This window comes from Cherax quadricarinatus, chromosome 39 (genome assembly GCF_038502225.1).
Source record: "Cherax quadricarinatus isolate ZL_2023a chromosome 39, ASM3850222v1, whole genome shotgun sequence".
Lineage (NCBI taxonomy): Eukaryota > Metazoa > Arthropoda > Malacostraca > Decapoda > Parastacidae > Cherax > Cherax quadricarinatus.
Window position 1 is genome coordinate 9,536,291 of NC_091330.1, and position 64,757 is coordinate 9,601,047.

Consider the following 64,757-nt stretch of genomic DNA (forward strand, 5'->3'; position numbering starts at 1 on the left):
AGGGAGTATTGCGTGGGATTCCTTGGAGATATGACGGTTGAAGTAATACACACTTGGTTGGGTGGTAACACTGTATTGGCAGAGTCGTGAGGGAAGATAGCCCAGCCTACCTGTTCTTGTCTGTGCCTGAGGACAAAGTGAGGGCGAGACCACTCATATCCTACTCATATGGGCATGGCCTGGTGACGTCACAAACCAGTCACACCCTAGCTGAAGGGATCCTATATATATAATATGGGTTATACAACTTACGATATACTACACAAATATATTACATTAGGAATTCGGTAACCCTACTGACAGGAGGGGGTAAATGAGGTTTTGTAAGCGAGGGGTTTGGACTTCCAGCAAACGTGCTTGCGTGTGTTAGGAGTGAATGGAGACGAATGGTTTTTGGGACCTAACGAGCTGTTGGAGTGTGAGCAGGGTAATATTTAGTGAAGGGATTCAGGGAAACCGGTTATTTTCATATAGCTGGACTTGAGTCCTGGAAATTGGAAGTACAATGCCTGAACTTCAAAGGAGGGTTTTGGGGATATTGGCAGTTTGGAGGGATATGTTATATATCTTTATATATGCTTCTAAACTGTTGTAGCTAGGCGCCTCTGCAAAAACAATGATTATGTATGAGTGAGGTGAAAGTGTTGAATGATGATGAAAGTAATTTCTTTTTGGGGATTTTCTTTCTTTTTGGGTCACCCTGCCTCGGCGGGAGATGGCCGACTTGTTGAAAAAAAAAAGTATGAAACTGGTATACTCAACATTTTGCTAACATTTTCACAGTCTGAACAGAAGCTGTTATTGATCTGAATACAAAAGTGTCGACCAATCATTATGGGTTTAAGAAAAAGTGGATGTTGGCCTTGTATGCCACAGGAAGATATATGCCAAGTTGTATTGTAAGCTATAAGTCAATAAAATGGTGCCACAAGAAACCGACCTTTGGTAAAGCCATTGCAGTATGTAATGAGGATATGCAGTAGAATAGCCGTTTCTGTATCCAAACTGATGGGGGAAGATATACAGCTATTTGTCGTAAGGTATCACATTAGTCTCCTGCTAACAATATGTTCCGTTAATTTACAAATGGAACTAGTAAAAGACATGGGTCTATAATGGGAAGGGCTGTATAGCCCTTGTGGCTTAGCGCTTCTTTTTGATTATAATAATAATATAATGGGAAGGATTATGGTCTGATAAACCTGGTCTTTGAAAAGTCATAGCAGACTTCCACTACATGGGTATCCTGTAGACCAAACATGATAGAAGATAATAGGTCCAATGCTGAAGCAATTACATACGTTGACAATTTGAAAGCTGCTATGCAAGCTCCCCTCAAGGAAGGTTCCTTGATGTTGGTGAGGGGCTCTTGATCTTGGGAATTGGATCTGTGCTCCGGTTCCCTGATTTAAGCCTGAATACCTTCCACATCCCCCCCCCCACAGGCGCTGCATAATCCTACTGGTTTAGCGCTCCCCTTGATTATTATATCTGCTATGCAAGCCAAAGATATGTAAATGGAACATTAAATGGTTCATCTATGTAAGTGGCAAAGTATAAAACAGCAGCAGGAACACCCCTAAATGGCTTAAATTTCCCACGTGAATTTAACACTAACCCATATGTACGACCCATAGGCCAATTTGTTATTATTATGACCCGTACGGTTTTAGCACTTCCCTGAATGTTAAAATAATCTCCCCTTCATGTAGAGTACTAGTGGTACAATAATCTCCCCTTCATGTAGAGTACTAGTGGTACAATAATCTCCCCTTCGTGTAGAGTACTAGTGGTACAATAATCTCCCCTTCATGTAGAGTACTAGTGGTACAATAATCTCCCCTTCATGTAGAGTACTAGTGGTACAATAATCTCCCCTTCATGTAGAGTACTAGTGGTACAATAATCTGCCCTTCATGTAGAGTACTAGTGGTACAATAATCTGCCCTTCATGTAGAGTACTAGTGGTACAATAATCTCCCCTTCATGTAGAGTACTAGTGGTACAATAATCTCCCCTTCATGTAGAGTACTAGTGGTACAATAATCTCCCCTTCATGTAGAGTACTAGTGGTACAATAATCTCCCCTTCATGTAGAGTACTAGTGGTACAATAATCTCCCCTTCATGTAGAGTACTAGTGGTACAATAATCTGCCCTTCATGTAGAGTACTAGTGGTACAATAATCTGCCCTTCATGTAGAGTACTAGTGGTACAATAATCTCCCCTTCATATGATAAAGGAATAACAGTAAAGTTTATTTCTTTGTAAAGGTTGCAATGTGTAATTACAATTTTGATTTGCTAAGTACAAAGATAGCCACTATCATGCCGAGGCATTTTGGGCAAACTAATCCTAATACACAGTAACTAATTAAAACTAGATAAGATAATAGTACACAGTAACTATACTTAAAACTAGACAAGAAATAGTGGTTAACTGTTTTACAATCTTATTTTAACTTAATACAAGTGAGAGGTAGTAAGGTGGAGTAGGGTTCGGTAAAATAATCTTGAAATTGCACACAAAATTTACCTTACAAGTAATGGTGCAGGTGATAATATTTTATGGATTGGCAGAATTAAAAGCCAGGAGGTTACATAATAAAACTAATTAGCAGATATTTTGGCTAATTTGGTTAATATTGAGAGATAAGATGATTTTATGTGTGAGGTTCTGCCTTCAATTCAACGTCATTTATTTTTATTCTTAAACCAGTTGGTATGTGGATCTTAAATTTCCTAACAAATAGAACAAAGTGTAGTAGTAAACAGAGTAAAGTCTGAGGCGGCTACGGTGAAAAACTCTGTTCCACAAGGCACAGTACTCGCTCCCATCCTGTTCCCCATCCTCATATCTGACATAGACAAGGATGTAAACCACAGCAACTGTGTCTTCCTTTGCAGATGACACCTGAATTTACATGACAGTGTCCTCCATTGAAGACACTGCAAGACTCCAGGCGGACAACCAAATCTTTAAATGGGTCGCAGGCAATAATATGAAGTTCAATGATGAGAAATTTCAACTACTCCGATGTGGAATACATGAAGAAATTAAAAATATTTCAGAGTACAAAACAAATTCCAACCACACAATAGAGCGGAAAACTAATGTAAAAGACCCGGGAGGTGATAATATCAGAGGATCTCCCTTTTAAAGGCCATAACATTGTATCAATCGCATCTGATAGAAAAATGACACGATGGATAATGAGAACCTTCAAAACTAGGGATGCCAGGCCTATGATACTCTTCAAGTCGCTTGTTCTATCTAGACTGGAATATTGCTGCACACTTACAGCGCCTTTCAAAGCAGATGAAATTGCTGACCTAGAAAATGTACAGAGAACCTTCACCGTACACATAACTGCGATAAAACACCTCAGTTACTGTGAACGCTTAAATTTCCTCAACCTGTACTCCCTAGAATGCAAGGGGAATTATTTACACTTGGAAAATCCTAGAGGGATTAGTACCAAACCTGCACACGAAAATCACTCCCTATGCATGACCCCCACGGGTTGAGCGCTCCACCATGAGTAGTACTGATAATGATTTATTTATTTATTTATTTATTTGAACATGAAACATAGAAGTACAAGGAAATACAGAGGTTAAGTGTAACATGCCAAAGCCCTTTGTATGCAGAGCATTATAGGCAGGCTGAAAATTAACTTAAAATTAACTAAGCAATGATATATTCAGTGGTAACATTTTTGTAAACAGTTAACAATTAAGCACAAATGAGTATTTCAAAGACAGATCATATGATCATTTACTGTGTTGCTGTGCATTCAGTAGAATGGAGTACTATTCTGTTACGTAATTTAATTAAAAATAACAGTGTGATTAGGTCACAGGTTAAACATTTATGAGATACAATTATTCAGTATTTATTTGGTTGTGGGTAAGTGATTTTTAAGAAGAGACTTGAATTTATAAACAGTGTTTCTTTTATATTCACAGGTAGTGAATTCCAGATTTTTGGGCCTTTTATGTGCATTGAGTTTTTACATAGTGTGAGATGGACACGAGGAATATCAAAGAGTGATCTGTACCTTGTGTTATGGTCATGTGTTCTGTTGAGGTTGGTAAGGAGACGTTTGAGGGGAAGGTTTATATCCGAGTTAAGTGTTCTATGTATGTAGTAGGTGCAATAATAAGTATGGATGTTTTGTATGGTGAGTAGGTTTAGAGTTTTGAATATTGGTGGAGTGTGCTGCCTGTAGTGGGAATTTGTTATCATTCTGACTGCAGCCTTTTGTTGGGTAATTAATGGTCTGAGATGGTTTATTGTTGCTGAGCCCCATGCACAAATTCCATAGGTGAGATAGGAGTAAATAAGTGAGTGATATAGGGCCAGGAGGGCTGACTGTGGAACATAGTACCGTATCTTCGATAGTATGCCTGCGGCCTTGGAATTTTTTTTGGAAATTTGTTGTATATGTGTTTGAAATTTGAGTCTATTATCAAGGTGGATTCCTAAGAATTTTCCCTCTGTGAGCTTTGTGATAGGTGATCCGTTTATCATTATGTTAAGAGGGACATCTGTAGCTCTGTTACCAAACTGAATGAAGTAGATTTTGTCAATGTTGAGAGTAAGTTTGTTAGTCTTCATTCAGGTAGATATTTTCTGTAATTCGGTATTCACAGTATTGGCTAGCATGACTGAGCTCGGGTGAGAGAAGACGTATGTAGTGTCATCTGCAAATAGTGTGGGTTTGAGTAGTTGCGATGCATTTGGTAGGTCATTTATGTAAACGAGAAAGAGAAGAGGGCCAGGGACACTTCCCTGTGGGACACCAACTGTCATTGATTGTGCGGAAGAGTTTGCTCCATTTGTGTACACATATTGGCTTCTGTTGCTGAGGTATGACTTTAGGTAGTTGAGGGAGTGCCCTCTTTTACCATAGTGCGACAATTTTATGTGGAGCAAGCCGTGGTCAACTGTATCAAAAGCTTTACGTAAATCAATGAAGATTCCCAGTGGGACTTCTTTTTCTCTAGTGCAGTGTATATTTGTTCTAGCATGTGTATAATAGCATCATTCGTATTTTTATTAGGCCTGAACCCAAACTGACAGGGGTTGAGTATGCTGCGGGAGATGAGATAGGAATAGATTCGCTTATGAATTAATTTTTCGAAGATTTTAGAGAGGGTGTAAGTTGGATATTGGCCTATAGTTATTCAGGTATGTTTGGTCTCCTTTATGGATCGGGGTGACCCCTCGCTATTTTGAGAACTGTAGGGAAGGTAGAGGATTCGATGGATTTGTTAAAGAATGCTGCAATGTTTAAACGGTGACAGCACTTGCGACACTTTTTTGTATATAAAGGGTTTTTAGTGTGTTGATAATAAGGGAGATTTCTGTTGGGTTAGTCGGAGCTAGGAACAGTGTGTTCGGGTAGTTGCCAGTGAGGTAGTCATTGGGTGGGGTATTTGAGCTTGGGATTTTATTGGCAAGGTTTTATCCTATGGTGGAGAAGAAATCATTGAGTCTGTTTGCTGTTTCAGTTGGTGGGAGTTGGGGTTCATCTGGCTTTGTTAGTTCAATTGCGCTGTTTCGTGATATCTTTTTTGTTCCTAGAATTTCTGATAGGGTTTTCCAGGTCTTTTTTTATATCACCTTTTAAGTTGGATAATCTGTTCTCATAATACAATTTTTTGCCCTTATCAGGTTGGTTAGGATTGACGAGCAACGTTTTGTTTGGTCTCTGGTTATGTGAGACCCATTCTGTACTGTTTTTCGTATATGTTTTTCGTATATGTTTTCGTATATGTTTTTCGTATAGGTGCTTTGTATTTATGGATTTGAGGATGCTGGGTGTTAGCCAGGGACTGTTCAGTCTCTTAGCTGTCATCTGTTCAGTTTTTTTTAGGGCAGTGCTTGTTATAGAGGTATTGGGTCTTTTTAGAAAATTATTAATACTTTCGTCAATATCTGTATAGATTTCTAGCTCAGTGTGCCAGTCAATGTTTGTCACTGCTGTTGTGAAGTTATTAATGGCTACAGTAGTGCCATCTGGTGTGGGTCGCATCCTGGGACAAAACTGACCTAATTTGCCCGAAATGCTCAGCATAACAAGCGGCTTTCTATATAGTAGTATGTCATTTATGTCAGCAATGGTCTGTATACCTTGTACATGAGTTTGTAGTAAATAAAGATAATATTTATTATATTATTACATTATCTAGGGGATGGTGTAGTAGTGCCATCTAGTGATGGTAGTCAGAGTTAGTTCGGTTATCAGTGATGGCGTTATAGTGAAGGTCAAGACAGTGACGAACCTCAAGGTCGCTCAAGGTCAGTTGAACTTCAGTGGTCGTACGGGAGAGATTTCTAGTTCTTCCTCCTGCCGGCCTTACTGTTTCCTCAGCCTCTTTAATACACCTAAATAACGTAAGTATTGACGTGTTTGTAAGTACAACAGCAGAGTTGAGCTGTAACTCCTGGTCCCCGCCATCAGTTTGGTTACTAAATTATTATTTTAATCTTAATTTTCATTGGGGTCTAATGTTTTGGAGGGGGGGGGGTAGCTGATTTTAGTGGAGGGGTTTTGATGCGAGGAACTGGAGCTATTCCCCTTCCTCTGATCAAACAATAACTCTCACACTAGGCGTTACATAACCCATAATGGTGTATGTAGTTCTGGGTTATTTTTTTTTCCATTATTGAAAAATAACTTAGTCTCTTGATCCAAGTAACTTGCACCTTGTGATCCAGATATAAACTTCCATGTAAACAAATTGTTAATCATCAGGTTGATATGTAAGCGATATTGATTAAAGAAAATAAAGATAGTTTTACTATGTTAAACATTATTGGTAATATCAGTCAGGCAGTAATGTTATTAGTTTATATTACATGATAATGTTTGTGTGTGTGTGTAATGTTGATGGTTTTTATAATGTTTGTGTGTATATATGTGTAATGTTGATGGTTATAATGTTTGTGTGTATATATGTGTAATGTTAATGGTTAAATTGTTCCAGGTGTGGTAATTGCTGCGTCTGACTGCTGCAACAGTGATCAACACAGCAACATTGACTAGTCTGAGGAATGGAGACAACCGCACTAGTACATGGTCTGACCCATAAGTGTTATACCTGGATATACCTGGAGAGGGTTACTCCAGGTATGTGGAGATGCAGCAGCTGGAGACGTTGTCAGAGGTGGGCGGGGCCCACTTGTAAGGTATTTCCAGGTTATAAGTCCACTAAGTTTGGTTATTGGAGCAGATAGTAATTGTATTAGGTGGGAGGGTGGTGGGGAGAGTATAGGAAAGATTGTAAGGAATTGATATCAAAAGTAGTTTAGTGGGAAGTATTAGCTTATCTCCCGACCAGAGATAACATCTCTGGCCAGGAGATAGGTTACCTTGAATGGGGTGGAGATAAAAATGGGGGAAATGGGTTGTAAATCTTAGAACTGAAGACTGATTAGATTTTAGGAAGTCTTAGTCTAATATCTTTATCATGCAGCCTATACCCATCCGCAAGAGTGTAGGAAACAGAGATGAAATGTGTAAGTGATGTATCATAGCTCAGTTGGTAGTGGCGTCAACTGGAGAACCGGGATTCGGTCCCGGGCACAAGTGGGCATGTTCCTTTTCCTTTATATCCATTGGCACTGTTCACATAAAGGAGGAACACTGCAGCAGGACTACTGGCATGGGTCGCATCCTGGGGTAGTATAAATATCGTAATGAAAATGTCATAATGTCATCCTGACTTAGAACATAAGGAAGGAGGAACACTGCAGTAGGCCTGTTGGCCCATACTGGGCATACTTGATTGGGTAATTCTGTGTTAATTAATCTACCGGGTTAATAATTATACTAAGACAGTTTAGTGTGATGAGGGTAATGGCAAAGGTCTTGATGCCGGGTGTAAGGAAAGCCTATTAAATCAGGCATATCCATTATTAAGACATAAAAAAGAGCACTGAAGCAGGCCTATTGACCCATGTTAGACAGGTCCAAATCTCAACCACTTTTGTCTAACCTATTTTTTTAAAACTACACAGCCAAGTTTTAGATTCACATGACGGGATAAATTTTCCTTAGGCAAAACATATTATAGCCAGAAAATCAGTAACAATTCCTCAGAAATGTGGAATGTTTAACTAACCACAATTCCCTATTTTCAGTAGGGTTGTAGAGGACCTGGCCAAGTAATTTTATGCTTTGAATTCCCAAAAATATTTTCAGTAGCATAATCTTGTGGATTTAGCAACAGACATAGCCCCACTCCACAAAGGGGGCAGTAAAGCAACAGCAAAGAACTACAGACCGATAGCACTAACATCCCATATCATAAAAATCTTTGAAAGGATCCTAAGAAGCAAGATCACCACCCATCTAGAAACCCATCAGTTACACAACCCAGGGCAACATGGGTTTCGAACAGGTCGCTCCTGTCTGTCTCAACTATTGGATCACTATGACAAGGTCCTAGATGCACTAGAAGACAAAAAGAATGCAGATGTAATATATACAGACTTTGCAAAAGCCTTCGACAAGTGTGACCATGGCGTAATAGCGCACAAAATGCGTGCTAAAGGAATAACAGGAAAAGTCGGTCGATGGATCTATAATTTCCTCACTAACAGAACACAGAGTAGTCGTCAACAGAGTAAAGTCCGAGGCAGCTACGGTGAAAAGCTCTGTTCCACAAGGCACAGTACTCGCTCCCATCTTGTTCCTCATCCTCATATCCGACATAGACAAGGATGTCAGCCACAGCACCGTGTCTTCCTTTGCAGATGACACCCGAATCTGCATGACAGTGTCCTCCATTGCAGACACTGCAAGGCTCCAGGCGGACATCAACCAAATCTTTCAGTGGGCTGCAGAAAACAATATGAAGTTCAACGATGAGAAATTTCAATTACTCAGATATGGTAAACACGAGGAAATTAAATCTTCATCAGAGTACAAAACAAATTCTGGCCACAAAATAGAGCGAAACACCAACGTCAAAGACCTGGGAGTGATCATGTCTGAGGATCTCACCTTCAAGGACCATAACATTGTATCAATCGCATCAGCTAGAAAAATGACAGGATGGATAATGAGAACCTTCAAAACTAGGGAGGCCAAGCCCATGATGACACTCTTCAGGTCACTTGTTCTATCTAGGCTGGTATATTGCTGCACACTAACAGCACCTTTCAAGGCAGGTGAAATTGGTGACCTAGAAAATGTAGAGAACCTTCATGGCGCGCATAACGGAGATAAAACACCTCAATTACTGGGAGCGCTTGAGGTTCCTAAACCTGTATTCGCTGGAACGTAGGCGGGAGAGATACATGATTATATACACCTGGAAAATCCTAGAGGGACTAGTACCGAACTTGCACACGAAAATCACTCACTACGAAAGCAAAAGACTTGGCAGACGATGCAACATCCCCCCAATGAAAAGCAGGGGTGTCACTAGCACGTTAAGAGACCATACAATAAGTGTCAGGGGCCCGAGACTGTTCAACTGCCTCCCAGCATACATAAGGGGGATTACCAACAGACCCCTGGCAGTCTTCAAGCTGGCACTGGACAAGCACCTAAAGTCGGTTCCTGACCAGCCGGGCTGTGGCTCGTACGTTGGTTTGCGTGCAGCCAGCAGTAGCAGCCTGGTTGATCAGGCTCTGATCCACCAGGAGGCCTGGTCACAGACCGGGCCGCGGGGGCGTTGACCCCCGGAACTCTCTCCAGGTAAACTCCAGGTATGACTCCAGAGTCTGTATTAGAGCGTCTTGGGGGGGGGGGAGCAGCATGTTTTGAAATTGGGTTATACAGTATATATTTAGAGACTTTGTAGACTGATTGATCTTGCCTAGACCTCCTTGTCTTGCCTAGACCCCCTTGATCTTACCTAGACACCCCTTGATCTTACCTAGACCCCCTTGATCTTACCTAGACCCCCCTTGATCTTACCTAGACCCCCTTGATCTTACCTAGGCCCCCCTTGATCTTACCTAGACCCACCTTGATCTTACCTAGACCCACCTTGATCTTACCTAGACCCCCTTGATCTTGCCTAGACCCACCTTGATCTTACCTAGACCCCCCTTGATCTTGCCTAGACCCCCCCTTGATCTTGCCTAGACCCCCCTTGAACTTGCCTAGACCCCCCTTGTTCTTACCTTCACCTCCCTTCATCCCCTCCCTTTGCGCCGCCACTGCTCTGCAAATTAGTAAGCCCTATTCCTGGCGTATGCTGCATACTCCAGTTTCTACTGTCAGAATACCTTATAGATTTAGGTGGTGTTAAGTAGGATAGGTAAGGTACAGAACTGGAGGATCTGCTATATGCATTATGAATGCATATAGCAGGGGAGAGTACTCTCCCCCGAAGGCATAGGGTACATAGAACTGTGGGCCTTGGAACCCACCAACGACCTTCAGAAGCTGTGTGGAATCTGTTTTTGCACATAGTTTCTGAGGGGATGTTGGTGGGTTCCGGGCTTTGGGTAGTGGTTGCGGTGGGTGTTCTACGTATTTTATGCCTTTGGCAAGTCTAATGTTGCTTTGTTTACTAAATTCACAAAACTGACGCTTGATGAGGAAATCGGGTTGTTTCGAGACCACTGTCGACTGCACCTGGCCTTAGTTTTGATACCTTTTTTTCCTGGACCAGATTTTTCTAACTTGCATTATGTTTCCACATAAATGGTGTACAAAACCAAATTGGTAAGATACATTGTTACATGTATCATTATTCATGAAATGTTTCGCTTGGGGAGTAGGCTTTATCTGTCGACTACAGAGGCGACAACAGTCCAGGAGACTAAATTGGAGGGTTAATTTTGAGATGTACCTTCCAACCTTGATAGATGATCAGTCTCTTAGCCAGACTTTTTATTTACTTCTAACATCTTGAAGACTGAGACACTTGTGCAGCATATGGTAATCTTTATTAAGAAAAAGTCTCGCCACACAGTGGTTTCATCAGTCCAATATAAAGCAGAAATGGGTAAAGTACTTTCTACAAGAGTGATGGACTGAACACAGGCTGAGGGACTGATTACCTTCAATTCCTCCTCTCCTTACCCATTTCTCCTTTGTATTGGACTGATGAAGCCACTGTGTGGCGGAAAGTTTCCTTAATAAAGATTCCCATATGTTGCACAAGTGTTTCAATCTTCAACTTGTCGGTTTTCAGAACCATTTATCACCTCTAATTTCTTACCTAACATTGGCCAATGGGAATATTGGAATTTTTTTTTTTTTTTTTTTGTCTTTTGTAAGCTCATGTTGAACTTCATTATTGAAGGTTAACTTGTCGCAATTTCCCCAATGTTTTTTGTACTGACACTATTTCGGCTACGAATAGTTACTACTACCACTACTATTAATGTTACTACTACCACTACTATTAATGTTACTACTACCACTACTATTAATGTTACTACTACCACTACTATTAATGTTACTACTACCACTACTATTAATGTTACTACTACCACTACTATTAATGTTACTACTACCACCACTATTAATGTTACTACTACCACCACTATTAATGTTACTACTACCACCACTATTAATGTTACTACTACCACCACTATTAATGTTACTACTACCACCACTATTAATGTTACTACTACCACCACTATTAATGTTACTACTACCACCACTATTAATGTTACTACTACCACTACTATTAATGTTACTACTACCACTACTATTAATGTTACTACTACCACTATTAATGTTACTTCTACCACTACTATTATTGTTACAACTACTTCCACTACTACCAGGACTTACTGCTAGACTGACTACCAGCACTTCTGTTATTACCAGTACTGATACTACCACCATTGGTATTACCGCAGATCTTACCAGTGCTACTGTTGTGATAGAAACACAGGCCTTATCTCTAGGCTTTATTGAACATAAAATCTTCATAGTACTTCTGCAACAACAAAATATAATTAGTACATCTAATAATAATGGCTTCTACAGGGATGGTGATGTCTTGCATATGTCAAGAGAAAAATTATAACTACAGGCCACATATTTAAACTCACCATGTAATCTGCATCACTAATATATATATAGATAGAGGAGGAGAGAATCACACACCATGTGTTGGCGCCCATGACACACCAAACTGTTGTTGTTAAGGGCCCCAAGAGGTGGTGCAGTATTATCCTGCTGCTGCTCCCCACAGGACCAGTATCACTACAGCTACCTATACTGCTATTGTTGTTACTACTGCTACTGACTATACTGCTTCTACTGTTTTTTGAAACTTGGTCGCCTGACGTCTTTTGTAATTTCACCCCTCCCCCTCCATGATTTTTGCGACCTGTCTTGTGGTCCATTATACTTTTTGACCCTTGGTCTGACTTGATACTGGTCCAAGAGAAACCAACAGGTCGTCTCGAATTTTCTCCATTGGTTTTCATCAGTTTACTGTAAATGATTTTATATATTTAGGTAGTTAGGTTAAGTATAGAGCTGGAGAATCTGCTATATGCATTATGAATGCATATAGCAGGGGAGAGTAATCTCCCCCGGAGGCATAGACTACGTAGAACTGTGGGCCTTGGAACCCACCAACGACCTTCAGAAGCTGTGTGGAATCTGTTATTGCACGTGGTTTCCGTGGGGATGTTGGTGGGTTTCGGGCTTTGGGTAGTGGTTGTGGTGGGTGTTCTACGTATTTTATGCCTTTGGCCAAACTGTGCAAAGTTAAATATTGATACACTGGAGTTTACACAGTTTCATCATTATGGAAAATCTAAGCGGTGTTCAGGTTCCTATGAATTGCAGTTGGTTTGATTATTTTGATAGTTTGTAAGTAGTGAAGTCTAACGCTTCTGGCAGCAGACGTTAATGATGAAAAGAGAACCTCTGATTTGAAGTGAAATGTTAGTCGGCAGAAAGGATTCACTAGCATCTGATGCTAATTAGTATAGTTATGGGCGTGATTTAGATTGGTATTAGGACAGGATTATTGACACTGCTGGGTTAGAAACCCCCCCCCCCCCAAAAAAAAAAGTGGTGGTAGTGTGGGGGCTTGAATGTAGTGGTCCTTAAGTTATGCCTAGGATGCCAGCCATAACTGACAGGTAAAGTAGGTTATGAACTCGGGCTAGCATAGTGGTATACGGTGAAACTCCAAACTGGTTAGATAACCCGTAATGTTGGTTGTTAGCCTAGTGTGCTGAGGGACATAGGATCATTAAGATAACACTTTCTCCAACACTTCTAACTATCTTCATGTTAAATTTGGATGCCCCTCAAGGGGTGTCTTTGTACTAGTGAAGGTATCGTGATGCAACTACTGGTAAGTGCCCTCCCCTTCCTTGGATCAAACCTGATAGGCAGCCTAACATTCAAGCTGTGTATAACCCCTACGGGTAATATCTTTATAGTTATGCACATTTACCCAAATAAAATTTCGCTTGTGTGTAAAAGTTTGAATTGGGGGGGGGGGGGGAAGCGGTAAACTCTCAGACCTGATTGACTTTTATCCTCTGATTCAGGGGACAGGTCGATGAAAGTCAACTTGCACTACTAAAGGTATTTTTTTTTTTCCAGTGAAACTATTTAAGGTATATTAGGAGTAGGTTTGGCTAGGTTATAGTATTTGTTACGGAGTTTACCTTCCAATTACTTTAATTTCAGAAGAATGTCTTGTCAGGAGGAATCACCCTGTCTCCAGTGTTCTAATAGTCTTCTAACAGACTTGTGTACGCTGAAGTGTTGCGACTGTCATGTACATTAACTTCCTGACAATACAAACAGTCATGAAATTTAAAAAGTATCAAACCTCAGACTACTACTAATGGCAGTATTGAGGCTATCCGCCTCATTATTATTATTAGTAGTAGGGTTGGGGTAGGTATATTTTTTTTTTTTCCCGAGCTTAAAGCTCCCGAATTGTGTGAATGATGTCCTGCTGACAAATACAGCAGTTGAGGCTTGTCTCAAAATTCTTTTTGTGTGTTCCTTGAACATTTCTTTGCTATGATAAAGAAAGACACTTCATTTATTACATTTTAATTAATGCTCTTAAGTTTATCGAATCTTGTAGGTTGAAGATATTTTCAATGTTGTGGGCAGCTGTTGTGTGGTGAGCTGCAATGCAAGTCTACAGAGATGTCATAACCAGCAGGAACACGCCAAAATAACGTCTGTAAAGATAAAAGTATGGGCATCATTCATGAACTGCCGTAAGCAATAGTTTGAAGTTTTGTATTATTTAGAATGCTTCCTTCAACAATTTGTAGAAAGAAAAATTGCTAAAATATTTTCAAAGCTGATCTGTCAAAAATCACCATGAAATTGGAGTAATCCAATTTTTTTTTGTTACATTACCACATGCTGATGGAACTGGAGGAGTGGTGTTGATGGTGTGGTGGATGGCAGAGGAATGACTAGTGGCGCCACTATTCTTGACCTCCATGGCTAAATGGCGCCATTGACCTGGGGGGAGGGGAGATCGATGACGGCAGTGGTTGTTTGTGGGGAGGGGGAAGATCGTTATGGGAAGGGTCGGGGGTTTGCTGGTGGAGGGGTGTTTGGGGGTGAATAAGTTAGTTGTTACTAGTGGGAGGGAGTAGGGGGGGATGGTTGTCACTTGGTAATAACTAAGGGGCTAACAGTCTTTTGTGACTGTTAACGTGGCTTGAACCTTAATATTTGAATCGCCCTGGACACTAGCCCAAAGACACTCATTTGCTACATATTCGTAATTCTAATGAACAGTGCCCATGGACTCTTGCTGAAAACCGTCTCCTTGATGTTGGGCTTAAGTATTTAACATCTCTTGTGGGTTTAGTGTACTTAGTTTTGATAGTGGATCCCAATGGAAGTAAGTCACTCTGTCTTGACTTTTTTGGGTTATCCTAGGTTCTCTACACACATGCTGCTATGTGTGATAATCTATGTAACTGTATTTGTGTATACCTGAATAAACTTACTAGTGGTAGTAATATGGTTTGACCTGGTAGACGGCATGAGCTGCCTTTAGTGCCTCATGCAGGTTTATAATTTATTAACGGAAATAAGTCAAGGACTCCAGTGGTAATAAGTCACTGTCTCTTTTGGGTTATCCTAGGTAATCTACACATACGCTGTTATGTATGATAATTTGTGTACCTGTACGTGATTGAACTTTCTAATCACCAGTTTCAATCCTTAGTAAGCAAGTATATTTAGGTACGGGTACGCATTATGTAGTGTAAATTACCTAGGATAAGCCAAAGTTAGTGCTTTAGTTCAATTTTAATTATCCCGAAATGCATTGCATACCAGTGTTTCCCTTTTGTGCCTACCAGTGTCTTATTATATGTAAACTATATTGTGTTCCTAGAGTATATAGAGAAATGCAAATATTTGAATGTGAATTTGACCTGTTTAGTATCTTTATTATGTACCCCATACCCATCCTGTGGGCGGTAGTCAAAAAGATTTACAGATACATAATGGATCCAGGGACTAGGCCACAGTTTTGGTAGCCGAACAAGTTACAAAAGTAATGAACCATTCACACGTCCACACTTGACAATTGCAATAAGTTATTAATACAAATATTAGCTTTATTTACAGTGAGAAGAATCAGGGTATTCTTCCAGAATGGTTTGTAATACACCACCGTCCCCTCAAGGAAGGTTCCTTGATGGTGGTGAGGTGCTCTGGATTTAGGGAATTGGATCTGTGCTCCAGTTCCTTGAATTAAGCCTGAATACCTTTCACATCCCCAACAGGCACTGTATAATCCTACGGGTTTAGCGCTTCCCCCTTGATTATAATAATATACCACCGTGGATAAAATACTTCGACATTTCTTGAACATTTCTGAGTGAGTTCTCTGAATTAATTTTTTTTCGCATTCCAGTACATAATGGCGTAGGGTGTGATAATAGTCCATCTGGCAAAGTTTACATTTCGTTTCGTCTACATCCGGTGGTGGTGGTTAATCTGCCAAAGATATAAATAACAAAAAGGCACAATACCGTGACTGGAACGATACACAAATAACCCGCGCATAAAAGAGAGAAGCTTACGACGACGTTTCGGTCCGACTTGGACCATTGACAAAGTCACACTAACAGAGGTGGAGCAGGACGGCTATATATAGGCAAGAAGAGGTGGAGGTAGTAGTAGTACAAGAATTGTATATAATACCGACAAGATGAAATTAAGACACATGCACAACACCCGGGTATCACCATCGTAGACGTTTCGCCATCCAGCCAGCCACTGGATGGCGAAACGTCCACAACAAAGACAACTAGAAGCTGCACATGTGTCTTAATTTCATCAGTAGTTGTAGTAGTAGTAGTAGTAGTAGAAGAAGAGGAGGTAGTAGTAGTGGTAGAAGTGGGAAATAAGGATGACGAGCCAGTCAAAAACAAAGGAAGGGGAGCACTGCAAGAGAGCTAGATGCCCACAGAAGGAGAGCAAGCGCACAGAGGTGCGTGAAAGGGGAAGTGGTGAAATAAAATAAATGAAGAAGGAACAAACACGAGACAGGAGAAAGAAAGACAACCCAGAGGAGAAAAGGAAAGAGGAAAGGGGAAGAGGAAGAAGAAAAAGAAAGAAAAAATGAGGATTCAGGTTAAGTCACGGGTGTTCTGAAGTTTGGAGCATTTTACAATGTAGTGGGAGAGGAAGGCATCTACAGAGACGAAGCCAGGGCTAAGGTTCATACAAGGAGAGTTGTGTATTAGAGAGGATTCAACTAGACGGCAACTGTTCGAGTTGGAAGTAGGGAAGACAGTTTTAGCAGAAGACCAATCAATAGGATGGCTATGATCTCTGATGTGACAGAAAAGAGCATTGTTAGTGTCGGCAAGCCTAACACTATTTTTGTGCTCCCTAAGTCTGTCAGAAAGAGATCGACCAGTTTCTCCGAAGTATTGAAGAGGACAGGAGGAGCAAGAAATAGAGTAGACACCAGGAACATCTGTAGAGAGAGGAGAGGTATGAACGAGATTAGTGCGAAGAGTGTTAGTCTGGCGGAAGGTAAGCTTGATGTCTAAGGGCCGGAGAGAATTGTCGAGATTAGAAAGACCGGAAATGTAGGGAAGGCAGAGGAACTCTTCTATCCTCTGCCTTCCCTACATTTCCGGTCTTTCTAATCTCAACAATTCTCTCCGGCCCTTAGACATCAAGCTTACCTTCCGTTAGTGTGACTTTGTCAATGGTCCAAGTCGGACCGAAACGTCGTCGTAAGCTTCTCTTTTATGTGCGGGTTATTTGTGTATCTGCCGAAGATACTTGTAACCCAGCCGGAGCCGAGCGGTAGTAACATCCCAGAGTCTGCTTATTTTGTTGGATGCACCACAGACATATGGCTGCTCCTGCATGATGGTAGATGGATTGACTGGGCAGTCATCCTAGGATGCCCTCGTACTGCCAAAATTTTAAATATGCGGGAAGAACTTGATATTCCAAACATCAGAGATGATCATCTTATGACCAGAGCTTTGGTAAGATGGGTAAGGAAGAAGGATGGGTAAGGATAGAAATATTGGAAAAGGGCGGGAGGGGGGAGAGAGGTAGGATATAAAAGGTAAGTGGCCGAACCACTTTGGTGTAATTTAAAACACTCGCCCCACTGAGTGGTGGGAGGACTGGCTGCCAGTTGCCGGGGTCGGTGGGAGGATAGTAGGGACTCGCAGTGGTTGAGGAAGTGGTGGAGGCATTGGAGGAGTCTGTGGTATTTAATAACATGCATGTTATTAAAGCATAACATGTATATATTTAGTACAATTTACGACGTTTTCATGTATTTTATGATTGTTCATGGTTCAACAAGTTAAGGAAGCAGTATTGTATTATATTTCCCTACAATATATTAGGGCACCAAACATTCACGATTTTTCAACATTCGCGAGGCTCTTGATCCCCTGCTTGTAACAGATAAGTGAACTATAGATATGTAGATATAAATCTATATGTATTCCTGTTAACCCTTTGGGGCCTAGTTCCTAGGCCTTTTGTGTATCCATATGCTCTCGCGCTACCGTCCACAGGATGGATATGGGGTGCACAATAAACTAGCCACTTCGGTGGCAAAATCTAAATCTTGATCCCCTAACCCTCACGAATGTTGAGGGAGACCTGTATATGTACCTGTACCTAAGTAGGCGTCATTTCTTCTAAAAATAATGTTACATAAGAATGGGAGTGTTTCTCTTTATTTATTCTACTGTATCAACGTGGAGACAACTTGTATACAATGTAAAGTGACGAAAACCAGATGCGTCTGTCTGGTTTGTTTACATTACATATGGGTGGGGAGGGCTGCCCTTCCTGGCTACCCATACTTCCCAACCTGACTTCATACAAATAAAACTCACCTCTCGCCCTACATTAAGACTACAAATATTTTAAGGTAATCACTGAAAATACTGTACATACATTTTATAGCTCTGGGGAGCTTTAATTAACTGTAGTATACATGTGGGTGGGGTGGGCTGACATGGCTGGCTACCATACCTCCCAAACCTGGCTTCTTACAAATTAAACTCACCTCTCACCCTACATTAAAACTACAAATATTTTAAGGTAAGTAATGGGTGTACTGTGTTTGTATTTTACTTTTTATTGTTTTTAATGCCTAGTTCTATTGCTAATGTAACATGTTAGTTAAACTTGTTATCTGGCATTTATATACATTTATAAGTGGAAAAATGGCATTCTGCTTTCCAGCAGTAGCCTGGAACCTAACCTGCCGAATAAGTGGAAACGAAACCCTTGATGGACACCTATGCGCCGCCTCCTACCCCTTCTTTTTCACAACCCTCAACAATCTTTTCCTTCACAGAATTCTAATTGCTCCGTGCTTACACGCTTACCGTTGTCCCCCACACATTGACTTCACTGACCCTAATAGCCCATAGATTTTATTGCTTCTTGTTGGCATACCTGTTTTTGTAAATGTCTTGTTTACAGTGGAATATTCGTTGGGTTTGCGGAGAGCTCCAAGTGTTGCTCTCCCAGTTTTTCCCAATATGTATCGGGTTACAAGAACCCAAAATTCATTCAGCTATTATTCATCCTGTTTTGGGCTATGTGCTGTTACATTATTCTGATCCCTTTCCTGATGAATCATTTAATGAGATTGTGCTTCTTGTGCATGTTGGTATACCGTATTGACAAGTTTTTGTTCGTTCTCTGCTGCATTATACTGCAACTTGTATTTATTTGCACAGATGGTATACAGTTTGCTCTGTATATCCTTTCCCCTCCCGTTCATTCTGTATCTCGGATATTGCGTTTTTGATCTCTCCTCTACCGCCGCCCATCTTGCTAGGTGATTTTAATGCTCGCCACCATCTGTGGGGAGGGTCCCAATGTGACTCTCGTGGTGATCAGTTGGAGACGCTTCTCACTTCTCATTCTCTTCATGTTTTAAATATGGGTGCTCCTACCCATTTTGACTCTGGCACGCAGTCTCTCTCTTGCATTGATCTTTCTATCTGTTCCTCGTCAATTGCACTTGATTACACTTGGTCTGTTCTCCCAGATTTACATTGACAGTGATCACTGTCCTATTCTTCTTACTTCTACTTCGTATTCCCAACCACTTCATAGCCCTCGTTGGCAATTTGCACGAGCGAATTGGGATTTATACAGTGGTCCCTCATTTTTCGTAATTAATCTGTTCCTGGAGCCGTTACTATAAACGAAATTTACGATTTACGAATCAATTTTCCCCATAAGAAATAATGTAAATACAATTAATCCGTTCCTGACACCCAGAAGTATTAAAACAAAAAAATTTTTAACATGAAATATACATGTAGTACATAAACAATACAATGGGAAATGATGAATGAAACATTAACAGCATAACACTTACCTTTATTGGAGATTCTTCTTAGTGTATGGGAGACTGGAGGAGGAGAGAGATTGGATTGTTTATAGTTTGGAAGGGGAATCCCCTTCCATCAACACCACAGGTACCATTTGCTTTTCTGGGGTTGCTTCTCTTCTCTGTTTCTTAATGCCACTAGGACCACCTTGAGAGTCACTGGAGTCCTGTCTCACAAAATAACTGTGGAGAGAGCTCTGTTTCTGGCATCTCTTTAACACTTCCCTAAAATGGCCCAAGACTTTGTCACTGTACATGTTGCCAATCTGGCTTGCAACAACCTTGTTAGGGTGGTTCCTCCATAAAGCTTTCCATCTTACCCCAGATAGTAAAAATCTCTTTAATTTCTGAAGAAGGCACCTTCTTCCATCTCTCTTCCTCCTCTGCAGCAAGATTCTGAGCTGCGATGTGTTGCTCTTCCTGCTGAAGCTCTTGCAGCTCCTCAGTGGTGAGCTCTTCATTGTAGTCTTCCACCAATTCTTCCACATCCTCCAAACTCACATCCAACCCCATGGAACTCCCCAGTGCCACAATTGATTTTACAACAGACATAGGCTCATTAGGGTCAGTCCCAAATCCTTCAAAATCCCTCTTATCGACACAATCTGGCCACAATTTTCTCCAGGCAGAGTTCAAAGTCCTGGTAGTCACTCCCTCCCAAGCCATACCTATAAGGGTTATGCAGTGGAGGATGCTGAAGTGTTCTCTCCAAAATTCCCTTAGGGTCAAGTGTCTGTGGTCAGTCAAGCACCTGTGAAACATTGCTTTTGTGTAGAGTTTTTTAAAGTTTGCAATAACCTGCTGGTCCATGGGTTGGAGGAGAGGAGTGGTATTCGGGGGCAAGAACTTAACTGTGATGAACCCAAACTCCTCGAAAATTAGGTCATCCAAGTTTGGAGGATGAGCAGGTGCATTGTCCATTACTAGCACGCACTTGAGATCCAATTTCTTTTCCAGGAGATACTCCTTCACATTAGGGCCAAACACTTCATTGAACCACTCGACGAAAATTTCCCTCGTGACCCATGCCTTACTATTAGATTTCCAAAACACACACAATTTACTCTTCATAACATTGTTTTTCCTGAACACACTGGGATTTTCAGAATGGTACACTAGTAATGGCTTCACTTTGAAATCCCCACTAGCATTAGCACAGAACATTAGCGTCAGCCTGTCTTTCATAGGCTTGTGTCCTGACATTGCCTTTTCCTCTTGTGTAATGAAGGTCCTCTTTGGCATTTTCTTCCAAAAGAGGCCTGTTTCGTCACAATTGAACACTTGTTCAGGTTTCAGTCCTTCAGCCTCTATGTACTCCTGGAATTCATGTACACATTTTTCAGCCACCTTGTGGTCCGAACTGGCAGCCTCACCATGCCTTACCACACTGTGTATGCCAGTACGGTTCTTAAATCTCTCAAACCAGCCTTTGCTGGCCTTAAATTCACTCGCTTCACCACTATTTGCAGGCAATTTCTTTGCCAAATCTTCATGCAACTGCCTAGCCTTTTCACAAATAATCGAAGTCATAAGAGTATCTCCTGCTAATTGTTTCTCATTTATCCACACCAATAATAACTTCTCAACCTCTTCCAGTACTGGTTATCTCATTTTTGTCAGCATAGTTACTCCCCTTGCAACAACAGCATCCTTTATTTCCTTTTTCTTGGCCACTATGGAACATAAGGTTGTGTAGGGTTTCTTATACATCCTGGACAGTTCGGCCACACTTGTACCACTTTCATATGATGGTTTTCTTAAATTCAATCGTATTTCTCATCTTCTTTACCACAGGCTTGGCACTAGCTTTCTTTGGAGCCATGATAGCTTATTTAGTACTTGCAAGCACTAAAATAAATGGAATATTATGAAATATTTCGCTGGAGCACGTGAGGGAACCTTCGCTCACTGGTAAACAATGCCAGACTGGCTGCCGCCCCGGCTCACGCAGTGGGTATGCGTCCCGGACAAACTACGACTCGCGAGTCAACCTATGAAAAGCGAGTCCATGTTTATACGAAAATACCCCTATGATTGGCGAATTTTACGATTGCCGGGAACTACGAAAACCGGGGGACCACTGTACTCTCATCCTACCACTTTTTGTGGAGACCCATCTTTCGTCCTCTAGTGAAGAACTAGTGCACCAGTTTTTGACTTTAGTTTTGACTGTGGAGTCACAGTGCACTCATTACTTGCCTCAAAATATTTGTAGTCTTAATACCTCGTGTCAGTCTCGCACTATGCAAAAACACTATGCACGTAGAGTCCAAAGATCTGGAACACACTACTGGAACTGGTAAAGGATCCCCTGACTACTTATAAATTTAGAAATTAGCTAAAAATTCATCTTATCTCTCAATACTAACCAAAACAATTTCTAACTGGCTATAATTATGTGACCTCTAGGCTATTAAACATCTGCCAATCCATGAAATATTACTGCCTGAACCATTAATTGTAATATTGTGTTTATGTGCCATTACAAGATTATTAGTATTATAAACCTCCACCTTGACTACCTCGCATTAGTATTAAGATTAAATAAGATTGTAATCAAGTTAACCACTATTATCTTGTCTAGTTTTAAGTAATTACTGTGTACTAGAATTAGTCTGCCTGAAATGCTCTGGCATGATAGTGGTTTTCTTTGTATTTAACAAACCAAAATTGTAATTACACATTGTAACCTTTACAAAGAAATAAATCTGTCTTTAAGAAGTTAGGTATGGTAGCCAGCCAGGCCACCCCACCCACACATAATATACTTCAACATTTAAAGAGCCTTACTTACCTTAAAATATTTGTAGTCTTAATGTAGGGTGAGAGGTGAGTAAACGAGATTAAATGAATAAACGAGAAAGAGAATGAGTACATTGAGAGAGGACAGATGCGAGTTATGTAAACAAACCAGCCGAACGTGTATGGTTTTAGTTCACTCTGGCAAGCTGACTACAAAAACATCTCATATTTATGTTAATTTATTCTACTGTGGGTATATTTATCATGTTTATATGTTACGAAATGTGTATTCCATAATTTTGAAAAAATATCGTAGATGGATTAAGCAAAATGTCTATATTAACATTTTATGCCTAAGCATAACAGAGGCTCTCTATGCATTGCAACCCATTATTGTAAATACAAAATCTCGATGTACTATTTGGAAAGACATAAATAAATTTAATGCACCTCAGTGATTATCATTTTTTTTTTTTTTTTTTTTGGTGATATTATATATCACCACCTGACAGTATATAAGGCTCCATACTGTCACTTCAACTTCACATTGTTTCAGACTATGGAACAACACACTTCTCCAGGCTGAGGGACTGACCACCTCAAAACTACATCTTCAAGGGTGATGCACTGATTACATCATCTTTACATTTCTTCTGCTTCTACCAACTTTTCTGTACTCGGCTAAGAAGCCTGCTGTGTAGGTGAAACATTTCGAAATAAAGATGCCTAACTGTTGCATGTGTCTTGCCTAACAACTTGTCGGTATTTTATACCATTTTAATAGAGGGTTTGTTGAGGTGGTTTGGTCATTTAGAGAAGATGGAGCAAAATAAGACGACATGGAGAATGTATCAATCTGTAGTGGAGGGGAGGAGGGGGTGACATTACACATTCCTGTCTAAGAGCTACTTTTACCGGAAAGTAATCTCCCTCTCTCCTACACACCCTAACCTAAGCCTTGCTAACCTCATAAAAACTCTTTACAGCATTTAGTAACTTTCTACCTATTCCATACACTTACAACATCTGCCACATTGCTCCCCTATCCACCCTGTTATATGCCTTTTCTAAATCCATAAATGCAATGAAAACTTCCCTATCTTTATCTAAATACTGTTCACATATATGCTTCAATGTAAACACTTGATCTACACATCCCCTACCCACTCAAAAGCCTCCTTGCTCATCTGCAATCCTGCTCTCTGTCTTAGCTCTAACAATGATATGTACATGAAATAATCTGAAAGAGTATTGAAACGTAAGCCAATGTTTTGGTCAGACTTTGACCATTAACTAGTTAACTGCCATGGTTTGATGTAAATGGTGTCGTAAGTTTCCAAGAGCAGGTTATTTGTATCAGTGTATTGGCTTTGTATTAAAAACAGTTAATTAGATTGTTTAAAAGCATATCTAGTAGACTCATCAAGCCTACACATCACCTGTTAACTCCTATTTGAAAGGTTGTCTTGTGTAGCAAAGATATATTAAATTGTTAGATCTCACAAGTGATGGAATGTCCTTTGGTTCAGAGTAACAAAAACTATTAACACAGTAAGGAGTGGAGGGTAATACATTATGTATGTAAGGCAAGTGAAATACATAGTTTTATGGCTTACTACTGGAAATATTATCATGGTAGCAGTAAAGATAGTGGCAGAAATTGGTGGTTTCAATGGAGAGTGGTAAATGCTTATTTGATCATAGACACACACGTTAATGGTATCATTGGTAAATATTCACCTGACACTTGGTAATCCCATCCTCAGAAATACTCAACTTGATGAATGGTAAATGTGTTACGGTTAAATATATTGCTACTTGGTAAATTTGTCCTCAGGACTTTGTAATGCTAAATGATTTAATGGAATGCCAATTTGTATTAACATGCTGGCCCATGACAGTAACTTGTGTGTGTTATATATAGCAGTAGTTTCAGTAAATAAACTAATGTCTATATTTATATTGCTCTGGATAAAAACCTCTTCAAGGGGGGCTCCTTGGCGTGGTGAAGAGGCTCTTGGTCTGAGGAATTAGCCCTGTCGGTCTTCTTCCTCAGACCGAACCTAATTACCCCCCATTCTCCCCTCCCCTATCCCATCCTCCCCTTTTTCCATTCCTACTCCTCCTCCCCACCCCTCCCTTTTGTCCTTCCTCTTTTTGGCCTTTGGGATTTCTCCCACAGGCACGCTAGTTCCTAGGTAGGGGAAAGGACACTGGGGTCCATCCCATTCCTTTGAGGTTCTTGGTGGTGGCGTAGTTTGCCGTGGAATCTGGATTGCCTGGGGATGTCCCGATCCCTCTCCGGTATCCCGGAGTAGCTTTGGGTGTCTTTCGGGCGACGGGTGTATCTCTGGAAGCCACCTTTTGGATTCCGGGGGTGGTGGCCGAAGGAGGTATGCTTTGTGGCGGATATCCGGCCGCCCTCTCTTTTGTCCACCGAGGTAGCTCGGCAGATGTGAGGTTGCTATCCCGGATTGCTGGTTTACTGGCATGAAGGGTAGGGTATGGCACGGGTTCCATGCTGCATCTGCGCTACTAGCGGTGCTGAGGTCCTCTTGGGCGCGGAGGGAGATTTCCGGCCCTTTCATTCCTCCTGGGAACTATTCCTCCCTGCTCCCCCCTTTTTTTATTCTTTTTTTATTTTTATTTTCTTTTCTTTCTTTTTTTTCTTAAAAACAAAAAGCAAAGGAGTAACCTAACCATGGAGAAGCCAATCCATGAACCCACTACCCCCGGGCCCCTTCTTGATACCGCACCCCATTCTGACCCTGCCTTGTGTTTAGACCACTCTTCGGACACTCCTGATGCCCCTGTACCTCTTGCTGGTGCTGTTTCCTCACCCGCTTCAGGTACTGGGGCTTCAACTGACTCCTTCGATTTGTCTGAACTCCGCTCTCCTTTGACTATGCTTCTGGCTTCTCCCTCTACGGTACGGCAATTTTTGAATCGCCCGCCCATTTCACGCCGGACCAACTCCAGTCCTACTCCTAAACGCCAACGTCAATCTCCTGATGATGCTCCTTTGTTACCTTCTCATTCTACTCGGAAAAGACCGACACGTCAAGCACTCCCTCTCCACGCTCAGTTTCGGACCACACAATGGACTAAATTCTTTACTTTAAGACCAACTTCTTCTTCTGCCTACCTTTCTGACCATAGTATTGGCAAAGCGCTCCTGCGTCATGTTGGTAGAGATATTTCATTTCATGCTCTCAAGAGCGGTACATGCATCGTCACTGTCCAGAATGCTACCCAAGCTCATGATCTTTCTCTCCTTTCGAATATCGATACTACTCCTATCACTATTGAAAAACATCTCTCTCAATTCTTGTAGTGGTACTGTCATTCTGCCCCATACCATAGTCCAACAGAATTTCCAGTCATGTGGCAATGACATTCTTGAACAGCTGGAACTCCAGGATCTCCCAATCCTCAAAGTAGACACTTATGTCCTTCCTGCCCGGGGGCGGAGACGTTACCCTTGCAATGTGGTTCGTTTAACTTTTGACAGCCGAGAACTCCCGTCCTCTGTATATGTCGTGGGACATCGGTTACAAGTTCGAAAGGTGATACCTACACAGCAACAATGTAGAAATTGCTGGCGTTTTGGTCACCCAGCAAAATATTGCAGATCTATGGCCAAATGCCCAGTCTGTGGTGCCGACGACCATTCTAATACACCTTGCAGTCAACCTCCATCTTGCCTTAATTGTAATGAAGCTCACCCTTCGTACTCCCGCCGTTGCCAGGTCTACTTAAATGAACGTGAAATCCGTTGCCTCAAAGAGGCAGAAGGTCTCCCTTATGCTATGGCAGTTACTCATCTCCGCCTCCAAGGGAGACTACCCCGTGTTTCTTATTCTCGTGTTTCCAAACATCCCCCCACTTCTGGGGTCCCATCGTCTGCAGCCTCCTCTGTTGTTACCCCTCCCATAGCCACTCCGGCATCTAATCCTTTTGCTGTCCTTGGCTCTGACGTCCCGACTACAACTCAGTCTGTTCTCACATCTTTGCGTCCTTCCTCACAAGCCCCAGTATCGACAAGACCTCGTACGACACCTAATACCAATTGCCCCTCTACTTCTCAGAAGTCCAAAAAATCCACATTGCTCAAATCTTCTTTGCCCCTTCCTTCCCTTCTTCCACCTCCACACTTTACCTTTCCAGTCTCTACCTAGTTCTTCCCCTCTCTCTGGCTCTATTACAAGTGTGGAGATTCACCCTCCTCCTCGTACTATGCCTTCCTCCCCCGTCCCCTCCCAAGTTTCTCCCTCTTCTGCCACCTCCCAGGTTTCTGCCTCTTCTGTCCCCCCCCACACTTCATCTCCAGTCCCTTACACTCTTCCCTCCCTCTCTACTTTGGTACAGTCCATTACTGTCCCAATCTTTACTCACCCTCCTCCTTCTATCTCCAATATGGTCTCCCATACATCTTTGAATTCAGAAACACTTGAAGCCATTTCAGAATATATTGCAGAGACTAAACCTTCAATGGACACTGATTCACTTCCTGTTCCTTCTCTTCCCTCTCCTCCATCTTCAAACCCCATTCTTCGCAACGCTCCGTTCCTTCGCTACTTGAACGTCTTCCAATGCCACCACACGTTGACTTTTCTAACCCCTCTAGTCCGTAGGTGCCTTTACCTACAGATTCCTGGTATTTTCTTCATCGCCAATCATGGCCTATTTACAGTGGAATATCCGCAGCCTCAGGGGTAATCGGGGCGAGCTTCAGATGTTGCTTTCCAGGTTTTCCCCTGTTGGTGCTTGCTTACAAGAACCAAAATTACACTCGGCTGTCTTCCAACCTATCTCAGGCTATAATTTATTGTATTCTTCGGATCCTTTCTCAGATGGGACCTTTAATGAAAGTGCCCTTCTTCTACGCAATGATATTCTGTACTGTCAACTATTTGTCCATACCTCGCTGCATTACACTGCAGCCCGTATCCACTTGAATAAGTGGTTTACAATATGTTCTTTATATCTCTCTCCTTCTCGAGCATTTTCTATCCCAGACTTTGTCTTTCTTGTTTCATCCTTACCACCACCACTTCTGTTACTTGGTGATTTTAATGCCCACCATTTCCTCTGGGGGGGGGGGTCTCATTGTGACTCACGTGGCATCCAGTTGGAGGCTTTTCTCGCCTCTCACCCCCTCCATGTTTTAAATACGGGTACTCCCACCCATTTTGATCCTCTTACTCAAACTCTCTCTTGCATCGATCTATCAGTTTGGTCTTCCTCCACTGCACTAGACTTCACCTGGTCTGTTCTACCGGACTTACATGACAGCGATCATTTTCCGATCATTCTTACTTCTCCTTCCTATTCACCACCTTTCCGTAGCCCTCGCTGGCAATTTGATTGGGCAAATTGGGATCTTTACTCACACCTCACTGCTTTTAGTGAGGTTCCTTCTTCATCCTCCATTGATGAGCTCCTACACATCTTCTCAACGTCAGTTTATACTGCAGCTTCTCATTCTATACCCCAAACCTCAGGCAGGCATTCTCAGAAGTGCGTGCCTTGGTGGTCTCCTGCTTTAGCTCATGCAGTACGTTTGAAACGTGCTGCATGGGGCAGGTACCGGTACAATAGAACCGCTGAGAGACTTCTTGATTTTAACCAGAAGTGTGCGATCTCTCGCCGTGTCATCCGTGAAGCTAAACGCACTTGTTGGCGAGATTGTTTCCACCATCACCTCTGCTTCTTCTATGAGTGCAGTCTGGAAAAAAGTGAGGAAATTGAGTGGTAAATACTCTCCTGACCCGGCTCCTGTTCTACGGGTCGCTGGTGTTGATGTAGCAAACCCTCTCGATGTTGCCATTGAACTTGGCACACATCTGGTCCGTATTTCCCGAGGGCTCCATCTATGCCCCTCGTTTCTTTCCTCAAAGTCTGCCAGAGAGTTAGTACCCTTGGACTTTTCTTCTCTCAGAGAAGAACAGTATAATGTGCCTTTTACACTTCAAGAACTGGAGCAACGCTCTCAGCTTGCCGATCATCGGCAGCTGGGCCTGACGACATTCATATTCGTATGTTACAACATTTACATCGGTCAGCCCTTGTAGTCCTCTTACACCTCTTCAATCTTATTTGGGCACAAGGAGTTCTTCCCCAGCTGTGGAAATCTGCCATTGTTCCCCCTTTCCGCAAACCGGGTACTACAGGACATGATGCCTTCCACTATCGTCCCATCGCTCTTACTAGTGCAGTTTGCAAAGTGATGGAAAGTCTCGTAAATCGACGTTTAATGTGGTATTTAGAGACACACAACAGTCTCTCCGCTAGTCAATATGGCTTTCATAAGGGTCGTTCTACCATAGACCCCTTACTACGCTTGGATACGTATGTTCGTAATGCCTTTGCGAATAATCACTCACTTATTGCCATATTTTTTGACCTTGAGAAGGCATATGACACAACTTGGAGGTATAATATTTTGGCCCGGGCCCATTCCTTAGGCCTCCAAGGCAATCTACCATCCTTCCTTAAGACCTTTTTAACTGACAGACATTTCCATGTTCGAGTCAATAATGTTCTTTCCCCGGACTTCGTCCAAGCTGAAGGTGTCCCTCAGGGATGTGTTCTAAGCACAACACTTTTTCTCCTTGCTATAAATAATTTGGCCTCTGTTCTTCCACCCAATATTTGGTCATCACTCTGTTGATGACTTCGCTATTGCTTGTGCAGGCGCTGACTGTCATCTTATTGCAGTTTCTCTCCAGCATGCGGTCGACCGTGTTTCCACTTGGGCCACCACGCATGGGTTTAAATTTTCAAGTACCAAAACTCACCAAATTCCTTTCACTAGACGCTCTGTTATCTCCGATCATCCTTTGTATCTCTATGGCTCCCGTATCCCCGAACGTGATAGTCAGGTTTCTAGGCCTTCTCTTTGACCGTAGGTTATCCTGGAAACCTCACATTACCTCTCTGAAGGCAACTTGTCACAGCCGGCTAAACCTTCTTAAAACCCTTGCTCATCTTTCCTGGGGAGCTGATCGTCGAACTCTGCTTCGCCTACATTCAGCCCTCGTTTTATCGAAACTCGATTATGGTGACCAGATTTATTCCGCAGCCTCTCCTGCTACTCTCTCTAGCCTTAACTCTATCCATCACCAAGGATTACGTTTGTGCCTTGGTGCTTTTCGCTCTTTCCCTGTTGAGAGCCTCTATACAGAAGCGAATGTTCCATCCTTGTCTGATCGCCATGATGCCCATTGCCTTCGCTACTATGTACGCTCTCACGATCTACACAATCCTTCCATTTATAGAATGGTCACCGATATTAGTAGACATTCTTTATTCGTTCGCCGCCCCTGTTTGCTCCGTCCCTTTTCTCTTCGCCTACATTCACTCTTGTCTTCACTTCAGTTACCACCTTTATATGTTCATGTAGCATCTCACTTTTCCCTACCCCACTGGGAAGTTCCAGCTGTTCAGGTCTGTTCTTTCTCACTTCCTTGCTCGAAAGCTCAACTGCCTACAGTGGCTTCCCGCTCTCTTTTTCTTGATCACTTCCACTCCCATTCTCATGCCACCGCTGTGTACACAGATGGCTCTAAGTTTTCAGACGGTGTCGGATTCGCAGCAGTGTTTCCGGACAGCGTCGTGCGGGGGCATTTACTATCTTCAGCTAGCATTTTTACTGCTGAACTGTATGCCATTCTTGCAGCACTTATTCGTATTGCATCTATGCCTGTGTCATCATTTGTAGTAGTCTCAGACTCCCTTAGTGCTCTACAGGCTATACGAAAATTTGATACATCTCATCCCCTAGTTCTCCGTATCCAACTTTGGCTACGCCGTATCTCTACCAAACAAAGATATTGTTTTTTGTTGGGTCCCTGGTCATGTCGACGTACAGGGCAATGAACAGGCAGACACTGCTGCGCGGTCAGCAGTACACGACCTACCAATTTCCTATCGAGGTGTTCCATTTCTGGACTATTTTGCTGCAATAGCTACCCACCTTCGCACCCGTTGGCAACAACGTTGGTCAACTCTGCTTGGTAACAAACTTCATTCTATTAAACTGAGCATAGGTTACTGGCTGTCTTCTTGTCATCAGTGCCGAGGTTGGGAGACCACTCTCTCCCGCCTTCGCATTGGCCACACTCGTCTTACTCATGGGTGTCTCATGGAGAGGCATCCTGTTCCTCTCTGTGAGCAGTGTCAAGTTCCAGTATCGATTAGCCACATTCTGTTAGACTGCCCTCTATCAACGAGCATGCAGAATTTACCTCCAACGTCATCTTCGTTCTACTACTCTCTCTTTACCTTCCCTTCTTGCTGATGGACCCTCCTTTAATCCTGACTCTCTCTCATTGACTTCTTGACAATGACTGATTTACTCCACAAACTCTGATGATACTTTTTGCACTCCCCTCAGCCCTTTCTAGTTCAGTCTCTTGCTGCCCTTTACCCTTTCACCATCCACTACCCCGCTGTTATCCGTAACCTATTACTCGTCCATCTCCCTTTTGCCACCTGATGCCCTCACTTACTTCCTGCCCTGCAGCGCTGTATAGTCCTTGTGGCTTAGCGCTTCTTTTTGATTATAATAATAATCTGGATAAAAAAATGTATTTTATGAGGAGCTGAACGAGCCACGTGGGTTTAGCACTTAGTTTTGATTGTAATAATAATTGCTGAGGAAGAATAAGTAGGGAAAGAGATGGTTATAGCATGTTACATATACTTGATATAGTTATTGAAAACTGGATTACTAAAATATATATATACGTACATAAGTAATTTGCATATATGGAAGGAAGAGCTATAAGAGGCATGTTTTCTAAATGAGTGTCATGCTAGTAATAATAGCTGTATGACCCTGGTGGATTTAGCACACTGTTCTGATTAGAGATAAATAGTCTCGTCTTTCCACGACTAGACTTGTACAGTTTATATTGCTTGGCATAGTGTTTTACTAAGAGGTGTAGGTTTAGTGCTTAACTGTGATTTTCCCTACTAATTCTTTGTACAGAGATTGCTATATAAGATATATTTAATATAATTATAACTAGAGGGGTTAATGAAATTTTTATGAAAGATTTGTACATATTGAAGGAAGACCTATAATTGTTTATGTGAAAGGAAGAGGTGTGTGGCTGATATAATAATGTTTAGTATGGGAATGAATAAGGTACAGTGGACCCCCGCATACCGATTTTAATCCGTACAAGAGGGGTCATTGTTATGCGAAATAATCGGTATGCGAATGAATTTTCCCCATAAGAAATAATGGAAATCAAATTAATCCGTGCAAGAGACCCAAAAGTATGAAAAAAATTTTTTTTTACCACATGAAATGTTAATTTTAATACACACAAACTGAAAAAGGCATGCACACTTACATGACACTTACTTTTATTGAAGATCTGGTGATGATTGATGGGATGGGAGGAGGGGAGAGAGAGTGTTAGTGTTTAGAAGGAGAATCCCCTTCCATTAAGACTTGAGGTGTCAAGTCCTTTTCTGGGGTTACTTCCCTTCTTCTTTTAATGCCACTAGGACCAGCTTCAGAGTCACTGGACTTCTTTCGCACAACATATCTGTCCATAGTGGCCTGTACCTCTCGTTCCTTTATGACTTCCCTAAAGTGTTTCACAACATTGTCAGTGTAATAATCACCAGCACAGCTTGCAATAGCTGTGTGAGGGTGATACTCATCCATAAAGGTTTGCACTTTCAGCCACATTCCACAGATTTCCTTAATCTTTGTAGTAGGCAACTTCTTCAATTTCTCTCTCCCCTCCTCTGAACCAGTTTTCTCAGGTCTGGCCTCTTGCTCTTGAAGTTGATCTATCAGCTCATCAGTGGTTAGTTCTTCATTGTCCTCCTCCACCAACTCTTCCACATCCTCCCCACTAACCTCCAACCCCAAGGACTTTCCCAATGCCACAATGGATTCCTCAACTGGCATAATCCTCTCAGGGTTAGCCTCAAACCCTTCAAAATCCCTTTTGTCTACACATTCTGGCCACAGTTTCTTCCAAGCAGAGTTCAAGGTCTTCTTAGTCACTCCCTCCCAAGCCTTACCTATAAGGTTTACACAATTGAGGATATTAAAGTGCTCTCTCCAAAACTCTCTTAGAGTCAATTGAGTTTCTGAGGTCACTACAAAGCACCTTTCAAACAGAGCTTTTGTGTACAGTTTCTTGAAGTTTGCAATAACCTGCTGGTCCATGGGCTGCAGGAGAGGAGTGGTATTAGGAGGCAAAAACTTCACCTTAATGAATTTCGTGTCCCCATAAAGTCGCTCTGCCACGTCTGTAGGATGACCAGGGGCATTGTCTAACACCAGGAGGCACTTAAGTTCTAATTTCTTTTCAGTTAGGTAATCTTTCACATTGGGGGCAAATGCATGGTGTAACCAGTCATAGAAAAAGTCCCTAGTGACCCATGCCTTACTGTTTGCCGTCCACAGCACACACAAATTCTCCTTGAGGACATTCTTTTGCCTGAACGGTCTGGGAGTTTCAGAGTGATACACTAATAAAGGCTTAACTTTGCAATCACCAGTAGCATTGGAACACATCAACAAAGTAAGCCCGTCTTTCATAGGCTTATGTCCTGGGAGTGCCTTTTCCTCCTGAGTAATGTAGGTCCTGCTTGGCATTTTCTTCCAAAACAGGCCTGTTTCATCACAATTAAACACTTGTTCAGGTTTCAGTCCTTCAGTCTCAATGTACTTCTTGAATTCCTGCACATATTTTTCAGCCGCTTTGTGGTCCGAACTGGCAGCCTCACCATGCCTTATCACACTATGTATGCCACTACGCTTCTTAAATCTCTCAAACCAACCTTTGCTGGCCTTAAATTCACTCACATCAGCACTAGTTGCAGGCATTTTTTTAATTAAATCCTGATGCAACTTCCTAGCCTTTTCGCTTATGATCGCTTGAGAGATGCTATCTCCTGCTAGCTGTTTTTCATTTATCCACACCAATAAGAGTCTCTCAACATCTTCCATCACTTGCGAACTTTGTTTCGAAAACGCAGTTAAACCTTTGGCAAGAACAGCTTCCTTGATTGCCTTTCTGGTGCCCACAATAGTAGCGATGGTTGATTGGGGTTTCTTGTACAACCTGACCAGGTCGGCGATACGCACTCCACTTTCATACTTATCAATGATCTCTCTCTTCATTTCTATTGGAATTCTCGCCCTTATTGGTGTAGGGTTGGCACTAGAAGCTTTCTTGGGGCCCATGGTCACTTATTTTCCAGAAACAGCACCGAAAACACTGTAATAATACGAAATATTCCGATTGTATGCTTGGATGTTACCACGGAGGCTGGCTGGTAAACAATGGCACGGGCGGCACATGTGAGGCTGGCTGAGGGCGCACATTGGACGCGTCTCGGACGAAAATCGGTGAGCGGGTTTTTAAGCGGTATGCGAGGCAAAATTTTTGCGATTAAAGCAAGCGGTATGCGGATTTTTCGTTATGTGGTGCCATCGGTATGCGGGGGTCCACTGTACTGAGAAAGAGGTAGGTTAGGCTTGGTAATGAAGTCCCTAATGGTGGCAGACAGGATAATGACAGCTCTTGATGTGTATGTGTTTAGCCTGACTAAATATGTACAGTGATGGAGAGGAGTAGGTAGGTGGGTAATGTGCAAGGAGTGTTCACCAGATTTGAAGTTCTGTTGGATGATTCAATATTTTTTATTTCTAAAAAAGTTAATAATCCTTTTCTACTGTGTTTGTTAATATTTCTTGGACAAAAATTATTCTTAATTGTGACAGTAATTACACTTTATGTTGACAGGTAGTGTGGTGCTTCTTTCAGTGAGAGCATTTCCAAGATGCTTGGAAGAGAAGTCTACTGTTGGCTACAATTTTTTAATTTTCCTATGAACAATAAATAGTACATGGTCTATTATTTCTATTTTTTTTTTCCTTTGGTAAGAGCAATAAATGTTAATTGACCTTGGGATACTGAAAATATTTTGGATGTAGAAAATAGAAGTAAGATTTGAATTAATTTTTATCCTATTATAATGAGAGAAATATGAATTCACTTATGACACATTGAAATTTAATGTTTAATTAATAATTTTTTGTATAAAAATAACTGATAACACATTGGTCTATTTTACTAATAATTTTGTTCCTTGATCCAATGCACTAGTTATCTTCATTCCTTAGATTGTCTATTATATGACCTTGATTTATTACTTTAAATCATATTCCTACCTATGAGTTTAGCACTCAATTATGAAAATAGGCATGTGTGTGTGTGTGTGAAGAGCTATTATATCTTCACTCCTTTTCTTTAGATTCCATATGGGTGTTGCCTCCCATCCCTACTCAGGATCTGCATATTATTATAATAAAAAAGAAGGGGTATACAGCGAGGATCTGCATAACCTCTTTGGGTTTAGTGCTCTTGTACTGATCCCACTCCCCTCCCTTATTGGATTACTATAAGACCCCTCAAAGGAGTTCTCTCTATGTAGCTGAGGGGATGTTGTTAGAAGTCTTCTTTTACTTCGATCAAACCAAAGTGCCATCATCCATTACCTTTGGTACAATAAGACTCCTACAGGTTTAGTAATCTGTCCTTTCAATATGTTAATGAATAATTAGTTATTTTTGCATTTCAAGAGAGATACCTTGAAGCAAGTGATTAGATCACCCATTGTTTTTTTTTCCTTGGATCAAATATTTAGTGCCTCCCATAGAAGCTATATGGACTCTATAGGTTTGATATCCCACCACAAGGCAGGGAGACGGTGCTTTACACTCGCCACAGGCTAAAAAAAAAAAAAGTGCCATCAGCAACATAGTATCATGAATAAACATTTTTCTCTACTTAGGGCCAACCTGATTGCTGTATGACTCCTGAGTTTATTAAATACACACTTTCTACCATGTTGAATTACCCACACATAAGAGGAGCACACAACGATGTTTTGGACCATTTACAAAGTCATATTAACAGGAAGGGGGCAGTTAGTCGGGGAAAGTAAAGGACCCGAGAAAAAACCTGATTCTTAAGTCATGAGTGTTCTGAAATTTGGAGGATTTTACATTGTAATGGGAAAGGAAGGAATCTCCAGACACTAAGATTCATACAAGTTATGTATAAGGGAGGATTCAAATAGCGACTGTCAAAAGTTAGTAGGGTAGACAGTTTTAGCAGAAGACCAGTCAACAGGATGACTGATCTCTGACATGACAGAAAAGAGCATTGTTGGTGTCGGCAAGACTAACACTATTGTTCTCCAAGGTACTAAACAGGAAATAACAGTAGACACCAGGAGGAGAGATGCAAAAAGTAAATTTGATGTCTGAGGAGTTGTTGAGATTAGAAACTGGAAATATATTGGGGAGTTTGGGAAAAGAAAGTCCATTTTCCATGTGAGAAGGCAGACTTTATGAAATGGGAAGGGTAGCCAAGATGAGAGAATGAATTACAAAGTGGAAATTTATGATTCAAGGAACTGAGGAGCACAGAAAGAGAGAAATCGGAACACTTTTCTTGACAGAGGAAGAATGATAAGTAGTGAATGTGCATAGGCTTGCAGTACACAAAGCGCAAAACCTGTATGTGGTCGATATGGAAAGGAAGCAAAGAATTAGATTCCCATTCAGCTTTAAACTTAATGGAAGGGCATCGAGAAATGGTGGAAGAGACTACTAGTCGTGAGAGCAACTACATAACGGAGGGAGGGCCGCAGTCAAATAGTAGTAGGTCACAGTATTGTGCCTTTTTGTTATTGAATTACATTTAAGAGCCCCTCGTGACCTCCATAGGGTCTGAGAAAGCAAAATATGCTAAGGTAATTAGGCAGACAAATACAAAATTATAGCAGCCACAAAGAATAAAATGGAAGTAAACATTTCACTTTACTAAGGACTGGAGGTCATACAGCTTGTAGTGGACAGGAGCAAACCTTACATCAAGCAACCTCCTGGAATTTTTGTTCTTGATCACACACTGCCTTCTTTTTCATGCAGTTATCACATCCCTTGACCTTGCTACATATCAATCCAGTCCTGCAATAAACATACATTTATTAACCAAATTCTACTAATCACTATATTTATACAATAATTTGAATTTTTTTTGTAAACTATACTGGTAAAAAAGAAAAATAGTGCAAGATTAATAAGCGACTCTGGCTACAATTAGGCACTAACAAACTTTCAGTGCTACTTATAGGACACTTGCATGTACATTTCAATCCCACCTTTTCTCAATTCACCAAATTAGAGATAAATACTACTCTGTCCTACCTATAGGGACTCTAAACTAATATGCATTTCCACCAAGTGCCCTGTTCAATACATAGCTTGACCACGAGTGCTTTCTTACTCTTGTATGATACATTCAGGTGTATATCTGCAGTGTAATCTATGATCATGCAGTCTTTATTTTTCAATACCATATTTCCTTATAAATACACGACCATTTTTGTACAAAAACAGATACCACTCTCATAATTCAAATGAGCCAACAGACTCAGAACTAGAGGCAGTTGTGATTCAAATAGAAAGTTTCCCCTTCACTTAATGTGAATTCACTGTGGAAGGTTACCAGTAAACTACTAATCTCATCAGAGCGAGTGGTTCCTGTGCAGTTTTAACTCATGTGACCCATCAAATGGTTGCTGTTCTGTGTATCATTGTGGTGGTGAGGTGCCATCTCAGGGATACCTCTTCAAATAGTAGTCTGTGGGTTTATATTCACATTCGTATAAAAGACAGTAATTTGAGTGTGGCAAATCCAATGAGCTTAATCTGAATTAAATTCTGTACTAGTGAGGGAGACCTCTAGGCTTAAAATTGAATGTAACATGTTAGAATTTACAGTCAAGATCATTAGAGCTGGAGTACAGGAGGTTCATATAGTTTCCAAATTCAAGATTATTAAAGCTTGATCAAGAAAAGAGTTAGCACTGAGATAATATGGACTCGAGACTTGTAGTATGGATTCTGTGTAAATGCAACTGAATTCTTTTTTTGATTACCATCTGAAGAAGCTTTGTAGGCACAGAATACTCAAGTTATATGTAAAAATCACTTAAGTTTGCATAGTTGATTTTCTTCCCTTCAACACAAGTTAGGATTGTCTTCTTCCTTTCTCAGTGTCATCAAAGTATTTTGGAACTTTTTTCTCACATCATCTCTATTCTGGATATTCAATGTGGCACCCAAGAGGAATATTAGTGATGCTAGATGTATCAAGCAGAATACTATAATAATCGGCTCCAAGGGTACTGAAGTTGGAAACTTTAAATATGCGTATGTGATGCATAATGCTTGTATGTTTTGTCTGAGAGAACACAAGGAAAGTGTCCCTACTTAGTGCTCAAAAAGTAAGACACAAAACCCTCATGTACAATACTGCAAAACATTGCTTAAGAAGAGTGTTCATAACAGTATGTTTGTGTGACTATTTGAAAACATTGGAAAAGGACAACCAACTTCAAAACACAAGGCATAAAGTCAAGAGTACAGCAGATGATCACACTGCCATGCAAAATTTCCCTGCATACTCTAAGCAAATATTACTGAGAAGAGTTAAAATTTAAACTGAATGTTTAATGCTGACAAAATAGGACAACCTTTAAGGTGCATGCCATCAAGAACCTTTATTAACAAGCAAAAAGTGCAGCTTGTTAGAAAGGAAGTAAACATTACCTTGCTTCTCTAAACAAATGCAACAGTTCAATTATAAGGTAATGATAATTTAGTGCTGTAAAACATCAAGACACCCTGTTTGTTGATTAATTTAAGGCATTATTTTATTCCTGCAGTCAAGATGTACCTGGCCAGAAAGATAATCTTATATTCAAGGTTCTCCTCACTCACTCTTGATAATGGAGAAGTCAGAAAGACAATTCAATGAAAAAACATGTGCCCAGTTATGTAAAAACTCATTAGAGTAATAGATGGAAGTTCTGAGACTGTTGTGCCAGAGTAATAGCATGAATTCAATATTGCAGATGTTCTTGTGCAAATGAAGGCTAGGGTTAATTATGACCTTCTGTGGTAAATTTCTCTCTTTTTCTCCTAAATAAAGAAGGAGTTACATCAACGAAATTGTGGATCTGGCAAGAACCAAGATATGAGGGCTTTGAAGATGCAAATGAAATGCTGCAAGAAGCTGACAAAGAAGGAATTGCCTGAGGAACCAAATTTATAGGAAAGAAGCCAATAAAAAAAATAATATGATTAAGAAGACTTGAAGATAAACTACTTAACACTGTAGGAGCTACTTGAGGATATTGGTAAAATGCTTAAATTCTCAATTTAAAACGATCTTCATCATCGCCTGCCACTAGCAGGTGATGATGTTGCCGATATACCTTTTTTTCTATTTTTCATATTATTTTAAATAATTTTTATGTTCTGATAATTACAATTTATAGTAGTTCTTGTCATTTCATAACCAATCTTTGTTCTGACACTAGCATTAGATACTAAAATTGTCACAAGCACACTGACAGGTGGACATTTACTAATGTCTTGGAATATATAGTACAAAGTATTTATAGGTCCCAGCAAAATTTTGGATATGTGGAAGAATATAAGTAGTAGTAGTTCTCTTGAAGCATGAAAAACAAGCCTCAGTCCACTCCTGACAGTGACTTGATGAGATAACATTAGATAAGAGCTGACATTTGATGATCATGTGCATGGGTGCGGTGATAAGACTTGATAAGATTAGAGGTGACATTTCATGAGCATTGGCCCTTGTTTTGTTTTCACTGGTACACAAACATGTCTGTCAAACTCTCTGTCTCAGAGAGAGCCACAAGACTGCATCATCACGTTTACTCATCTTCAAGCAGAGTATAGCATTGTCTGGATTTTTTGGGTTATCCTAGGTAATTTACACTATGTATACTTGTATTTATGTGTACCTGTGAGACAGAGGCAGATAGACATAGACACAGACAGATAAATGGAGCCAGGCCGGCCAACCTACTGAACAAGTATTACATTCCAGAATTGTTACTCTTTACTTAGGGCATAGGTTATAAGACATTCTGAAAGAATGTTGCACATGGGTTATTTTTTATATTTCCTCAACCACTTATGGCCACATCCACCTCAAAGCTACTGAACTCAGGGTCAACATCACTTTCCTCTTAAAATGGGAAAGTTATACTACATGAAATCAGTGAATCCCAGGTGTTTGCTCTAGCTGGCACTCATTTGAGCTGGTGGTCCCAGATTTTTTTCATACAGTGCACACAGTGTTATGACCCATTCTATGCTGACAAGGCATCTCAGGCCAATCGTTCCATATTTGAAGGCAGGAAAAATAAAACATTTATATATGTTTGGGGCACTAGCGGTAAGAACGTATACAGTGGAACCTCGGGTTACGAACGCCCCCACCATGCAAATTTTTCAGGATACGAATTGTCGTTCGGTCGATTTCTTGTTTCAGGATGCGAACTTTCCCTTCAAGGGAGGTTCCTTAAATAAATAAAATATACACTTCTTTGCAAAGGTTACAATGTGTGTTTACATATCATAATATGATTGGAGCAAAGAAAGCCACTATCATGCAGAGGCATTTCGGGCAGAAATGCCTACTTAACCCTTAAACGGTCCAAATAGATCGATGTTCAAATTCATAGTGCTCCAAAAGTAGATCTACTTTTTTTTTACATATTTTCAAATACAACAAAAAAAAATGTAGATAAAAGTTTTTTTACACGTTTTCAAATGTAAAACAAAAAAGAAGATTGCATTTTTCTACATACTTTCAGATGTTGAAAAAACGTATATATACGTTTGGACCGTTTAAGGGTTAAGTATAGACAGGTGCAAAGTGTACTAGTAGTAGTAGCCTTTTGAAGTTTCTCCTTACTGTTATTATTATTAGTACAGTGGAACCTCTACTCACGAGTTTAATCTGTTCCATGACCTTGCTCGCAACTGGATTTGCTCATTTGCAGAGTAAATTTTTCTCATTTAAATTAACTGAAATGCAATTAATCCGTTCCAGTGGAATTCTGTACATGTACTTCAATAATTTCGCTAATATCAACTTTAAGGCTTATTTATCTATCTCACTTGATCTATATGACATAATAAGCAATATAAATAACATAGAAACCTAATACACTGTACCTATATATACTCTAGAATGAATAATATATGTCATTGTATATGTGGCGGCGGCCGACGAGTGTTTGGAAACAGGACAAAATACTCCTTGAATATTTCGCTATCATCAACTCTACAGCTTATTTATCTATCATGACATAACAAACAATATAAATACATAGAAACATGATATATTCTCTAGAATGAATAAAATGTCATTATATGTGTGGTGGCAGTGGCCAATGAGAGTTTGTCTGGAGACAGGACAAAATACTCCTTGAATATTTCACTATCATCAACTCTGGCTTATCTATCTATCACAGTTCATCTAATATGAAATAATAAATAACATAGAAACCTGATATATACCCTAGAATGAATAAAATATGTCATTGTGTAACAGGTGGAGGCGGCCACAACCGCTCCCTCTTTGTTGTGGTAAACACTGCCATCTAGTGACGGCCTTTTGAAGCCGTCTATTACTATAATTATTATATGTAGTACATTATTATTATACATATTATTATTATTATTGTACAGTGATCCCTCGTTTTTCGTAATTAATCCGTTCCTGGAGCCATTACTATAAACGAAATTTACGATTTGCAAATCAATTTTCCGCATAAGAAATAATGTAAATACAATTAATCCGTTCCTGACACCCAGAAGTATTAAAACAAAAAAAAATTTTACATGAAATATACATATAGTACATAAACAATACAATGGGAAATGATGAATGAAACATTAACAGCATAACACTTACCTTTATTGGAGATTCTTCTTAATGTATGGGAGACTGGAGGAGGAGAGAGATTGGATTGTTTACAGTTTGGAAGGGGAATCCCCTTCCAGCAACACCTCAGGTACCAATTGCTTCTCTTCTCTGTTTCTTAATGCCACTAGGACCACCTTGAGAGTCACTCTAGTCCTGTCTCGCAAAGTAACTGTGGAGAGAGCTCTGTTTCCGGCGTCTCTTTAACACTTCCCGAAAATGGCCCAAGACTTTGTCACTGTACATATTTCTCACCTTCTTTACCACAGGCTTGACACTAGGAGCTTTCTTTGGAGCCATGGTAGCTTATTTAGTAATTGCAAGCACCAAAATGAGTGGAATATTATGAAATATTTCGTAGGAGCACTTGAGGAGACTTTCACTCACTGGTAAACAATGCCAGACTGGCTGGGTAGGAAGGCCACCCCAGCTCACACCGTGCGTACGTGTCCCGGACGAACTACTATTCGCGAGTCAACCTATGAAAAGTGAGTCCATGTTTATACGAAAATACCCCTATGATTGGCGAAATTTACGATTGCCGAGAACTACGAAAAGCGAGGGACCACTGTATTATACTATTATTATACGTATTGTTATTATTCATATTATTATTACTATATAAATTATTTGTAATTTTTATTCACACAAAAATATAAGATTTACTGTTATTCCTTATTGCAATAATTGTATAAATATGTCAACCCATTCACGACTGCATATTGGAATGGACATTTGTTTACACTGAAACAGCCAAGCAATGGACTATTTCTCCTAGGTTGAGCTCAATTTCAAGGCACTTTTCGTCATGAAAGCAATCAAAATCATATCTATTTCTGTAATATATCTTCCATTCTATCAAATGAGACCAAAAAAAACGAGAATACAACCATAAAAACCATACAAAAATACCACTAAGGGATGGCTAATTGCTGAGAAGTGAGCTCCATTATTTATTCTTAGATTTCTTTCATTATTATTATATAAATAATTTGTAATTTTTATTCACACAAAAAATATAAGATTTACTGTGACGTCATTTGTTTACACTGAAACAGCCAAGCAATGGACCAATTCTCCTAGGTTGAGCTCTATTTCAAGGTACTTTTTGTCGTGAAAGCAATCAAAATCATATCTATTTCTGTAATTTATCTTCCATTCTATCAAATGAGACCAAAAAAACGAGAAAACCACCATAAAAACCATTCGAAATTACCACTAAGGGGTGGGTAATTGCTGAGAAGTGAACTCCATTATTTATGCTTAGATTTCTTTCATTTTTGGTGTACATTAAGAAGCATCTTTCCATCATACATTGCCCAAGTTTCAATAAGATAGTCCAACAAACAAATGAGATACAATTTCCGAGATCAAGAGCAAGAGCCCCTCACCAGTGTTAAGGAACCTGCCTTGAGGTCTGCTCGAATGTGGAAATTTTGCTCGCATATGGAAGCAAAAAATCGACCCATCTACTGCTCGTATTTGGAAAAACTCGCACGTGGACACGCTCGCAAGTAGAGGTTCCACTGTATAGTCATTTATAGCATATATGGTGATGCCACCCATAGCATGCGAGATCACACGTCAATTTTCCCATTTTTTTCTTTTATTAGTCTTTCTAATACAGGTTGGCCATCACTAATCAGGCATCATCAGAACCTGTAGGGTGCCGGATTACAGAGTGGTTAGGTTAGAATACACTTAACCCAACAGTAATATTTATACATCAGCAATTTCACCCACTTCATGCCCTATTTTTGGCTCATTCCATTGTTCCAGTCTACCAAACTCAGCTATTTTGCTATTATTCCTTCTATTCTGTTGACTGAGTACAAGAAATTGCCATTCACCTATTTCAACTACCCAATAAAGTGGTCAGAAATTGGTAATATGGTTAATTTCACACAAATTTCAAAAGATGCCAGTTTCAAAATAGGGCCCAGATTAAACAATGCAGACATTCCTGACACTAAAATAACTTTTTCTCTGTTCATTAGTCACATCTCCAGGCCCCTCTTATATTACTCTTGCTTTCCATTTTGAATTTTTAGTCACGCAAAAAAATAGAAGATTTACTATTATGCAGTCTACTGCATTATTGTAATAATTCTATAAATAATATCAATCCGTTTGTGACTGCGTGTTAGACCAGCCAGTTGGACACGCATTGGACGGTGACGTCGTTTGTTTACTCTTGAGCATCAGTAAAAATCGAACATTTCCGTTACTTTCAGCTCAATTTCAAGGTACTTTTCATCATGAAACCAATCATATCTAATTCTGTAATATATCTTCCATTCTATTAATTGAGACCAAGAAAACGGGAATACAATCATAAAAACCATATGAAAATTCACCGCAAGTTGTTTTTTCTCATTATGCACTGAGTACTGCAGGATTTTTTTTGTATGTAGTGCACACTTACCACACAGACCTATTCTCTGATATGTAAGCCCAAATTTACCAGTCACAGCTCATCTGAGTGAGCTGAGCTCATGGCAACCAACAGTGGCTTCAAAGTCACCTTATCTTTTATGGACAAAATACGGTGTATGTATGTGCTTTACACAACAAGAAACATTTCTTTTATTCGTTGGAACCATGGCTAGGGCTAAAAGTAAGCAGGTTATAACAATAAATGGAGAAAACGAAATTGGAATGACTCTTACAGCAAGTAGCACCACCAAACAGTAGTGGCAGGTTGATGTGGCAACCCCAGAAATTTGAAATTATGCTAGCCAAAATTAGTGCTGGATTAGTGATGGCCAACCTGTATAATAATTCACGATTTGGCATCTTAACAGAGTGGATGGAGCTATTATGGAATCTGACAGCCAATCAGGAACCATCTGGGAACATATGCTTACGCCAGCAGGACCTCCTGAGTTTCATGATGCTGGGATATGTGCTTTATTATTAAGCTAATATCAACACTACGACTGATTTACCTATCACAATTAATCTAATATGACATTATAAAGAATATAAATAACATAAAAACATGGTAAATACTCCAGAATGAATAATATTTGCCATAATACTGAGCAGTCCAAAGGAGGCTTGTATTAGAGAAAACATAGTGTAGTACAGGGCTAACTGCAATATACAGTTGGGCCCCACTTGTATAGCAGGTTAGGTTCCAGGCTACCGCCGTAAAGTCGAACGCCCTTTTTATTCCACTTATAAATGCATATACAGTGGACCCCCGGTTAACGATATTTTTTCACTCCAGAAGTATGTTCAGGTGCCAGTACTGACCGAATTTGTTCCCATAAGGAATAGTGTGAAGTAGATTAGTCCATTTCAGACCCCCAAACATACACGTACAAACGCACTTACATAATTGGTCGCATTCGGAGGTGATCGTTATGCGGGGGTCCACTGTACATGTAAATACTAGATAACAAGTTTATTATTATTATTATCACACTGGCCGATTCCCACCAAGGCAGGGTGGCCCGAAAAAGAAAAACTTTCACCATCTTTCACTCCATCACTGTCTTGCCAGAAGGGTGCTTTACACTACAGTTTTTAAACTGCAACATTAACACCCCTCCTTCAGAGTGCAGGCACTGTACTTCCCATCTCCAGGACTCAAGTCCGGCCTGCCGGTTTCCCTGAACCCCTTCATAAATGTTACTTTGCTCACACTCCAACAGCACGTCAAGTATTAAAAACCATTTGTCTCCATTCACTCCTATCAAACACGCTCACGCATGCCTGCTGGAAGTCCAAGCCCCTCGCACACAAAACCTCCTTTACCCCCTCCCTCCAACCTTTCCTAGGCCAACCCCTACCCCGCCTTCCTTCCACTACAGACTGATACACTCTTGAAGTCACTCTGTTTCACTCCATTCTCTCTACATGTCCGAACCACCTCAACAACCCTTCCTCAGCCCTCTGGACAACAGTTTTGGTAATCCCGCACCTCCTCCTAACTTCCAAACTACGAATTCTCTGCATTATATTCACACCACACATTGCCCTCAGACATGACATCTCCACTGCCTCCAACCTTCTCCTCACTGCAACATTCATCACCCATGCTTCACACCCATATAAAAGCGTTGGTAAAACTATACTCTCATACATTCCCCTCTTTGCCTCCAAGGACAAAGTTCTTTGTCTCCACAGACTCCAAAGTGCACCACTCACCCTTTTCCCCTCATCAATTCTATGATTCACCTCATCTTTCATAGACCCATCCGCTGACACGTCCACTCCCAAATATCTGAATACATTCACCTCCTCCATACTCTCTCCCTCCAATCTTTCATCACCTAATCTTTTTGTTATCCTCATTACCTTACTCTTTCCTATATTCACTTTTAATTTTCTTCTTTTGCACACCCTACCAAATTCATCCACCAATCTCTGCAGCTTCTCTTCAGAATCTCCCAAGAGCACAGTGTCATCAGCAAAGAGCAACTGTGACAACTCCCACTTTATGTGTGATTCTTTATCTTTTAACTCCATGCCTCTTGCCAAGACCCTCGCATTTACTTCTCTTACAACCCCATCTATAAATATATTAAACAATCACGGTGACATCACACATCCTTGTCTAAGGCCTACTTTTACTGGGAAATAATTTCCCTCTTTCCTACATACTCTAACTTGAGCCTCACTATCCTCGTAAAAACTCTTCACTGCTTTCAGTAACCTACCTCCTACACCATACACCTGCCACATTGCCCCCCTATCCACCCTGTCATATGCCTTTTCCAAAGCCACAAAGACCTCTTTAGCCTTATCTAAATACTGTTCACTTATATGTTTCACTGTAAACACCTGGTCCACACATCCCCTACCTTTCCTAAAGCCTATTTGTTCATCTGCTATCCTATTCTCCGTCTTACTCTTAATTCTTTCAATAATAACTCTACCATACACTTTACCAGGTATACTCAACAGACTTATCCCCCTATAATTTTTGCACTCTCTTTTGTCCCCTTTGCCTTTATACAAAGGAACTATGCATGCTCTCTACCAATCCCTAGGTACCTTACCCTCTTCCATACATTTATTAAATAATTGCACCAACCACTCCAAAACTATATTCCCTCCTGCTTTTAACATTTCTATCTTTATCCCATCAATCCCAGCTGCCTTACTCCCTTTCATTTTACCTACTGCCTCACGAACTTCCCCCACACTCACAACTGGCTCTTCCTCACTCCTACAAGATGTTATTCCTCCTTGCCCTATACAGTGGACCCCCGCATAACGATGGCATCACATAGCGATTATTTCGCATACCGCTTACTTTAATTGCAAAAATTTTGCCTCGCATACCGCTTAAAAACCCGCTTACCGATTTTCGTCCGAGACGCTTCCAATGTGCGGCCTGAGCCACGCTCACATGTTCCGCCGGTGGCATTGTTTACCAGCCAGCCTCCGCAATAACATCCAAGCATACAATCGGAATATTTCGTATTATTACAGTGTTTACGGTGCTGTTTCTGGAAAATAAGTGACCATGGGCCCCAAGAAAGCTTCTAGTGCCAACCCTGTGGTAAAAAGGGTGAGAATTAGTATGGAAATTAAGAAAGATTTTGAAGGGTTTGGGGCTAACCCTGAGAAGCCTATGCCAGTTGTGGAATCCATTGTGCCTACTTCAAAAATTAAGGAAATGTGTGCACAGTGGGTTGAACTGCAAACCTTTATGGATGAAAATCACCCTGACACAGCTGTTGCAAGCCGTGCTGGTGACTATTTCAATGACAATGTTGTGGCCCATTTTAGACAAATCGTAAAGGAACGGGAGGTACAGAGCTCTATGGACAGATTTGTTGTGCGACAGAGGTCCAGTGACTCTCAAGCTGGTCCTAGTGGCATTAAAAGAAGAAGGGAAGTAACCCCGGAAAAGGACTTGCTACCTCAAGTCCTAATGGAAGGGGATTCCCCTTCTAAACAGTAAGAAGATAATGCTCTCCCCTCCTCCCATCCCATCAATCATCACCAGATCTTCAATAAAAGTAAGTGTCATGTAAGTGTGCATGCCTTTTTCAGTTTGTGTGTATTAAAATTAACATTTCATGTGGTAAAAAAAATTTTTTTTCATACTTTTGGGTGTCTTGCACGGATTAATTTTATTTCCATTATTTCTTATGGGGAAAATTCATTCACATAACGATTATTTCGCATAACGATTACCCCTCTTGCACGGATTAAAATCGTTAACCGGGGGTCCACTGTACAAGAAATCACAGCTTCCCTATCTTCATCAACATTTAACAATTCCTCAAAATATTCCCTCCATCTTCCCAATACCTCTAACTCTCCTCTCCTATTTTTAACTGACAAATCCATTTGTTCTCTAGGCTTCCTTAACTTGTTAATCTCACTCCAAAACTTTTTCTTATTTTCAACAAAATTTGTTGATAACATCTCACCCACTCTCTCATTTGCTCTCTTTTTACATTGCTTCACCTCTCTCTTTTTCTCCATATACTCTTCCCTCCTTGCATCACTTCTACTTTGTAAAAACTTCTCATATGCTAACTTTTTCTCCCTTACTACTCTCTTTACATCATCATTCCACCAATTGCTCCTCTTCCCTCCTGCACCCACTTTCCTGTAACCACAAACTTCTGCTGAAAACTCTAACACTACATTTTTAAACCTACCCCATTGCCTATGCTCTCATTAGCCCATCTATCCTCCAATAGCTGTTTATATCTTACCCTAACTGCCTCCTCTTTTAGTTTATAAACCTTCACTTCTCTCTTCCCTGATGCTTCTATTCTCCTTGTATCCCATCTACCTTTTACACTAACATATATTAAGTTAGCAATAGAACTAGGCATAAAAAAGCAAAATACACATATAGTACACTCATTACTTACCTTAAAATATTTGTAGTCTTAATCTAGAGTGAGATATGAGTAGTATTTATTGTAAGAAATCAAGTGTGGTATATATGATAGCCAACCAGGCCACTCCACCCACACATAATATTCTATGACATTTAAAGCATCCCAGAGCGATAAAATGTACATACAGTTTACTCATTACTTACCTTAAAATATTTGTAGTCTTAATGTAGGGTCAGAGGTGAGTAAACGAGATAAAACGAATAAATGAGAGAGAGAATGAGTACATGAGAGAGGACAGGAGCAGAGTTATGTAAACAAACCAGGCAAACGCATCTGGTTTGTGTACAAGTTATCTCCATATTGATACAGCAGAATAAATAATGAGCAATACTCCCATTCTCATATAACACCATATTTAGAAGAAATGATGCTCTGAGTGAAGGCATATGAAAAGAATATTTTTTCTACAGTTACCCCCAGTAATATTATAGTGTACACATTTTCTCTCATGTTGGACTAGAGAAAACATTCTTGCCATCACTCGTATAAGTCGTCTGGCTACCACATCTCATAATTATGTTAATTTATTCTACTGTGGGGTGTATTTATCATGTTTATGTTATGTATCATGCTTATTATATAATTTTGTAAAAATATCAGAGATGGATTAATGAAAATGGGGCGCTTTATATGTCGTAGTATATTACGTGTGGGTGGGGTGAGGTGGAAAAATGGCATTCTGCTATCCGGTGATAGCCTGGAACCTAACCTGCCCTATAAGTGGGGCCCTACTATATTTCCAACTTACAACAATATAATAACACAAAAGACTACCTACCAACAAAGCAGTGTCGCTGATGCAACAGGGAGTCCTCAAAAGCTCTTTAACTGAGTTCCAGTAAGAACATAAGAAAGGAGGAACACTGCAGGAGGCCTGTTGGCCCCTACTAGGCAGGTCCTTCACAATTCATCCCACTAACAAAACATTTGCCCAACCCAATTTTCAATGCCACCCAAGAAATAAGCTCTGATGTGAAAGTCCCACTCAAATCCAACCCCTCCCACTCATGTACTTATCCAACCTAAATTTGAAACTACCCAAAGTCCCAGCCTCAATAACCCAACTAGGTAGACTGTTCCACTCATCAACTACCCTATTTCCAAACCAATACTTTCCTATGTCCTTTCTAAATCTAAACTTATCTAATTTAAATCCATTACTGCTGGTTCTCTCTTGGAGAGACATCCTCAAGACCTTATTAATATCCCCTTTATTAATACCTATCTTCCACTTATACACTTCGATCAGGTCTCCCCTCATTCTTCGTCTAACAAGTGAATGTAACTTAAGAGTCTTCAATCTTTCTTCATAAGGAAGATTTCTAATGCCATGTATTAATTTAGTCATCCTACGCTGAATGTTTTCTAATGAATTTATGTCCATTCTGTAATATGGAGACCAGAACTGAGCTGCATAATCTAGGTGAGGCCTTACTAATGATGTATAAAGCTGCAGTATGACCTCTGGACTTCTGTTGCTTACACTTCTTGATATAAATCCCAGTAATCTATTTGCCTTATTACATATGCTTAGGCATTGCTGTCTTGGTTTAAGGTTGCTGCTCACCATAACCCCCAAGTCCTTTTCGCAATCTGTATGGCTAAGTTCTACATCATTTAACTTTTAAGTACTAGGGTTATGGGCACTCCCTAGCTTCAGAACCTTGCATTTATCTACATTGAACTGCATCTGCCACTTTTCTGACCAAGAATGATGCAACAGGGAGTCCTCAAAAGCTCTTTAACTGAGTTTCAGTAGCACCATCATAAACCTGAAAGATAATAAAAACAGTTCTTTTTAAAAATAACAAATATTTATATTTAGGCCATGTGAACAACAAGCAATATCATACTTCCATAAGAGGTACATCATTGTTCCAACACACAGAAAATGTGCTAAAAGACATCAAAGAGGATTCATGTCCTTAATTCACATTTTTGAAGATGATTACAATACGTATATACCAAAATTTATACTTGGGACCTGTATACAAATATATTTTGATAAGGATAACCAATACCTGGCCACAATCTTCTTGAAAAAATATGAAATTTTTGCCTGTTCAACAAAATGTTTACTGAACTGAAAAGCAATATTTCTTGAAAGAACAGCACCAAAATATGTCACCGATAGCACTAAAATTTACATTTTTTTTTTTTCAACAAGTCGGCTGTCTCTAAAATTTACATACAGAACCTAAATATTTTTTGACCTGCAGAGAATTAACAACTAAATGTTGCTTGTTCAGTGACTAAATTTTTTTTGGCATTTTTCTTGGCAAGTTAAAAAATACATGGACTCCACACAGAAAGAACTTAGCAACAGGACATAGTATCTTGTTTGTAAGATGAATCAGCCATTAAATGCTGAGTAGTTGAGCTAGAGGTTAGTAAAAGTTGTGGTTCTGTACTTGCTACTTATTTGCCTAGTTCTTTAAAAAGAGATTAATTATTAGCTCCTGTGCTTTCTGCTCACCTATATATGCTAGATGTTTGAGGAAGTTGAGCTCCATCTACCTAGTTGTACTTGCTTGATGAGGTTAAGCTCCAACCCCAGATCTTTCAACTCTATATGAGGAAGGTGAGTAACAGATGCTGAACTTTGCTGTTTGGGGGGGGGGCAGGGGGGAAGGTGTCGAGATCCAGTGCCTGGCCTTCCTACTAGTTTTGCTTTCTTAACATGAGTAAAAGCCCCTGGAAACTGATATCTACATGTGTTTGAGAGGGGTCAAAGGTGCTGTATGACCCACCTGGATTTAGCACTTTCTTGTGAATATAATAATTGAAGGGGAGTTTAACCCTAACTGCAGGCTTTGTTAGGCAACAGCTCCTGAACTTACTACATGTCCAATATTTTGAGCAACCCTAATCAAAGCATTGCTTGAATTCATTTAATACAGTATTCCATATATTTACCACCACTGAAACAAATTAAATCTGCAGTTTACAGAATAATTTAGTATTTACAACAAAAATACTTTTGCCTCAAATAACATCGTAGTTTTAAAAATGGGGTGGATAAATATATGAGTGGGTGTGAGTTGGACCTGACTAGCTTGTGCTGCTGGGTCTGGTGCAGTGCTTCTTCCTTGAGTGGAGGTGACCAGACTGGGTGGGTCATTGGGCTAATCCAGGGGGAGAATGGACCTGCTCTGCATGGGTCAGTAGGCCTGTTGCAGTGTTCCTTCTTTCTTATGTTCTTATCAATTCCAAAACACCATATATGAATTCTATCAAAAATTACAGCATAATTAGCCAAGGTTTGAGATAACAGAGAGTAACATGTTATCAGGGTTGAAGTTAAACTAAAACTGACTAAACATGCAAATATGGAGTTTACCAGGAGAGGGTTTCGGGGGTCAATGCCATCGCAGCCCAGTCTGAGACCAGGCCTTATGGTGGATCAGGGTCTGATCAACCAGGCTGTTACTGTTGGCTGCACACAAGCTGACACACGAACCACAGCCAAGTTGGTCAGGTACTGACTTTAGGTGCCTGTCCGGTGCCTTCTTCAAGACAGCCAGGGGTCTATTGGTAATCCCCCTTATGTATGCTGGGAGGCAACTGAACAATCTTGGGCCCTGGACACTTATTGTGTTGTCTCTCAATGTACTTGTGGCACCCCTGCTTTACATCGGGGGAATGTTGCACCTCCTGCCGAGTCTTTTGCTTTCATAGGGAGTGATTTTTTTGTGCAGGTTTGGTGCCGATCCCTCCAGGACCTTCCAAGTGTATATTATCATGTATCTCTCTCGCCTGCATTCAAAGGAATACAGATCAAAGCCCTTCAACTGTTCCCAGTAATTTAGGTTCCTTATCGTACTTGTGTGTGCTGTGAAAGTTCTTTGTACACTCTTGGCATATCCTATGTGTACGATTTATCCTAGCTATCAACTATGCCAACAAAATGCCCTGAAACATATATCTTAATACCTGAGGGCTCAAAACACACTGAATCTACTATTAGCTTCAAAAATAGTGTCACCATTATTATTTACTACCACCCTCAACTGTTAGCACTACAAATTTTATACCGGTAGTCTTAAGATTTGCATTGTTAAGACTGAACCTTTTCTATTGCTGGTGTTAATTTATCTGGTCACCTTAACTACCATAACTGTTAATAGTACAGTGGAACCTCGAGTTTCAAACTTAATCCGTTCCAGGAGCTAGTTCAAAAGTTGAAGCAAGATTTCCCATAAGAAATAATGGAAATAAAATTAATCCATTCCAGAAACCCAGAAATGTTAAAAAAAAAAAAATACATTTTATAGAGATTACATTATAGTTTTACATACACACAACAAACATACATAGTACTATTAGTACTACATTAATAAAAATTTAAATGACCATATAAAATACTTTTACTTACCTTTATTGAAGATTGGTGATGGCATCTGGAAGATAAGGAGGAGGAGAGAGGGAGTTGGGGTTATTGTTTGGAAGGGGAATCCCTTCCTTTTCTGGGATTACTTCCCTTCTTTGTCTTTTAATGGCACTAGGACCAGCTTGAGAGTCACTGGACCCCTGTCTCACAAAATAACTGTCCACAGTCCTCTGTTTCTGGTGCCTCTTTAAGATTTCCCTAAAATGGGACATGGTTCTGTCACTGAACTTATTGCAAAGATGGCTTGTTTTAGCTTGCTCAGGGTGGTATTTCTCCACAAACATTTGCACATCATTCCACTTGGCACAAATCTCCTTAATCTTTGAAGAAGGCACCTCATCCACTTCCATTTCCTCCTCCTCTGAAGCAAGTTCCTGAACTGTGGTCTGATACTGTTCCAGATAAAGCTCTTCCAGCTCTTCAGTGGTTAGCTCTTCCCTGTGGTCCTCCACCAACTCTTCCACATCCTCATCACTCACCTCCAACTCTTCCACATCCTCACCACTCGCCTCCAATGCCACAATTCCTTCCACAACAGGTAGAGGGTCGGCAGGGTCAGGGTCAGCCTCAAACCCTTCAAAATCCCTCTTTTGGACACAATCTGGCCACAACTGTCTCCATGAAGAGTTCAAAGTCCTGGAAGTCACTCCCTCTCAAGCTTTACCTTTAATGCTTATGCAGGTGTAGATATGTACTGAAGTGATTCCTCCAGAACTCTCTTAAGGTCAACTTACCTGCCATAGCTTTACCCTTCATCCACACTAGCAACAACTTCTCAACGTGATCGACTGTCTGTGGTCTATTTTCAGTTAGTATATCAACATCGGCTTCCTTGATCTGTTCTTTCTTTGCCAGGATAGAAGTGATGGCTGACTTGTTTTTCCCGTACATCCTGGCAAGCTCAACAGGTCGCATACCACTCTCATATTTTAGTATTACAGGGGAACCTCTACTTACGAGTTTATTCCATTCTGTGACCTTGCTCACATCTGGATTTGCTCGTTTGCAGAGTCAATTTTCCTCGTTTAAATTAACTGAAATGGAATGAATCTGTTCCAGTGGAATTCAAGGCACGACAAAATACTTCAATAATTTCACTATCAACTCTACAACTTATTTATCTATCAGAATTCATCTGATATGACATAATAAACAATATTAATAACATAGAGACATGATATATACACTAAAATGAAAAAAAATACAAACATTACGTATGTGGCTAGTGGTGGTGACAGCGGCCATTTTTGTTGTTACCAGGGTACAACAAGGTTGTTTTCAAGGTACAAGGTCTGCCACTGCTGCTTCATGTTGTTTGCCACTGCTGCTTCATGTTGTTTGCCACTGCTGTTTCATGATGTCTGCCACTGCTGCTTCATGTTGTCTGCCACTGCTGCTTCATGTTGTTTGCCACTGCTGTTTCATGATGTCTGCCACTGCTGCTTCATGTTGTCTGCCACTGCTGCTTCATGTTGTCTGCCACTGCTGCTTCATGTTGTCTGCCACTGCTACCTCATGATTTCTGCTCCCACTTTTGCAAGCGTGTTGAAGAGCTTTCCAATATGTGAAGGGTGAGGGGCAGTGCCACTCAGACAGGTACTGGACAGTAACATCATTTGTTTACTCTTGAACATTGCCAAAGAATCGAACATTTCTACTATTTTGAGCTCAATTTAGAGGTACTTTTCGTATATCTTCCATTCTATCAAATAAGACCATAAAAACGAGAATACGACCAAAAAAACATACAAAAATATACCGCTAAGAGGAGGACAGTGGCTGGGAAGTGAACTCCGTTATTTATGGTCCAATTTCTTTCATTTCTGGTGTACGTTATGAAACATCTTTCCATCATACATTGCCCAAGTTTCAATAAGATAGTCCAACAAATAACTGAGATCAAATTCCTTAGATCAAGAGCAAGAGCCCCTCACCAGTGTCAAGGAACCTCCCATGAGGCCTGCTTGCATCTGGAAATTTCGCTCGCATCTGGATGCAAAAAATCGACCAAGCGACTGCTCGTATCTGGAAAAACTCACACGTATATGCACTAGTAAGCAGAAGTTCTACTATATTTCCTTCTTCATGTCTATGGTGTTTCTCACATTCTTTACCACAGGGGTACCACTAGCAAGTTTCTTTGGGCCCATGGTAGCTTATTTCACAGTCGTGCAAGCACCAAACCCAATGAATAGAGAAATATTTGAATGAGCACGCAGGTTAGTGTTCACTGAAGCGTCAACAAAGCCAGACTGGCTCGTGGGGACGAGGACAGAGCGGACAGGTGGACAGGTCCAGTACCCGGTGGTTCGAAAGATGGGGCGCATTCGATAGTCGGGGCAAAATTGGTTTGAAAAAGTGGTTGAAACTCAAAGTGTTCGATAGTTGATGAGTTCGAAACTCAGGGTTCCACTGTACTAGTTAGTTTTAGACCAAGATTGCAATAAACTTAACCTACTCAAAATGTACAACATAATAGTGGCATTTTTGTGCTTAACAGTATTTTATTACATGTAAACTACATTTTATATACTGTAGAAAGAAATAAAGTTTGTTTGTCCGGATGTGTACTATATCTCAATTTTGTAACCCTCTCATTAACAGTCTAGAAGGGAGGGAAGGGGTTTACCTAGAGGGAGTTCCAGAGGTCAGTGCTCCCACAGTGCCAATTGTCTGCAGCTCTTAAATTATGAAATTAATATCTCATGACTGCCCAATTGTCTCCTGAAGCAGTGGACATGGTCCACTGATGAAGACTAGCAGACACTAAGAATATGTGTATTGTAACCTGTAGTTCTAGAGTACAATACTGTACTGTATAATAATTCTATAGTGCTCTACGTAATTTTACTTAAGTTTTCATGGTGGAGAGATAAAGTGTAACTGCCATCGTCAATACTGATGACTCAGAATAACATTCTGAATCATCAACAACATTTATTCTGAGTCAAAGAAGCTTTACAGCTTCTCTGACTACATTATATAGTCAGATGTAGAGAGCTGAAAAGATGTATATTTTTGAGAACCACACATTTTCTCTTGGCGCCACCACTTGCTTTAGAAGCTACAGATAATTGCACCTTGCTTTTTATATTAATAGTCACACAAAATGCTTTAAATCCAGGGAAAATCAGAGACTGAATAATGAGTGTACACACGAGTGAACACAAACAAACTGGCGTGGGTGGCCTACAGCTCCGGGAACAATGAAAATGTTGAGGTTCTGGATATGGCCACTATAGCCTATACTGGACAGATGGAGTTTGCAGACTTGCCCCAATGCTTCAGAAAACAACCAAACACTATCGCTATGGACAAAATGCAGAATTACCTAATTCTGTCCAATACTTAAGATCATATGTCTGGCCAATATTTTGTCCAAAACTGTCTATTAATGAAAGGTTTTACTGCATTTTTATATAAAATTATCATTATAATTAAAAATAACTGCAGAATATCCATACAATATTACAAAATATATATCTCATCATTCTTTATTGACAAAATAAAATTTAATAACTATTTTTGAAAAAAAAAAATTACAACAGGTTTAATAACTTAATTTCTCATAATCTTTTAAAATCCGTCCATCAATGCAAACTTGAAAAAGTACACAGGTTTTGCTGAAGTTCTAAAAATTATGATATGGAAATTATTAATTAGCTAAATTAAATATGTATAGATGTCTGTGCATTATCTAAATTAGTCTCTCATGGAAAATGACATGACAGACACAGTAATGGCTAAAACACAAAATTTAATACATAAACTAAAAGTTTGCAGGACGGGGTCTTGTAGAAACACTTCCTAATATTTTCCGGCTGTATGGCTAATAGATATTACAAAGACCCCAACGGAATTGAGTCACTTTCTCTGATTTATGGGGTCATCCCTAGGTAATGTGCACGTTACTAATGTATTAAAATTATAATATCCCGAAACTTGTGTGAATAAGTTTTAGATATAGGTACACATAAGTACAATCTTACATAGTAAAATATGCATAAATTACCTAGGATAACTCTCTCTTCTTGAGTGTCATCTTTAGCGGGTACACAAAAAAATGCAGTAATGCAGGTGATAACCAACGGGGAATGAAGAGAAAACTGTGAAGTGAACCGAGTTGGTGATGTTGTTGGGGGTTATAAGGGCCACCAGAAATGAAGTTGTGGTTGGGGGTTTAAGGGCCACCAGAAATGACGTTGTGGTGAACCCGCCTCCCAGTTTCTGCCGAATCTGTTCCCCTCAAGGGACAGAATCCTTGAGGCTTTATAATCCCTACGGGTTTAGCGACCCACACCAGTCGACTAACACCCAGGTACCTATTTTACCGGTAGGTGAACATGGGCATCAGGTGTCTTAAGGAAACACGTCCTAATGTTTTCACCCGTACCAGGGATCGATCCCTGGACCTCAGTGTATGAGCTGAGTGCGCTACCAATCAAGCTACGCTACACCTCAGTACGAGGTTCATTAAAAGGCTGCATGGTAACCTGTTCACCACCAAACACTTTAAGGCTGCATGTAACCACGTTCACCGCAAATCAAGGATACTCTCTTTCTTAAAATAGGGATTAAAAGTCAACTCTCACTGTACAGTATATACACTAAGAGAATTATACATCTGGTTGTATATATCCTGTTGGAACTTGCACTGATCAAGGACCCCAGTCACTTTGACCCTTTTTGGGTTATCCTATGTAATCTACACATATCCTGCTATGTATGATAGTTCATGTAGCCGTATTTACTTGTATCTGTACCTGAATAAACTTATACTGCCCACTAACACCGCAAATTTTCTTTTGAGGATTATATACCAGCAGTGAAAATTTCAAGTGAATCAAACGAGACAATCTCAACTTACAGCATAGAAAAAAAGTACCTTACAGTTTTTATTGTGAAATTGGCACCTACACACCCAAATATAAAAAAAAACTTTTTTAGAAGACTATATGTGCTGAGAGTTTGAAACCAGTCGGTGGAGACATTCTCACGTCATCGCACGTAAACCACTGACTCATTTTTATGTAAAAAAAAAAAAAGGCATAATTGGCACCTACGCATCTCAACCACAATCTGTTCCTTCCTCTAATGTACACCGACGTAAAAAGTTTGAAGTCGATCAGAAGAGGCATTCTTACATGATCACGTGGAAAGGCGCTCATATTAAACTGCTCACTTTAGTAATAAGGTATAATAATGAATAATTAGAATTTACCGCTCATATTTCTATGATCAAAACAAAGCGCTAAACCGACAAGGGTCATACATTTACCACTTTATAATCTGTCTAGTTTTAAGTAGTTTGTAAGCATTAGGATTAATTTGCCTGAAATGTTTACGCATGTTAATGGCTTTCTTTGTACATAATAACACTTTATAACGTGTAAATTATACATTGTAACCTTTGCAAAATATTAAAAATTGCATTGCCGTGGCCTGGTGGCTAAAGCTCTCGCTTCTCACGGCGAGGTCTGGGTTCGATTCCCAGCGAGGGTAGAAACAATGGAAGTGTTTCTTGACACCGGTTGTCTATGTTCACCAATCAGTAAAATGGGAAATTGGGTGTTAGTCGACTGGTGTGGATCGCATCCTGAGACAAAACTGACTTAATTTGCCCGAAATACTCTGCATAACAAGCAGCTTTCTATATGGTAGTATGTCATTGATATCAGCTAGGACTGTATACCTTGTACATGTACTTGTAGTAAATAAAGATGTTATTATTATTACTGTACTGGCTCTCGCACGGCCGCGCAATAGTGTACAGTGGAGCTGGTGAGACTAACTTAAGCCCTGGCATTATCCCTTCCACACATAACTTTTCCTCCGTTAACTTACTCTTCTATCCCCACTTCCCTGCTCACCCAACAAGGGTCTTACCTATGCTCCCTTGATCTTGATCAGTGACATGGACTCCAGTGGAGACTAGGTGAAGGCACATAGACGAGGCATAGTCAAGTTACTGGATCTGGGGGGGGAGGGGGTTCGGGGGTCAACGCCCCTGCGGCCTGGTCCGTGACACAATTTTAAAAATAAAAGTGACAGTTGGATACCACACACTCTAACAATATAAACCTTCCTCGAGGTAGGATGTAACTCTGCTGAAAGTTCGAGGCTGATCTGAAAAGGCTTTACCTAGTTGTCGCACAGAAACCAAAACTGGGAATGGTTTAAATAACACTGACCAGAGAGCACTTACAGAGAGCACTTACACATGCCACTTATAGCCTGAGCCTTTTCCTAATTACAGTACGGTTAGTAGCTTTGAAAATTTGAAGCCAATCGGATGAGGCATTCTCGATTTATAAATGAAAACCACGAAAGAAAAAAAAATCACATGCTGAGGTGCCCTCTCGGGGACACCCAAAAACAATCAATACACATTAAAATACTAAGAGATACTCTCTCGGGAATACCTAAAAACAATAAGAAAAAAGAACTACGAGGTACCCTCTCTGAGATACTTAAATACAATCCATAAAAAAAAATAAAACACTTCGGGGTACCAGAAGTTAACCTGGAGAAGCACTCTTGTTATCTTAGAGAGACCAATATCGTGAAAATAAGAAAGTCTGTTTTTACTTAATTTAAAAACGCCCTAGTTAAAAGTTAATATCTTTACGTATAATGTATCCTGTATCTATCCTGTGGGAGGTAGTCAAAAGATTACAAAGACAAGTAATGGGTTCAGGGACCTGGTCGTGAAATTTTGAGAGGTAAACAAGTAAGAGAGGCGTTGCTAGGGTTGGTGCCACCCAGGGCAGCATCTTTGGTGTCACACCCATGAAATCCAGGGGCGGGGGGAGGTGGGGGAGTAAACTCCAGTTACGTCACTACTGCATGACCAGTGACTAATGTTTAGCAATGAGAACGTTTAAGGGCCATAAACTGAACAGGAGAATACTTCTCAACTTTATTAATGAAAAAACAAACAATCGTAGTAATATTGAGGAAACAAACTCAAATACCACTTTGAGTACAGCTAGCAGAGCCTACATTTATTCATCTTCAATAATGCAAAAAAAAAAAAACTTGAAACATAAAGAAAAACATTGCAATATAAGAGAAACACTTGTCCCGATTTGACCTTGAGTACAGGTAACATCTCAGTGAATCTGATCCTACATTTCCTTGCCTTCAGTCCTGTAAAATCATCTATCACATCAAAATCTATGATTTTCCCTATATAGGCCAATTTGTATACTGTACTCATATAATAGGCTAAATAAAAACGAAGGATTCTTCTCTTATGTTGGTGCAGCACTGTCTTGGTCATTAATGTCACCTTCTTTAGAGGCACTACGGTGTCACCCCCTAAATGATGCCACCCGGGGCGGCCCGCCCCTTTATGACGCCACTGACAATGAACTATTTACATGTTTATATCTGGTTACACTCATAATGAGTTATTTATACAAACATGAATTAACTCACGAATATATTACAATGTAGATAAAAATGTGAATTTTTATTTTTTTTATTCTATACATCAAAAAACACTAAACTAGAGCGAGTTATGCAAATCACGTAGCACTGCATCAAACGAGTAAGATGTCGGATGTTATTCTCGAATTCTGTTAAAATTTTTAAACAGGAACTTACTGAAGTTTTTCTTTCTTCATAATGTCACCAAATTCTTAACGGGGGACATTTAAACACACACACACACACACACACACACACACACACACACACACACACACACACACACACACACACACTTGTCAGGAAGTGGAACAATCTGGAGGGTGCAGTAGTAAAGGCAGGATCCAATGGAAATAAGTCACTGTGTCTGACTTTTTTGGGTTATCCTAGGTTCTCTACACATATGCTGCTATGTATGATAATTCTATGTAACTGTATTTGTGTATACCTGAATAAACTTACTTACTTAGATAAGGCTCTTAGAGCAGGGAGAGGGTGGACCTAACAGCGACTAGCGAAGAGACAAGGGCCAGGAGCTGTGAATCGAACCCTGCAACCACATATAAGAGAGTACACACACATCCCATCAACACTACCATTAGTACCAAATATAAAACTGTCAATTATTTATTTACTTAAGCATACTATCACTGTCAGATGTTTAGAAGGAACAAATTAACTGAAAAACATTCGTGTACACTCACCTAAACATTATTTTCTCATTTTAAATGCTCAGTAAACATTCTTCTTAATTTTATGGCAATGATTTGTGTGCGAAAGACTTGACTGTGAGAGGTACATACACTTAGTCGTCTCACAAAGTCATTTCCTCATCTTCCGATGTTTAGTGGGAACTGAAGGTTGACTTAAAACAGAGGAAGCTCTATGTTGAAGGGAATATGCCACTGTGCAGAGAGAGAGAGAGAGAGAGAGAGAGAGAGAGAGAGAGAGAGAGAGAGAGAGAGAGAGAGAGAGAGAGAGGAGAGAGAGAGAGAGAGAGAGAGGGGGGGGGGGGATCACAGCGAAGGTGGCCGATCAATGTTTTGTGTGGCTTATAACTCCAACTTCCTTCCTTCTTTCTTTCTTTCTCTCTCTCTCTCTCTCCCTCTCTCTCTCTCTCTCTCTCTCTCTCTCTCTCTCTCTTTCTCCTCTCTTCCTCTCCCCCTCTTACACACAGGGAAATTATAACAATAAATAACAAAAAGGTCCAAGTCGGACCGAAACGTCGTCGTAAGCTTCTGTCTTTTATGTGCGGGTTGTTTGTGTGAAATTATAACAATATTTCGTCCTGGAATGAAGTTCAAGTATACACGGATAAACTGCCTTACAAGGTAGGGAGCATCTGAGGTCAGGCGTCGGAAGGTCAGAGAAGAGGCAGGAGGGAAGGTCAAGGGTGTGAGGTGAGTAGTGAAGTTACAGGGTCTGGGGGAGGTTAGGAGTGAGATCGGGGAGGTGAGGTAAGAATTGAGGTCAGGGGAAGGGGGGGGGTGAGGGACAGGGTAAACAATGATCATATTGGTTGCCCATGTGAGGAGGAAGGGACAAGGAGCTCGTGGCTTGGCTGGTAGCGTCCTCAGATCACACACTGAAGGTCCAGCATCGATCCCCGGTACGGGTGGAACGTTAGGCATTTTTTCCCCGTACACCTTCAAGGACCATAACATTGTATCAATCGCATCTGCTAGAAAAATGACAGGATGGATAATGAGAACCTTCAAAACTAGGGAGGCCAAGCCCATGATGACACTCTTCAGGTCACTTGTTCTATCTAGGCTGGTATATTGCTGCACACTAACAGTACCTTTCAAGGCAGGTGAAATTGCTGACCTTGAAAATGTAGAGAACCTTCACGGCGCGCATAACGGAGATAAAACACCTCAATTACTGGGAGCGCTTGAGGTTCCTAAACCTGTATTCGCTGGAACGCAGGCGGGAGAGATACATGATTATATACACCTGGAAAATCCTAGAGGGACTAGTACCGAACTTGCACACGAAAATCACTCGCTACGAAAGCAAAAGACTTGGCAGACGATGCAACATCCCCCCAATGAAAAGCAGGGGTGTCACTAGCACGTTAAGAGACCATACAATAAGTGTCAGGGGCCCGAGACTGTTCAACTGCCTCCCAGCATACATAGGGGGATTACCAACAGACCCCTGGCAGTCTTCAAGCTGGCACTGGACAAGCATCTAAAGTCGGTTCCTGACCAGCCGGGCTGTGGCTCGTACGTTGGTTTGCGTGCAGCCAGCAGTAACAGCCTGGTTGATCAGGCTCTGATCCACCAGGAAGCCTAGTCACAGATCGGGCCGCGGGGGCGTTGACCCCCGGAACTCTCTCCAAGTAAACTCCAGGTAAACACCTACTGTCCCCTGTTCACCCAGCAGTAGGTAGGTACTTGGGTGTTAGCCGACTGGTGTGAGCTGCATCCTGGGTGGCAAGATTAACCCTAGGTTGCCCGAAATGCTCTACATTACCAGGGACTTTCTATATTTTATACCAGTAATGTCAACTAGTTATGTATCAGTTGTATCATGTACTTGTAGAAATTAAGATTATTACTATTAAGATATGAGTAACATTGTTGTACGGAGAGTGGACAGTATGAGCGCTGGGCCCTGTCAACACGTATATTTCCTTGTTAAGGTCGATGGTACGATGAGTCGTGACCAGATACAAATGCAACACCTTCCTTGGTCCTTCTATCCTTTAAGGCTTCCAGATTGAATTCTCTCCTCTGTCAGTCCTCTTAGCTCCTCTTGAGCCTTCGTTAAGGTTTTTCATTAATAATAATAATAATTTATTTCAGCATGATACAATGTTTGTACAGAGATGGGTGACCTTTAATTGTTGATGCAGAAAGTCCGTAGATGTGTGGAGCATTTCGGGTTAGGTACACCACACAAATAACCCGCACATAGAAGAGCTTACGACGATGTTTCGGTTCAACTTGGACCATTTACAAAATGTGCGGGTTATTTATGTATTGTTCCAGTCATGGTATTGTGTCTTTTTATTCTTTTCGAGTTGGGTAGTTATAGATGGCTAGCATGACGGGTGCTGTACGAATTATGCTGATAGTGTGTATCTTCGGCAACATTTTAGGTTCAGAAGGTACTTAATCTTCTTATTCTTCTGTATATATGAGGGCTGTAACTTCTTGCCTCGGACTGTAAAGAATAAAATTTCAATACTGTAACCCGAACAATTCACCAGAAAAACCCGCATTATGACGACATTTCGGTCTGTCCAGGACCCTTGTCAAGTCACTGTTTTTTTGGATTATCCTAAGTAATTTACACTACGTGTACTTATGTGTTACCTGTACTTAAATAAAACTTACAATGGTCCAGGACGTGCCATAACATTATTAGGTTCTCCTAAGTGCGAGTTGTTTTATGACTCCTTGTGGCTGTCTTTCTCCTCGCCGTACTCTCATTACTTTGCACATGCTGGGGATAATTTTTCGTGGCCATTGGACAGACTACCCCTTGCAGTCTAGGCCATTGTGTGGTCTGGCCCTGGCGTCTCCGGCCTCATCCTTCACAATGGATTCGCGTGATCCTGAAACCGGGATGTACATGATTTCGCTTCTTCTACCAAGTCATTTACTAGACAAGTGGAGTCACGCAGAGTGCCTGCCTAGCACCTAGTGGAAAAATGACTGAGGATTCCCAGTTCCCTGTCCTGAATGGTCCATACAGTGAGAGAGAGAGAATGTACGTGTATTCACTTAATACTCACCGGTTTGTGTTTACAGGGGATGAATCTCAGCTCCTGGCCCCGTTTTCTAAGCTAGTCACCAATCTATGAGTGCGTCTCGAGGCGCTATCATAACCACTCGTTAGCCTGCAGATGAAGCTTGCCTCCAGCATCAGGTCATTCCCCTCGAACGTTATAGTTTCCCATCTGAATTTATAGGAAGCTGTGGGAGAGATAATACTAAGCTGTGGATGAAAGATAATGCCTGTATACCACCAGCCAGTGGACGAAGCACAGCGGGAGATGGGCGGTAGAGTGCTTCCTGTCTCTATGTCGCAGTGGTATATGGAGGGTAGTAAGGGATAGCGAGTGAGGTAGTGAGAGGGATGAAGGGAATAAAGGAGGGAAGCAGTGAGAGGGGGAAGTAAGGAAGAGTGAGGGAGGCAGCCAGAGAGACACTGAGGCGTGTTGCAACATAAAACACACACACACAAGTGCATAACAACTTACTCTTGAATGAAGAAGTGCGTTGATACTGGTGACGGTTCTTCTTCCAGGGAACTGGAGCTTCCCTTCCCTTTCTCGGACCATAACTGATTACCTCCAAATCCCCATGCATGACCCCAGCTGGTTTAGCGCTTCCCTGTGCGATAATTATGATGCATAAGTATAAAAAAGTGGACCACTTTACATAAAGACAAAAACTGGACCACTTTACCTGAAAAAAGTGGGCCACTTCCCCAGAAAAAAAGTGGACCAGTTCACTTGAAGACAAAACACAAGACAACATTTGTCAACATTACAGGAATCAAATAATTGTTTAAACGCTAAAGTAAAACAAATAAAATGGATTGTTGTGTTTGGTGTATGGTTGTCTGGGGTGTTTGTTTTGCTTGTTCTGTTTGG

At 40.6% G+C, this 64,757-nt stretch overlaps 2 long non-coding RNA genes across 4 annotated transcripts; one reads left to right on the forward strand and one right to left on the reverse strand.

Annotated features, from left to right (window-relative positions):
• The first annotated feature begins 5,530 nt into the window (after positions 1–5,530).
• On the forward strand, positions 5,531–34,483 carry LOC128696336 (uncharacterized). 3 transcript variants are annotated; one of them, XR_011392920.1, is made up of 5 exons: positions 5,531–5,545; positions 6,198–6,402; positions 6,996–7,138; positions 14,052–14,190; positions 34,370–34,483. It is a non-coding gene; the product is annotated as an uncharacterized lncRNA (long non-coding RNA). The 3 variants fall into 3 exon arrangements; XR_011392919.1 differs by lacking the exon at positions 14,052–14,190 and having other exon boundaries at positions 6,996–7,197; XR_011392918.1 differs by lacking the exon at positions 14,052–14,190.
• On the reverse strand, positions 14,002–56,888 carry LOC128696338 (uncharacterized). The gene is made up of 4 exons (XR_008408152.2): positions 56,730–56,888; positions 36,506–36,603; positions 14,336–14,443; positions 14,002–14,151 (listed from the first exon to the last, which is right to left on the reverse strand). It is a non-coding gene; the product is annotated as an uncharacterized lncRNA (long non-coding RNA).
• Positions 56,889–64,757: the final 7,869 nt, after the last annotated feature.